The sequence below is a fragment of the Dendrobates tinctorius genome, unplaced genomic scaffold, assembly GCF_039654945.1.
Source record: "Dendrobates tinctorius isolate UK_male_01 unplaced genomic scaffold, ASM3965494v1 ptg000103l, whole genome shotgun sequence".
Taxonomy (NCBI): domain Eukaryota; kingdom Metazoa; phylum Chordata; class Amphibia; order Anura; family Dendrobatidae; genus Dendrobates; species Dendrobates tinctorius.
This window is the reverse complement of record NW_027361771.1, coordinates 14,085,388-14,157,476: the sequence shown is the minus strand read 5'-3', so window position 1 is coordinate 14,157,476 and position 72,089 is coordinate 14,085,388.

Here is a 72,089-nt window from a genome sequence, read left to right as displayed (position 1 = left end):
AGATTGCTGAGGCTCAGGAGGAGGTACCGCCGGATCTGTCTCCTAATAAATCGTTCGTGCCACTACACCTACGTTTAAAGGTGTTTGGGGAACATCACGATACTGTCCTGGCGGGCCACCCAGGGGTTAAGGGCACTCTGGAACTTGTATCACGTCGTTTTTGGTGGCCCAAAATCCGACAGGACGTGGCCTCATATGTGTCAGCCTGTACCACGTGCGCACGGGCCAAGACACCACGCTCCCGTCCTGCTGGCACGTTGCATCCTCTCTGTGTGCCCAGTAAGCCATGGACTTAGATTTCCATGGATTTCATTATGGATTTGCCCTCCTCGGCTGGGAGCACGGTCATTCTGGTAATAGTTGATCGGTTCTCTAAAATGTCGCATTTCGTTGCTTTGCCATCTTTGCCCAATGCGAAGACCCTTGCTCAGGTATTTTTTTGTGAGGTGGTCAGACTTCATGGTGTCCCGTCTGACATTGTATCTCATAGAGGTACACAATTTGTGGCAAAATTTTGGAGAGCTTTTTGTTCATGCCAAGGGATTAAATTGTCTCATTCATCGGCTTTCCATCCGCAGTCGAATGGGCAGACTGAGCGTATGAACCAAAACCTGGAGCAATACTTACACTGTTTTGTGTCTGACAATCAGGAAGAGTGGTCGGCGTTTCTTCCTCTGGCTGAATTCGCGATAAACAATCATTGTCAGGAATCGTCTGGGGAATCTCGCTTCTTTTGTGTTTATGGTCAACAACCCAATTCTGTACCTTGCGCCAAGGGTGCTCTGCGGGTGTTCCTGAGGAGGACCATTTGGGAGCACAATTGTCATCCGTTTGGAGGAGAGTAAAGCAGCGCTTGCTGAATGCAGGTTCTAGGTACAAACGTGTGGCTGACGGTAGACGTGTGCCAGGTCCGGACCTGTGTGTGTTTGATTGGGTGTGGTTGTCTACAAGGAACATCAAACTCAAAATACCATTGCTTAAGTTGGGTCCCAGGTTCATTGGTCCGTTTAGGATCTCCGCAATTATCAACCCTGTGGCATTTCGTTTGGAGTTACCTGCCGTATACAAGATACATAATTTGTTTCACAAGGCGTTACTTAAGAAGGTGATGTTTCTCCCGTGCCACCACCTCCCGTCTTGGTGGATGGCACGTTGGAGTTTGAGGTGTCCAAGGTGGTTGACTCTCGGGTAGTGCATCGCACTCTACAGTACCTGGTCCACTGGCGTGGCTATGGTCCTGAGGAGAGGACTTGTGTTGTGAGTTCATTTTTCCCTTCACCATTGAGGTCTGATGAACTGCCTCTTCTTGTGAAGGAAGGTAGTGAGGCTGATTACAAAGCACCTGAGCAGAATGATGATGACTGGGTGACTGGAATTGCTGACTGGATATAAGGCAGCCGACACCCTTCTGCCTTGCGGGTGATTTCTCTGAGGGATTCTAGGTGACCAGTCTGATTCCTGCTCCTCAAAATCTAAGTTTTCTGCTATGTTTTTTTCATTTGTGTTTTGGTTTTGTTTTGCCTTGTTTTTCTGGATTTCTGCCTTCCCCTGCTGGGTGAGCTGCATTCCGTTTTGCTCTGTCTTCAGAAAATACCTGAGTACTGATATAGTCTTTTTGAAGCCTAGCGTCTTCAGGGCTTTTTTCCCTATCAGTCTGTTGGCTCTTGTTTTTGAGAGGGTTTTGGTGGATTGCAGACAGCAGCTTTTCTATTCTGTCCTATTTAGTTAGCTTGGGCCCCATCATTTGCTCAGCCGATCTTTCTATCTGTGTGAGTGTTTTTCATCTTGCTTCACCGTCATTATATGTTGGGGGCTGCCTATTGCTTTGGGGTCTGCTCTGGGGCAGTTTAGATTTCCCTTTCTGTCTTTAGGCTATGTAGTTCTCCGGCTGTGATCGAGGGGTCTAGGGCACCGTAGGAACCCCCCACGGCTACTGCTAGTTGTTGTTGTTAGGTTCAGCGGTCTGCAATCCGATAGCTGCCAACTTCTCTGGTTTTCTGGACTTAGCTAGTATTTCTGTTTTTGCCTCCTACGGTGACTCATTCATAACAGACTTGGGTGCCGGCTTCGGACATACATGCGGACCAACTGGTTACAGTGTTTCATCGCCGCCATCCGGACAAGCCGGGTCCTCGACATTGTGAGGTTCCTGGGGTCCCGCGTAGAAGGCGGGGTACTGTCATGTCGGACACTGTTCGCACCAGGGTGTCCGGCAGACAGCGGTAATACCCCATCCTAACACTTTGTTCTCAGCGGCGCTGGTTGGTCTTCTGATCCGGCTTGGATTGGGTTAACCAGGTTGTCATTCTGGCTGAGGGCTTAGCCACGCCCTCTGTCTTTAAATTGTCCTGCGTGACTATGGGCATCGCCAACTATAGCTCTTGCCTTGTGCTAGCGATACCGGTCTGGAGTGGTGGTCTAAGGAGCATACTGTTTCTGGTGTAGTATATTCCGTTGTTGCCATTTTGCCTCCCTGTGTTGTATTTTTTGGTTGCCCTTGCACATTATTGTATTCTTCTGTGTGTGCGCGGTGTGGTGCGTTTCCTTTATCCCTGTCCATACTTATTTGTGGGGTCTGGTGTTTGGTCTCCTCACTGGGTGGAGGGTGGTGGGTTCAGCTTAGGGCTGGACAGGAGACAAGGACAGGGTGGAGGCCCAGGCAGGCACACCTTCAGTGTAAACCCTGGGTTGAGGGACAGACAGGGTTTCCCCTAGTCTGAGGGACACTGCAGGGTCCCCGGGGTTTTAGCCTATTGTTACCTAGGCTTCCCATGACAGTAGAGCACCATGTAAATGCAGCTGTGGTCATTCATGCGCACTGTGGCACCATTCACATGTGGCTCTTTAAATAACTCCTTTTAGGAAAGTGTGGGGCATGACAAAGTAAATCAAAATATTCTGATCGGGGTGAGGAGTGTTATAGTTTGTGGGCTGGTGGGGTTTGTGTGGCAGGGCTGCTTTTTTGTCCCAGTCCGGCCCTGCTAAGAATTTAACTACAGCTGAGCAAAAGGCTTTGATCTGAGAGGTTGGAAAGGTGTGATTATTAGGAAAGCAGACAAAGGCAGTAATATTGTCTTATTAACAACTGATTGCTACAAACAAGAGGCTTTGAGACATTTGTCTTACAAAAAATTATCGTCAGATCGGATCAATAATTACAAACGCCATTTAAGATCTTACATAGAAGAGGGAGCAATTTCTAAACAAATAGCAGAAAAATTATTTCCAGAGTTCCCTTTGAAACCCCATTGGTATGAAATACCAAAAGTCCATAAAGATGTAAACTGCCCCCCTGGACGTCCAATCGTCTCTGGGGTTGGATCTATTACTGAACCGCTTTCCAAGTCTCTAGATTGGAAATTAAAACCTTTATAAAAATTAATACCAGCATATACCTTTATAAAAGAAACTAATGATTTTTTAAAAATTCTTTCAGATTTGCAGTGGCAAAAAGATTGTAAACTGCATCGATAGATGTTGAAAGTTTATATATGAGGATCCCACAATCATCGGGGATAGATTCTATTAAGAATATTTTGGAATAAACACAGGATACAGAACTAAATATAAAATTAATGACAGAAGGACTAGATTTTGTATTAACTCATAACACCTTTACCTTTGACAATAATTGGTATGTGCAAGTAACGGGTACAGCAAAATTGTTTTTGGCTGGTTTTGAAATTGATTATATCTACAGTGATGGCAACCCATAGATCAAATATATCCATGTGTATCATCGATATGTGGATGATATATTTATTGTATGGGCATTATAAGGGTATGTGCACACGTTGCGGATTGCTGTGCGGAATTTTCCCTGCGGAATCTGCATCTCTTGGCAGAATCCGCAGGTCAAAATCCGCGCGTTTTCATGCAGATTTCTTGTGGATTTTGTGTGGATTTGGCCTGCATTTTTACACCTGCAGATTTCAATAATGGAATGGGTGTAAAAACGCTATCCGCACAAAGAATTGACATGCTGCGGAAAGTGAACTTTCCGCAGCATGTGCACAGCCAATTTATTTTCCCATAGGTTATCATTGTACTGTAAGGGTATGTGCACACCATTGCGGATTCCTGTGCGGATTTTTCCTTGCGGAATCTGCAGAACCCGCAGATAAAATGACCTGCGTTTTACCTGTGGATTCATTGCAGATTTACTGTGGATTTTCTGCGGTTTTTGTGCAGATTTCGCCTGCGTTTTTACACCTGCGGATTCCTATAATGGAAGAGGTGTAAAAATGCTACGGAATCCGCACAAAGAATTGACATGCTGCGGAAAATAAACCTCTGCGTTTCCGTGCGGAATTTTCCGTAGCAAGTGCACAGCTTTTTTTAATTTGCATTGGATAAAATGGTACTGTACACCGCATGAGAATCTGCTGCGGATCCGCAGGGCCAAATACGCTGTGGATCCGCACCAGAATCCACAACGTGTGCAGATACCCTAAGGCTATGTGCCCACATAGCGATTCTGAAGCAGAATAAACCTGAGCAGAATCGCACACCCTGCTCCCGGGAAAACGCATGCGTTTTTTGACGCGTTTTTGTAAGCGTTTGTTACGTTTTTGCATGCGTTTTCCTAAGCGTTTTTGCCAATATAATTGATGGTATGCGGAATTGCGTGCGATTCCGCAAAATTAATGAGCATGCTGCGTTTTTAATCGCTAAGCGTTTCCGCAGCGGTTAAAAACGCAGCATTGGCACAACATGTGCGTTTTTCATAAAAAATCAATTGGATGCTTTTCTTAAGCGTTTCTGCAGCAGAATCGCTTGTCAAAAAGCGCTTCAGAAAAGCTTAAAAAACGCTACGTGGGCACACAGCATAATGGTGCACACCCCAGTCACACTAAAAAAGAGGGACCTTTTAGTTAGTACCTTAGACTATGGCCGGGGTCAGACTTGCGAGTATGATGTGAGAAACTCGCGCGAGTCTCTCACATCAATACCCGGTGTAACAGGCCAGATTAACCCCCCGCCCAGAATATACCCGGGGTTAAAGTGGCATAGGCCAGATTATACCCCTCTGGGCCAGAATATACCCCAGCTGCTGTAGATCAGATTTTTCACGCTTTTGAGAACCATTGAGTGATATACTTAATAATGGGGCCCCAGTCAGTGCACAGGGGCCCCAGACATGGCACAGGGGCCCCAGACATCACACAGTATTGAGTGATATACTCAAAAACATGGCCCCAGACAGCACACAGGGGGGCAGAGACTTCGCACAGGGGAGCAGAAACAGCACACAGGGGGCAGAGACAGTGCACAGGGGGGCAGAGACAGCGCATAGGGGCAGAGACAGCGCGCAAAGGGAAGAGACAGCGCTCATGGCCCCTTGTGCGCTGTCTCTGCCCCCTTGTGCGCTGTCTCTGCCCCCCTGTGCACTGTCTGGGACCCCCTGTGTGCTGTCTGGGGGCCCCGTTCTTGAGTATATCACTCAATCCTGTGCGATGTCTGAGGCCCCGTGCGCTCTCTCTGCCCTCTCGTGTGCTGCCTGAGGCCCCCGTGTGCTACCTGGTGCCCCATTTGCTGTCTCTGTCCCCCGTGTGCTGCCTGGGGGCCTGTGCACTGTCAGAGGCCCCTGTATGCTGCCTGGGGCCCCTGTGCACTGCTTGGGACCCTGTGCGCTGCCTGGGACCCTGTGCACTGCCTGGGGCCCTGTGTGCTGCCTGGGACACCGTTCGCTGTCTCTGCCCCCTTGTGCTGCCTGGGGCCCCTGTTCACTGCCTGGGGCCCTGTGCACAGCCTGGGGCTCCTGTGTGCTGCCTGGGGCCCTCATGTACTGCCTGGGGCCCCCTGTGCTGCCTGGGACCCGTTCACTGTCTCTGCCCCCCTGTGTGCTGCCTGGGGCCTCTGTGTGCTACCTGGGGCCCTGTGCGCTGCCTGGGGGCCCCCGTGTGCTGCATGCGGCCCTGAGCGCTGCCTGGGGCCCCCATGTGCTGCTTGAGGCCCTGTGTGCTGCCTGGGGCCCTGTTCGCTGTCTCTGCCCCCTGTGTGCTGCCTGGGGGCCCTGTGTGCTGCCTGGGGCCCTGTGCGCTGTCTGGGGCCCCCATATGCTGCCTGGGACCCTGTGTGCCATCTGGAGCCCTGTGTGCTGCCTGGGGCCCTGTTTGCTGCCTGGGGCCCTTGTGCACTGCCTGGGGTCCCATGTGCTGCCTGGGGCTCCATTTGTTGCCTGGGACCCTGTTCGCTGTCTCTGCCCCATGTGCTGCCTGGGGCCCCTGTGTGCTGCCTGGAGCCCCTGTGTGCTGCCTGGGGACCTGTGCACTGCCTGGGGCCCCTGTGTGCTGCCTGGGGCCCTGTGTGCTGCCTGGGGCCCCCGTTCGCTGTCTCTGCCCCCCATGTGATGCTTGGCGCCCCTGTGTGCTGCATGGGGCTCTGTGCGCTGCCTGGGGCCCCATGTGATACCTGGGGCCCCGTGTGCTGCTTGGGGCCCCGTTCTTGAGTATATCACTCAATGGTTCTGCCTGGGACCCTGTTCGCTTTCTCTGCCCCATGTGCTGCCTGGGGCTCTGTTTGCTGCCTGGGACCCTGTTTGCTGTCTCTGCTCTCGTGTGCTTCCTGGAGCCCCGTGTGCTGCCTGGGGCTCCATTTGCTGCCTGGGGCCCTGTTCGCTGTCTCTGCCCCCGTGTGCTGCCTGGGGACCCTGTGTGCTGCCTGGGGCCCCATGTGCTGCCTGGGGCCCCGTGTGCTGCCTGGGACTCCATTTGCTGTCTCTGTCCACCCGTGTGCTGCCTGGGGCCCCTGTGTGCTGCCTGGGGCCCTGTGTGCTGCCTGGGACTCCGTTTGCTGTCTCTGCCCCCCATGTGCTGCATGGGACCCCATGTGCTACGTGGGGCCCCGTGTGCTGCCTGGGGCCCCGTTGTTGAGTATATCACTCAATGGTTCTCAAAAGCGTGAAAAATCTGATCTATAGCAGCTGGGGTATATTCTGACTCGGAGGGGTATAATCTGGCCTAGGCCACTTTAACCCCGGGTATATTCTGGACGGGGGGTTAATCTGGCCTGTTACACCGGGTTTGTTAATCCTGGGAAAGTTCTTCGAATGAAAGAGGACGGCCACATCAAAGTGGGTATAAGGAGTTTTATATATATATATATATATATATATATATATATACTGTATATATATATATATATATATATATATATTTTATGGCCTTTTCCAGTTCAGAAAAACTCGCTGCCACCATTTTGCTAAATCCTTGAAAAATTGAATTATGAAAAAAAAAACCTTCATTTATAGAATGTGATTTTTGGTAAGATTTGCGTAGAATTCATTTGCACTCAAATGTAATCACTCATCTCTACTAAACACAAAAGCAGAATGCCGCCTAAGAGGCAGTACTGAACGGATATCTTGTCAGATTACTGGATATCAGAAAGGATACATGATACAATTTATTACAGCCATGACTTTGACTGTGGCTATTGTTGACAATATGCTGTCACATTTTTGCAATATCATAAATGTACTTTCAAGAAGTGGTCAATCTATCTTTCATGGAGAAGTTTATGACAAATTCTGCTTGTATTTGTATTTTAGCTATTTTTCTTTAAAAGACACTTTGCACGTTTTTCCAAATGGGCTTCAGCTTAAAACAATATCTAATTTGATTAATCATCGATGGAATGTTAATGATTGTAAAAATGCATTTTTGTGTTGACAAAAATAAAAGTATTGCAATGGACATTGTTTTAGTGATAAGCTTCTTTTATTTTGAAAATGAGGCAAAATTTTCCTTTACAAGAATCCGATTTCTGGATCTGTTATAATAATAATAATAATAAATTTTATTTTTATAGCGCCGACATATTCCGCAGCACTTTACATTTCAGAGGGGATTTGTACAGACAATAGACATTACAGCATAACAATAATCACATACAGTAGATTATAACAAATACCAAGAGGAAAGAGGGCCCTGCTCGCAAGCTTACAGTCTATGAGGAAAGAGGGAGACACGAAAGGTGGGTGGTAACAGTTACCCTGATTGTATGGACCAGTCATAATGTTAAGTGTGTAACAGTACAGACACAGAGGGCTATTGGAGCCATAAAGCATGTGGGAACATGATGCGGGGAACCTGGTTATGGTAAAACTTTTGGCTCTGCCACACAGGGATAGATTAGGTTAATGTGTTGGGGTGGTAGGCCAGTCTGAATAAATGCGTTTTCAGGACACGCTTGTGGGGATTGGGGACTAATCGTATTGACCTGGGAAGTGCATTCCAAAGAATTGGCGCGGCACGTGTAAAGTCTTGGAGACGGGAGTGGGAGGTTCTGACTATTGAGGATGCTAATCTCAGGTCATCAGCAGAACGGAGGGCGTGGGTAGGGTGGTATACTGAAACAAGGGAGGAGATGTAGGGTGGTGCTGAGCCATGGAGGGCTTTGTGAGTGAGGGTAATAAGTTTATACTGAATTCTGGAGTGGATGGGTAGCCAGTGTAATGACTGGCACAAGGTAGAGGCATCGGTGTAACGATTGGTGAGGAATATGATCCTGGCTGCAGCATTCAAGACAGATTGGAGGGGGGAGAGTTTGGTAAGAGGGAGACCGATTAGAAGAGAGTTACAATAGTCGAGACGAGAATGAATAAGAGAAACAGTAAGAGTTTTTGCAGAGTCAAAGGTAAGAAAAGGTCGAATTCTAGAAATGTTTTTGAGGTGCAGATGACAAGAGCGAGCCAGTGATCGAATGTGGGGGGCAAAGGAAAGCTCGGAATCAAGTATGACCCCAAGACAGCGGGCCTGTTGCTGGGGAGTAATAGTGGAACCACACACAGAAATGGCAATGTCGGGTATAGGTACATTAGTAGAGGGAGGAAACACCAGGAGTTCAGTCTTTGACAGGTTCAGTTTCAGATATAGTGAGGACATGATATTAGACACAGCGTTTAGACAATCGCCGGTGTTTTCTAGAAAGGCTGGCGTGATGTCAGGAGAAGAAGCGTATAATTGGGTGTCATCAGCATAGAGATGGTACTGGAAATCAAATCTACTGATTGTTTGACCAATAGGGGCAGTGTACAAGGAGAAGAGGAGGGGACCTAGAACCGATCCTTGGGGGACTCCAACAGTAAGGGGAAGATGAGAGGAGGAGGAACTGGCAAAAGATACAGTAAAGGAGCGGTCGGAGAGATAGGAGGAGAACCAGGAGAGAACGGTATCCTTGAGGCCAATGGAACGGAGCATAGTGAGGAGGAGCTGATGATCCACAGTGTCGAATGCTGCAGAGAGATCCAAGAGAATTAGCATGGAGTAGTGACCATTTGATTTAGCTGTTAGCAAATCATTAGAGACTTTAGTGAGGGCAGTTTCAGTGGAGTGTAAAGAGCGGAAACCGGATTGGAGAGGGTCGAGAAGAGAGTTTTCTGAGAGATAGCGGATAAGACGGGAGTGGACCAGGCGTTCCAGGAGTTTAGAGATGAAGGGAAGATTAGAGACAGGTCTATAGTTAGCGGCACAGTTTTGGTCGAGGGATGGTTTTTTAAGTAGTGGATGTATGATGGCATGCTTAAATGAGAAGGGAAAAATACCAGAAGAGAGAGAGAGGTTAAATATTTTAGTTAGGTGAGGGGTGACAGCAGGGGAAAGGGACTGAAGGAGCTGTGACGGAAATGGGTCACTGGTGCAAGTAGTTGGGCGAGAAGATGCAAGGAGCCTGCTTACTTCTTCTTCTGTGACTGGTTCAAAATCAGAGAATGAGTTCGATGCAGTGGGGGAGGGAGGACAGTGCATGGTATGAGGTGATTGGGAGATAATTTCCTGTCGGATCAGGTCAATTTTTTCTTTGAAGTAATTGGCCAGATCGTCAGCTCGGAGCTCCGTGGTTGGGGCCTGTACTCTTGGATTGAGTAGAGAATGAAAAGTGTCAAAGAGACGTTTCGGGTTATTGGACAGTGAGGTGATGAGGGTGTTGAAATAGGTTTGTTTGGAGAGGTGAAGGGCAGTGTTGTATGTTCTAAGCATAAACTTAAAATGGATGAAATCTTCGGGTAGATTGGATTTTCTCCACAGACGTTCGGCGCACCTGGAGCACCGCTGCAGTTATGTTATGCTGTTATGCTGAAACTTTGTGTTATTAGTTCTAAATTCAAGAAGTATGGAGATTCTGGCTTGGCTTTTGTCCTAAGTCATGTAACTAGGCTCGTTAAAGGGTCAACATTGACTTTTAGGATTGCTACCTCCAATAGGTGGCACTAGAGTTCTAGTCCTCTTCCTCTCTGAAGAGACAATTTGCATAATTAGCATAGTTATAAATTCAAACAGACTCATCATAGAGGAAGAGAATAGGGTTTATAGCGCCACCCATTGGGGTGATGTCATGCGTCGCCCATAGCAGGCACACCAAAGACACTGTTCTATTTTCAAAAGTTGTCAGGTTCAGTAATGAAATGAGCCATTTCTTAATGATTTTGACCTGAATTCAAATCTGAAAATGAACATTTTTTGTTGGCTCTTGTTTTTATAATATCAGAGTTTTCCTTTTACTGCTCTGTAAAATTAATACATAAAAGTTTCAGTACTTTGAAACATTAATATTTTTGCAAATATAAAGATGCAGAATATTTTGCTATGCCAATTTTCTAATATTAATTTAGAGGAAACTTAGCAACAATTCAAATATCTAAAACATGTCTAAATAGTATTGCAAAATATGGTCCTCATTCAGTGACAACTTTGGCTTCTTTGTTGTACTCCTGCATCAAATCATCTCTTACAATTGTCCAACAGTAATCGTAGCAATCTTAGAAGTCAGTTGGCCTTTTGACAAGAGTCTTGTTATATGACTCATGTCATAAGTCAAGAGTAAGGAACCTCCGGCCTGCGGGCAGTTTCCCGGGGACCGCAGTGCTTTGGCCATTGTCAATAGTTTTCTGGCTGTTGGCCCTTCAATTCCTCCCTACACTGTCAGCATGTGCACACATCGTTCACTATTTAACACTGTAGCGCTTGTAATGAAGGATTATGTCCTGACGATGACCAGTGACGTTGGTTGTGGGTGGAGTTAGCGTACTCCGTATTCCCGACCTTCTGATGGTAAATCTAGCAGTCGCTGAGTCTTCTTGTGAGGTATGCATCGGCCCCACGTCTCCTGCGTGACATACTGTATATACCAGCCATACTGTCTCCTACTGTATTGTGTGCATCAGCCCTTCTCTCTCCCCTATAATGTTGCATCAACCCCACTGTCTTCTATAAAATGTATACACCAGATGCACTGTTTCCTAGGTAATGCATACATCAATCCCATGGTTTCCGATGTCATATACTATGTATACACCTGCCCCAGTGTCTAAAATGTGTTGTACATACATTAGTCCCAGTGTCTCATATGTGATGTACGAGTCCCAGTGTCACCTATATGATGTATTCATCAATTTCTGTGTTTCTTATGTGATGTATATACTGCAGACCTCCAACTGACTGAGTTGTATAAATGTAATATGAGCAATGATGAATTTCTCAGTGTGAGAAGACATGCAATGTAATATACATCTATGTTCAGAACAGCTTACTGCTGAGATGAGTTAATTAAAAAACTCATCACAAAGAGTCAATGGCACTCCAGACCTTCACAAACCTGAAAAAGCAGTTGCGAGTAGCAACATCATCATTTCCACCTAACATACCACTCCTCACCAAAGAGAAGCAGTCCCAGCAATCACATTAGGGGTGAATATTGTGGTGTAGTGACCACTGTGTCCTCTAGGGGGCGCTGTGTGGGTGTTCCAGGAGAGAGGATGAGTGGCAGGATGCTGAATGATCGTTATGTATCCAAAGGTAGGTGGCCTTGGGATGGAAGCTTGAATATGTCTGTTGATCAGCAAAGATACTGCTGAGCTTTCGTTACACTGTGTCAGGGAGAGCTTTCCAGGTAGCTGGTGAGACGGACGGAACCAGCTACCTACAAACCCAACTAGGGGCGGGTGTACAGAACGCCATAGTAAAGTATGTGTGTGTGAATGATTGAAGGACCTGTGATGAGGTCATAGCCATGTGATCCGGTGGGTGTGGCTATGGACCATATAAGGTGGCCAGGGTAGGTCACATGTGTGAATGCTGGGACCCGGTTGGTCCGTTTGGAAGGTCTCGCTGGAAGATGTGTAAGCCTTCCTGAGTGCCTGCGTGCATAATGGCAGCACATGTCTGAGAGTTCCCAGGGAAGGGAATGGATGTCTGCAGCGTGGTGAAGCAACTATGAAGTAACCAAGACACGGGAGTGTTACTAAGAGACTGTATAGCCTGTTCGCTGGATGAAGCAAAGCCTGTGTGACCACAGGGATAACAGAGCAGTTCTCTGTCATGGACGCTATGCTGTTTTATATGAACTTTCTGTTGCTGGTCATGGTTTATGATGCCTGAATAAACTGCATGGACTGTTATTGTTTTATGAGAAACCCGTGCCGGACCTGGTTATTTGGCTGCCAAGCGAGTATCCCCTACCCAAATGACAAGCGCTACCTTACAGTATTTAATTGTTTAAACAGACATAGCAGGACAAATTTCAAATTGAAAATTAAGTGCATGAATGATGGTATAAATATCCAAATGTCCCTTGGCAGGAAAAAAAAGGTTCCCCATCCCTTGAATATAAAACCAACCAGACTTTTCTCCAAAAGGAATAGACCTCCATTTGCAACAACTGTTTTGTTGTCATTTGTCAGTGCAAAACACAATAGACAGGTTTAAGGGTTAAAGTTTTTCCTTAACCCCTTAATGACCTGTGACATGCATTTTCGTCTCTGTGGTAGGAATGAAGTGCTCTCAGTACCTGAGCTCACTTCATAGATGGCAGATGAAAGTAGAAATTGGAGCAAGCTCTGATCACTTCTGTTAACCATTTAGGTTCTGCTGTATTTACTGACAGTTACAATTAAATGGCACAGTTGCTGATGTAATCACTAACTGAATCACTGGGCTACCATGGCAGCTTAAGGCTCCAATGACTGTCATCTTAGCCGTCCTGGGAAATTCAGCCAGATGCTGGGCTTCATTAGAGAAATGCAGTTATGCTATTTTAGTATATAGTATGAGCACCACAAAGACTGGACAACATAAGACGCTGTGATTTTAAGAACCTTACTGAGAAGTTTGAGGACAATGATTTACTATTATAAACAAGACACCTGAGGACATGACAAGGAAGTCTTTCCTTGGATTTTGTTTTATAGTTCCTTTAGGGTATGTGCACACGGTGTGGATTACCCTGTGGATTTTTCCGTGCGGATTTGGCTAAATCCGCATGCAAATCCGCAGGTAAATAGACCTGTGTTTTACCTGCAGATTTTGTTTGGATTTACCCTGCGTTTTGACACCTGCGAATTCCAATAATTGAGCAGGTGTCAAAACGCTGCGGATCTGCACAACAGAATTGACATGCTGTGGATTTAAATCCACGGAGAAATCCGCAGCATGTGCACAATGTTTTCCATTTCTCATACACTTTAATGGTACTGTACAACGCAGCAGAATCTGCTGCAGATCCGCAGGGCCAAATCCACTGCGGATCCGCAGCAGAATCCGCAACGTGTGCACAGACCCTTACACACCGTTTTGGCACATACAATACTGCCCTAATTGTGTTAGTGCTGTCATTATTAGAACTGCAGTAGCCCTGGTCCATGGGACAGCTGGGTCGGGTGCAAAGGGGCACATGCCCCAAGGGTCATTGCATATACTGCAGATGATCGCTGTAAACAGGGGCAGGATAGCATATACTGCAGGTGGAGGTTGTATACAGGGGCTGATGAGAAAAGTATTGTGCATCGGGGCTGCATAGCGGGGCTGAAGAGTGATGTACTGCAAATGCAGGTTTCATACAGGAGATGAGATTAAATGTTTATTAAAAACAATTAAAATATACCCTGTAGCAATTAATTAACCCCTTTACCCACAAGGGTGGTTAATGACCGGGACAATTTTTACAATTCTGACCACTTTCTCTTTATGAGGTTATAACTCTGGAACGCTTCAATGGATCCTGGTGATTCTGACATTGTTTTCTCGTGAAATATTGTACTTCATGAGAGTGGTACAATTTCTTTGATATGACTTGTGTTTATTTGTGAAAAAAAGAAACTTGGCAAAAATTTTGAAAACTTTGCAATTTTAATGCCCTTAAATCAGAGATATGTCACACAAAATACTTAATAAGTAACATTTCCCACATGTTTACTTTGCATGAGCACAATATTGGAACCAAAATATTTTTTGATAGGAAGTTATAAGGGTTAAAAATTGACCAGTGATTTCTCATTTTTACAACACAATTTTTTTTTTAAACCACAACACATTTGAAGTCACTTTGAGGGGTCTATATGACAGAAAATGCCCAAAAGTGACACCATTCTAAAAACTGCACCCCTCAAGGTGCTCAAAACCACATTCAAGAAGTTTATTAACCCTTCAGGTGCTTCACATGAATTTTTGGAATGATTTTTTACACAAAAAAATTACTTCAGGTCCAGTTTTTTTATTTTCCCAAGGGTAACTGAAGAAATTGGACTCCAAAAGTTGTGCAATTTGTCCTGAGTATGCTGATACCCCATATGTGGGGGTAACACACTGTTTGGGTGCATGGCAGAGCTCGGAAGGGAAGGAGCGCCATTTTACTTTTTCAAAGTAAAATTGGCTGGAATTGAGAATGGATGCCATGACGCGTTTGGAGAGCCCCTGATATGCCTGAACAGTGTAAACCACCCACAAATGACCCCATTTTGGAAACTATATCCCCCAAGGAACTTGTCTAGATGTGTGGTGAGAACTTTGAAGCCCCAGGTGTTTCACTAAAGTTTATAACGCCCGAGCGTGAAAATAGAAAAATCATATTTTTTCCACAAACACGATTTTTAGTCCCCAATTTTTTATTTTACCAAGGGTAACAGGAGATATTGGACCCCAAAAGTTGTTGTCTACTTTGTCCTGAGTACGTCGATACCCCATATGTGGGAGAAACCTACTGTATGGGCATACGTCGGGGCCCTTAAGGGAAGTAGTGACGTTTCGAATTGCAGACCTTGATGGAATGGTCTTCAGGCATCATGTCGCGTTTGGAGAGGCCCTGATGTGCCTAAACAGTGGAAACCCCCCACAAATGACCCCATTTTGGAAACTAGACCCCCCAATGAACTTAAATGAATTAATATTGTCCAAAATACAAATGTGATGAGCAAAAAAGAACGTCTATTCATGAAATATAAAAACACAACCACCAGAAATAAAGCTGGAGGAAAAAACGTTGCGTAGCCAAAAAATTTTTAAAGATAAAAAATCTTTATTGATGAAATATAGTTAAAAAATATAATAATATATTAAATGCAAATGCTAAGCTTGCGGAACACAAAAGAGTGCAAAACACCGGAATGAATCATGCAAATGAGTAATGGCAAAGAAGCACACCTGTAGTTCAGACCAGAAAATCCAAAAAGTTTTTTAGAAAAAAATTTTTGATACACAAAATTAATGAATACACATGTTATCCACATATTAAAGTGCATAGTGCAAAAAATTATTTAAACAGTGAAAAAATATTAAATCTCACATAATGAAAAAATTATAATTAGAACAGATATCTGGCACCTGAACCGCAGATTATAACATCTGTAGGTTAATCCAAAATGCTTAGACACATTAGAACGAATTGCATTGTATCTATAGCATTTAGCATCGACAGAGCATAATGGGACCTCGTATAGATCATAAAGGAACACCCACAGAATACTGTATAATAGAAAGAACAGAGTGTACATCCATAATAGGTAAAATTACAAAATTTTATTCAATATAAATACCATCACATGATCACATAAATATGTAATTACGGAGTTCATATATAAGAAGGGAAACGGGACATACAAGTACTGTAGATGTGTACAACCAGGCCTGGCAATAAATACATACAAAAGGTGGGGGAGTGGCAACTAAAGTTAAACTAGGTAGAATCCATCATGGTTGCCACGAAAAGGCACAAATAACAAAATTTAAACAGTAAATCGTTCACCCAAAGGGGTGATAAAGTGCAAATATAATTAGGGCAATAAAACCCAAAATCCCTAAGGCCAATAGTGATACTTATAACCAGGTCTCAGTGGCCATAATAACCGCTGGCAGCGCAACCAAGATGTCCACACATTTCATAAACTATCAGCCATAGTAAAAGAGCCACTCTTACCCATAGTCCCTGTATACAGGATCCCGGAACACACAGCCACAACGCGAGTTTCGCGTTGGCTTCTTTGGGGGGCCGTCATGGAAGCCTCTATGGAAGCATTTAGCAAAACAGCGCTGTCGGGGTTGGAGCACAAACCGGACATTCCTGCATTGAAGCACTTTCAGGTATAACCGCAGTTTATTGCTGCTAATCTCTTTTTGCCTTATAGTTTAAGCACCATTGTTTTATGTGCATGTGCACATTTTATACTTTAAAAGCACCCTATAAAAAATATTAGTGCAGTGCAGTTTTTTTTTCCCTTTCTGTGCTTTTCATTTGACAGAGGGTATTATACTTATGTGCATGCAGCAATTTATTTCAGATACACATTCATTTGCACTACATTTTTTGGTTGCTGCTTTTTCATTTCTTTTGGTTTATGGTATCTCAATATTGTTATTTATGTGCACGCAAGCACTTTATTGTAGGAGATATATCCTTTACCTAGAATTCATCAAAGGCTCTGCAGCGTTTTGGATTAACCTACACATGTTATAATCTGCGGTTCAGGTGCCAGATATCTGTTCTAATTATAATTTTTTCATTATGTGAGATTTAATATTTTTTCACTGTTTAAATAATTTTTTGCACTATGTACTTTAATATCTGGATAATATGTGTATTCATTAATTTTATATATCAAAAACATTTTTCTAAAAAACTTTTTTTATTTTCTGGTCTAAACTACAGGTGTGCTTCTTTGCCATTACTCATTTGCATGATTCATTCCGGTGTTTTGCACTCTTTTGAGTACCGCCAGCTTGATTAGCATTTGCATTTAATATATTATTATATTTAATAACTATATTTCATCAATAAAGATGTTTTGTCTTTAAAAATTTTTGGCAGGCAACGTTTTTTCCCCCAAGGAACTTATCTAGATGTGTGGTCAGCACTTTGAACCCCCAAGTGCTTCACAGAAGTTTATAACGTAGAGCCATCAAATTAAAAATTCATATTTTTTTCCACAAAAATGATATTTCGCCCCCAATTTTTATTTTCCCAAGGGAAAAGAAGAAATTAGACCCTAAGAGTTATTGTGCAATATGTCCTGAGTATGCTGATACCCTATATGTGGGGGTAAACCACTGTTTTGCGCATGGCAGAGCTTGGAAGGGAAGGAGCATCGTTTGACTTTTTCAATGCAGAATTGGCTGGAATTGAGATAAGATGCCACGTCACGTTTAGAGAGCCCCTGATGTGCCTAAACAGTGGAAACCCCCCAATTCTAACTCCAACCCTAACTCCAACACACCCCTATTGCTAATTCCTACCCTATCCATAACCCTAACACAAACCTAATCCTAACACACACCTAACCCTAATCCCAACCCTAACCCAAACCCTAACTTTAGCCTCAACCCTAACCCTAACTATAGCCCCAACCCTAACTTTAGCCCCAATCCTAACCCTATCTTTAGCCCCAACCCTAACCCTAATGGGAAAATGGAAATAAATACATTTTTTATTTTATTATTTTTCCCTAACTAAGGGGTGAGAAAGGGGGGTATGATTTACTATTTATAGCAGGTTTTTATGTCTGGCAGCTGACACGCCAAAAGACGCTTTTTATTGTAAAAAATAGTTTTTGAATCACCACATTTTGAGAGCTATAATTTTTCCATATTTTGTCCCACAGCATCATGTGAGGTCTTGTTTTTTGTGGGACAAGTTGACGTTTTTATTGGTACCATTTTCGGGCACATGACATTTTTTGATCGCTTTTTATTACGATTTTTGGGAGGCAGAATGAATAAAACCCAGCAATTCATGAATTTATTTTTTGGGGGGGCATTTATACCATTCTGCGTGTGGTAAAATTGATAAAGCAGCTTTATTCTTTGGGGCAGTATGATTACAGTGATACCTCATTTATATCATTTTTTATGTTTTGGCACTTTTATACAATAAAAACAATTTTATATAAAAAATAATTATTTTTGCATTGCTTTATTCTGAGAGTTATAACGTTTTTATTTTTTCGCTGATGATGCTGTTTTGCGGCTCGTTTTTTGCAGAACAAGATGACGTTTTCAGCGGTACCATGTTTATTTATATCCATCTTTTTGATTGCGTGTTATTCCACTTTTTGCTTGGCAGCATGATGATAAAGCATTGTTTTTTTGCCTTGTTTTTTTTTTTTTCGTTCCAGACTCGGCGATACTAAACATGTGTACTTTTATTATTTTTTTTATTTACATAAAGAAATGTAATTTTGGAACAAAATTTCTTTTTCTTTATTTAAGAATTTTGTAAAAATATTTTTACACATGTTAATTTTTTTTTTTTTTACTTTGTCCCAGGGTGGGACATCACTATATAGTATCAGATCAGCGATCTGACACTTTGCACAGCACTGTGTCAGATCAGCGATATGACAGGCAGGCCCTCGCAATCACATCGTGTTGTTCTGAGGGTCTCAGAGAAGCATGCAGGGAGCCTCTTCCCTGCGCAATGCTTCTCCATGCCACCGGAACACTGCGATCATGTTTGATCGCAGTGTGCCGGGGGTTAAAGTGCTGGGAGCAGTCCGTGACTGCTCCTGGCACTTAGTGCCGGGTATCAACTGTGATAGTCAGCTGACACCCGGCCACGATCAGCCACGCTCCCTCGTGAGCGCGACTCATCGCGTATGACAAACTATTCCGTCCATGGGAATTAAGTCCCAGGTCACATGGATGGAATGGTACATCATATGGCAGAAAGTAGTGATAGCACATGTCAAAATCTCAGGTACTTAGTTGACACCATTTTGAACAAAAGAACGTAAAAGTAATCCAACTGCGACAAGGTGTCCCCAGTCACTGTAGTGTCTCACCTCACTATGTGAGAAACCATTCATTTTGTCAATTAATGTATTGAAAATGGGAAAATATTCCTAGTTCAGTGAAATATAAAAGAGAATGAAAAAACAAAAAAATGCTGTTCCAGCATGTTCTTGAGTTTTTTTATTTTTACACCATTCATTATACAGTAATAGTGACCTGACAACACGATTGTTCAAGTCAGTACAATTATGTCATTACTAAATTTATATGTTTTCTATTCTGTTACTTTTTTTTAGAAACTTGTGGGAAAAAATTGGTTTGTGTCTCCAGTTTCTGAGGCCTGTAACTTTTTATTTTTCCATAATTTTTCTGTAGCTGTGTGATAGATGTTTTTTTTTGTTTGGGGAGTTGATGCTTTTATTATTATTTATGGGTACAAACAATTTCAATACTTTTATCACTTTTTATTGCATTTTTGTGGCATTTGCCTCAACTAAAAACAGCAATTCTTCATTTTTTTTTTTTTGCTTTACTATGTGTAAGTGTGGGATAATTGAATTTTTATTTTGGTACATTGTACTTTTTGACATTTTGGTACCTAATATTATTTTATTTTTAGATCTTAGTTTTTTTAATGAGGAAATGGAAGAGTAATCCTAAGTTTTGTCTTTTATATTTTTTTTATATATTTAAAACTGCCATGGCATCCCATCAGCAATCCTCGTGAGGAGCCAACGGGTGTCTGGAACTGTTTCCCATGAGTTTAAATACCAATGTAAGAGATTGACAGCGGCATTTAAAGTAACATATTTTGCGAATTATGAGATGCATTGGACCATAGGACATATCCCAAATTTTGGGGTGCAAAATAGGAAAAAAATAAAATGGTGGTGCGTCTTATATTCCCTTTTTATCGATAGTTTACCTGGGGGGGTGGCTGCGGTGTAGACAGGTCACAAGAGGCAGGTTCGCCGCAGTTCACCATGAGAATTTCACTACAGAAACTATACATAGGGGTTGGCGAGCGATGTACTGCAGATGGAGGCTGTACATACAAGAGCTGGGGAGTGATGTACTGCATATGCAGGCTGTATAGAGGGGATGAAGCATATGTACTGCATATGAAGGCTGTATAGAGGGGCTAATGAGCTACATATAGGTTCATGGGACAGGATCATGGGACAGAAGGGGCAGGATAATTGGACAGATGGGGAAGGATAATGGGACAGTTGTGGCAGGATCATGGGACAGATGGGGCAGGATGGGGAGATCATCTGGGGCAGAATGGATACTCAAGAGGGCAGGATGGGAGAACATATGGCTGGAGCTAGGAATGAGACACACGGGGGCAAGGATGGGGGATATTATTACCATAGGGGCTAATTAAGGGATATTATTACTGCAGTGATGCATTTATTTTATTTTTTGAGTATACTGTTTTTAATGGGGAGGCGGTCCTTTTACTATACAGAGTGATACTATGTTGCCTTTTTTCTTTATTTGGTGTAGTGTAGAAGTTGAGAAAAAAATAAGTAATGTGTTCTGCAAGCGGTGCTCGAGATGACTGTGTTATTTTCTGTAGAGACGAGCCCTGGCTGGAAGAAGTGGTGTCGACCTATGCTGGATGAAGAAGAAAGACTTCACCTAGAGGCATCACTGGTGAGTCAGTGTGTTACCTATACACTGATACTATACACTGTATACTATATACAATGGTCCTGTGTACAATGTCACCAGTGATCACTGTATTACCTTTACACTGACACTGCATACTAAGTACAGATCTCCTGTGCATAATGGCACATCTGTTGATATTAGTATTGTGTTTTTTTATTACTGGTCAGTATTGTATTATTCCGTCACAAAGTGGTGGTAATATGTTGTCCGGCCCGGCCATGGTGTGGTAGTATTTGTTCCTTGTATGTGGTATTATTGGTCACCATGTGGTGGTAATATGTGGTCTGGTCATGGTGTGGAGGTATTTGTCCCTTGTATGTGATATTATTCGGTCACTATGGTTGTAATATGTGGTCTGGACATGGTGTGGTGGTATTTGTTCTTTGCATGTGGTATTATAGGTCACCATGTGCTGGGAATATGGTGTCTGGTCATGGTACGGTGGTATTTGTCCCTTGTGTGTGATATTTATTGGTCATTTTAAAAATTTAAAAATATACCTAAATTGTATTGCATATTTTAACAAATGTTTAATAGGTTAGAGTAGAGTAGGGCCCAGCCAAAAGAGTCTACCATGTCATGGTGGCAGCTTAAAAATTCTTTTGGCCAAAACAAAGGCTGCTGGTTATATGTGTGATCTGGTGATGTGAACTGTTAATGTGTGATTGGTGAGAAGTGGAGTTTTTCCAAGAGAGAGCGGTGGGGCTGTGGACAGTTCGAGGGGTGGAGGAGGGGCTGGGGTGGACCCTGGGCAGAGTCTCAAGGGGGCCCTGAAAATTTGCCAGTATGGGGCCCTGAAATTCCTAGTGGCAGCCCTGCATGTAACATATGTAAACATAGAGAGACTACCTGTAAAGTGCACTTGAGCCTGCTGAAATACACACTGCTTTACTTGGCGGTAAAGTGGTGAACAATAGTTATATCCAAGGTAGTAAAGTCACAGAACGTGCATGAGGGTATTAATACCTGTTGTCCGGTGTGCAGATGTCCAGGTAAAAAATGTCCCCTCGATGATTTATGTGAAATCCTGGTATGGGACTTCTAGTATGAACGTTGCAGTCTATTTAGACTGATAAAAAGGGAGCGCTGTCCCGGCCGGTGACAGCAGCTCCGGGCTCCAGTTCCAGTGGTACACGATACGCCAGTCACACTGTTCAGGTATAATCTGCTTCTGATTGATGCAGGACCTGTGTGATGTCAACGGCATGTGATTGAAAGTGCTATGGAGCATGCAGAGGACCAAACTTCCTACGCATTTCAGAGACAGCGGTCTCCTTCATTTGTTTTAACCCAAATGTCTGATTGATATTAACCTGTGCAACAAGAGCTATTGAGCGAATACTTTTTTTTGCTGCTAGTAGGGTTCCCATAAGGAACACTAGGACTTGAGATCTAAGCGCGAATATAAATTTTTTTATCTGATTTGTACTTTTGAATGACACCATTCACTTTATCATTGTAATGTATTTGAAAATGGAAAAAACAATTCCCAGTGCAGTGAAATAAAAATACTGTACAACCATGTTTTTGGGGTTTTTATTTTCACGGTCATGCAAATGTTTGGGCACCCTTTGTCAAAATTACTGTTATTGTGAAAAGTTACGCAAGTTGAAGATGAAATCATCTCTTAAAGGCCTAAAGTTAAAGATGACATATATCCTTTGCATTTTAGGCAAAAATATATACTGTATATACTCGAGTATAAGCCGACGCAAGTATAAGCCGAGGCACCTAATTTTACCATAAAAAAATGTGAAAACTTATTGACTCAAGTATAAGCCTAGGGTGGGAAATGCAGCAGATGCTCCACACAAAATATGCCCCATATAATGCTCCATAAAGTTGATTATGGGCCCCATAAGATGCTCCATACAAAATATGCCCCATTTAATGCTCCATATAGTTGATTATTGGCCCCATAACATGCTCGATACAAAATATGCCCATATAATGTTCCATAAAGTTGATTATTGGCCCCATAACATGCTCCATACAAAATATGCCCCATATAATTCTCCATAAAGTTGATTATTGGCCTCATAATAACATGCTCCATACAAAATATGCCCATATAATGCTCCATAAAGTTGATTATGGGCCCCATAAGATGCTCCATACAAAATATGCCCCATTTAATGCTCCATATAGTTGATTATTGGCCCCATAACATGCTCGATACAAAATATGCCCATATAATGCTCCATAAAGTTGATTATTGGCCCCATAACATGCTCCATACAAAATATGCCCTATATAATGCTCCATAAAGTTGATTATTGGCCCTATAACATGCTCCATACATAATATGCCCCATATAATATGCTCCATAAAGTTCACGATGGGCCCCATAACATGCTCCATACAAACTATGCCCCATACAACATGCTCCATAAAGTTCATGATGGGCCCCATAAGAAGGCCATATACCATATAATGCTGCTGGAAAAAATGACATGCTCACCTCTCTATTAAGTCTTGTACGCCAGAGGGATCAAATACTTATTTCTCACTGCAAAATGCAAATAAATTTATATCCTACAATTTGATTTTCTGGATTTTATTTTTGATATTATACCTCTCAATTTTTTAAATTAACCTACCCTTAAAATTATAGACTGTTCATGTCTTTGTCAGTGGGCAAACTTACAAAATCAGTAAGAGATCAAATACTTATTTCCCCCACTATATATTTACAGGGTGGCCCAAAAGAAGGTGGACAGAAAATATTAACATTTATTTTGATTTATATATAAAATTATATTTACTAACATAAGCATAACTTTGACAATTAAATTTTATTTTGAACAATAATACAAAAGCCCTTAAATTTTATCAACGCAGGTGCTCAAACTGTTTTCCATCACAATTTGCACAGCTTTGAAGTCTGCCTCTTACGCGTCGACAAACATTTTTGCACAAGTCTCTTTGGGTATTAATTTCTTGAAATGCATATCTTATGTAATTTTTCAAATCACTGACACTTTTTGGTTTTCGACTATAAACTTTGTCCTTGAGTATTCCCCAAAAGAAAAAATCCATTGGGGTCAAGTCTGCTGAGCGTGGCGGCCAATCAAGTGTGCCTCTTCGGCCAATCCATTTATTAGGAAATGTTTCATTAAGATACTCGCGGACTACTCTTGAATAATGTGGAGGGGCCACATGTTGTTGGAAATAAAGGTCATTTGAATTAGGCTGTTGCTGTAACTGGGGAACAGCTTGATTCATTAGAATTTCGAGATACTTATCTCCTGTGACTGTTCCATAAAAAAATGGTCCAAAAACACTAAAACTTGAAACACCACCCCAAACATTGGCACCAGGCTCATTTAGTTGTTGCTCTAATGTTAAATGCATGTTCTCATTATACCAGTAAATACAATTATGTCTGTTAATATGGCCAGATAATTTGAAAGACGCTTCATCACTCCACATAATGTTATCTTAAATTACTGGACTTTCTTCAATTTCGTTAAGCATAATCTCACTAAATTGCAGCCGCCTGTCTGGATCATCCTCCAATAAACCATGAATTAGACGTGGACGATAAGCTTCCAACCCAATAGATTTCAGGATTCGCATGATGGAAGCTCGTGAAATTCCCAATTCTAAAGAGACTCTTCTGGTGGACTTTTCTGGACTCTGAACAAATGTTTCAGCAACAAGTTGTTTATTATTTTCTGTACAGGCTGTTTTCGGTCGATCAGTTTTTGGAACATTAAGGATTGAGCCAGTGGCATCGAATTTTTCACAAATGCGGTAAATGTCTCTTTGGGGCTTGAGTCCCAAATGCTTCAACCAAATTTACTCTAACCGTTTCAGCATTTTGAGATTTCCAATTCTCTTTTAAAATCAATTTTCTTTGATCTATATTTAAATTATTTGCCATTATGGGTTATCTGAATTATCTGAAAAGAAAACAGATTTGGGGGAGATTTATCTGTGAAAACTGGATCTCTGAAACTGACTCAGTTGCCCTTATCAACCAATCAGATTCCACCTTTCATTTTCCAAAGAGTCTGGGAAGAATGAAAAGTGGAATCTGATTGGTTGCTAAGGGCAACTGAGTCAGTTTCACTTTACACCATGTTTGATAAATCTCCCCTTTCATAACGCTATTACACATACTAGGATTACCATAATTAATAATATTTTACAAATTCCAGAATAATTAGATTGAGACGGTTTTAAGGCATTTTTATTACTTACACAAGCATCATTTCTGTCCAGGCCTATTTCATGAGTTTTATTTTTTTTTACAAATTATGTGGAAGCATGGTTGAAAAGCAATGTCTTACTTTCATTTGTTCATTTTCATAAATTTTTGATTTATTACTTTTTGTCAGTCAAGTAACTTCTGTCACCATTGTGGGTTTTTCTGTCATTAAACAAGGGGTAACAACAATTTTGACCACGTGTGTACCTTCTACTCCTGAGTCATATACTTGCAGAGATAAAAATATGCAGGTCTTCCGACAGTTACTGTTGTCCCAAGAGATAAAACACAATCATTGGACAACCATGTACATAATTTGTATTACAGATATGTATCATGTATATGAAGTCAATGCAAGAAAGCGGACGGCACCGCTGTTACTGTGCTAAGGTCCGTGGCTGGCAGCAGGCGGAGAGCTCACGTCCAGGACTCCCGGGTGCTTGACCTCGTAGCAAGACGATTGTAGTTTCCAAGAGAAAAAGGTCGCACTCTGCGGGATAATGATGAATGTTTATTGACACTGAATTACATGTCACGTCGGAGATGTGAAGGAGAGTGTGTCAAATGGCTGACTACGGCCGTTTCACGCTACTCGAGCGCTTCCACGGGTCCAGCGGTAATTCAGTGTCAATAAACATTCATCATTATCCCGCAGAGTGCGACCTTTTTCTCTTGGAAACTGTATCATGTATATAGTGATATATGATTGCCCAGATCATTGTATTGTCCCCTGAAAGTGCAAGTGCTTATAGTGTAAATGTAAATTGTTGCTCAGTGAGATGGCAACAGTCCATTATTGGACACGGCCCATGCTGCATGTAAGTTGGAGTAAAATGAAGCTCAGCAAACAATATGCAGGTAGTGAAATCTCACAATTAGTGTTGAGCATTCCGATACCGCAAGTATCGGGTATCGGCCGATATTAGCGGTATCGGAATTCCGATACTTAATTCCGATACTTTTGTCATATCGGATTCCGGGATCGGAATCGGAATCGGAAGTTCCCATCATGCTATGAGCCTGCTTGCTTTGATTAAGCCAATGGGAATCCTCCGAAGTGTGGGCACATCCTGTTAGGCATGTAGGCATGTTAACTATTGGCATGGCTGTGATTGGCTGCCGAAATGATGTCATGATGCACTATAAAAGCCACCGCAGCCGCCATTTCTGGTCACTCTGCTGTGAATTCAGTTAGGGACAGGCTGCAGTAGAAGACTGTGAGGGACAGTTAGAAATAGCGATTCCACCAAACATCTAGTGCTTTACCCAGGCTACATAAACCACCACTGTAGCCTTCTTTGCCCTAGCAGCAGTGTTCACAGCTGTCTGCAAGGGCTGTGTGAGTGCAGCTCACGCTGTGGAGTGGGTCCTGCAGCCACGTCAGGCTGTAGGCCACCCAGTGTGATCACTGCTGCCTCATACATCTTTTATTTTTTGAGCTGCATTTTTTACATAATTTCAATCTAGTGTGCTTCCATCCGTATCCATATACGTTGGTTGCAAACACTAGTAGTAGACAGCGGAGCCTTTCTGCAGCCTTTCAGTGCTAGTGTCCACTTTGCTGCACTGTTCACGGCTGTCTGAGAGGTCTCTGACTGTGTGTGAGTGCAGCTCACGCTGAGTAGTGTGTCCTGCAGCTACGTCTGGCTGTAGGACGCTCAGCGTGCGTCAGTGCCTCACACATATTTTTATTTGAGTGCAGCTCATTTTTTCTTCTATTAGTGTGCATCCATCCGTCTCCATCTACGGTGGTTGCAAACACTATATAGGAGTACACAGCGGAGCCTTTCTGCAGCCTGTCAGTGCCAGTGCCCACTTAGCTGCACTGTTGACGGCTGCCTGAGAGGTCTCTGACTGTGTGTGAGTGCAGCTCACGCTGAATAGAGTGTCCTGCAGCTACGTCTGGTTGTAGGACGCTCAACGTGCGTCACTGCCTCACACATATTTGTCTTTGAGTGCAGCTCATTTTTTCTTCTCCTATTAGTGTGCATCCATCCGTATCCATCAACATTGGTTGGTTGCAAACACTATATAGGAGTAGATAGAGGAGCCTTTTTTTCTGGCTTGTGCCCTGCCGGCGCAGCCAGATTAGTATTACCCAATTTTTTTGGAGCCTCATCTTTTGCATTGTAGGTTACCTGCCTGCATTGTAATAGCTCCAAAAAGTTGGTGATACTATCAGTTTCAATTCTTTGTTCACATACTTTGAGTTTGTTTCCAACAAAGAAACCACAAAAAAAGTTCACCAAACACTACATTTGGAACTTGTGTAGGCCACATCAGCTCCTATTAAAGTCTAGTCCACACACACACACTTCATAAAATTAGTGTTTCTTGTACCTGTAACCAGCTGTTCAGGAATAAGCACACTAAGGCCCCCCTTTGTACTTTTTTGCCTATCTTAAGCAGTCTTGCAAGATGAAGAAGGCAGGGAGTAAGGCGCGGGGGCGTGGGCGTGGGCGTGGAGTTTCAGCAGGGAGAGGACGTGGGGATTCTGCAGGGAGAGGACGTGGGGATTCTACAGGTAGAGGACGTGGGGATTCTGGGCCTGCTGCGGGCACCAGTGGATCAGCATCCCCCAGTTTTAGCAGGCAACAGTCCTTTATGCGCAGCTTTGTAGGACCTCAACGTACCCCACTGCTGCGGGAGGAACAAATTGAAGCCGTTGTCGGATGGATGGCAGCTAACGCATCGACTTCAATTACTTCCGCATCCTCTCAGGGTCAGAGCACCGAAGAGCAACCATCTGTCTCTTCACCACCTGCCAAAGTGCCCAGGCAGTCAGAGAGACATGGACAGGAGCCATCACAGTCTCTACTTCTGTTCTCGGAATCTGTTGGCTTGGAAAGAGGGGGCCAGCCAAGCAGCATTCCTGAATGTGAAGAAGAGGGAGTATGCAGTGATGCGCAACTTCTTTGTCCCTCTGAATCTGAAGAGGCGAGTGGGCCAGTGCCTATGGTCAGCACACCTCAGTACGCATCAGATGATGACGAGACTCAGTTGCCACTTTCTGGTGCGTACGGTGCTGGCGAGACAACCCCGGAGAAGCAGCTGTTTGAAGAGGGGAGGGAAGATGATGAGGTCCTTGACCCATCATGGCGTGAGCAACAGGAAGGTGGTGGGAGCAGCTCGGAGGAAGAGATTCCCCTACCGGCCAAAACAGGAGGCAGAGGGAGGGGGAAGACTTGGTTGCCTGTACCCTCCACTTCGGCACCCGTTAGGAGCATTCCTCCTTCCAAAGGCAAACCGGGCGCTCACAAGAGTTGCAGTGCGTGGTCCTTTTTTGACACAGTTGCAGATGACATTTGCTTTGTCAAATGCAAGCTGTGTCATCAGAGAGTCAAAAGAGGGAGAAATGTCAGCAACCTCAATACCACAAATATGTGGAAACATGTGCGCACCAAGCACGAGTTGGAGTTGCAGAGACACCCTGAAGACGTAGGCCAACGTACAGCACCACCTACCACCTCTTCAGTTCGTGTTGGGCCCTCTTCCTCCAGCTCACACACTGCTGGTTCGGCTTCCTCACAGGATCGCCAAGGAAGAACCTCTGCCACTGTTGTCCGGAGACCCTGTCAGATTACACCCATAGCAGCACGTTCCCATCCATCACAGCCATCGGTAGCACAGGCATGGGATAAAAGGCGCCCTTACTCGGCAAACCATCCCCGAGCACAGTCTCTGAATGCTGGCATTGCCAAACTTCTGGCAGTTGAAATGCTGTCATTCAGGCTGGTGGACACTGACACCTTCCGGGACTTAATGGCATTGGCAGTCCCCCAATACAACGTGCCCAGCCGCTTTTATTTCAGCAGGCGAGCCGTCCCTGCCCTGCAGAAACATGTTGAGGGCAAAATAAAACATGCGCTACTAAACGCCGTTAGTAGCAAGGTCCACCTGACCACCGATGCGTGGACCAGTAACCATGGACAGGGACGATACCTTTCCCTCACTGCCCACTGGGTCAATGTTGTGGAGCCGGGTACGGATCTGGAGAGTGGCGCTGTACGTGTTCTTCCAACGCCACGGATTGCAGGACTCCAGTCTGTACACATAGACTCCTCCTCCTACTCAAGTTCCTCAGAAACAGCAGAGCAGGAGCCTGTTACGACCGATATGAGCACAGCCGTGGCCAAACGTCAACAGGCTGTACTCAAATTAATTTCTTTGGGGAATCGAAGCCACACAGCGCAGGAGCTCTGGAATGCTATCAAGCTGGAGAGCGATGTGTGGTTTGGGCCAGCGAATCTCCAGCCGGGCTTGGTAGTGTGTGACAATGGCCGAAATCTGGTGGCAGCTCTTGGCCTAGGCAACCTCACACACATCCCATGTCTGGCACATGTTCTTAACTTGGTCGTGCAGAACTTTCTGAGGGACTATCCGGATCTTGCTGCACTGTTGCACAAGGTTCGCATAGAGTGCGCTCACTTGCGACGTTCCAGCACGGCAAGATCGCGCCTCGCTGCTCTGCAGCGACGATTTGGCCTTCCGGAACATCGCATCATATGTGACCTACCCACCCGGTGGAATTCAACGTTACATATGTTGGAGCGGTTGTGTGAGCAGCAGGCAGCAGTCATGGAGTACCAGCTGCATCAGGCGCAAACAAGTCGCACTGTGCGCCGTTCACACTTCAGCACCATTGAGTGGGCCTCTATGAAGGACATCTGCCTCGTTTTGCGTGCCTTCGATGAATCCACGCGGATGGCGAGTGCAGATGATGCACTAGTCAGCATGACTGTCCCCCTTATCTGCCTGCTTCAACAAACACTGCAAGCACTAAGGGATGAGGTTTCAGAAGAGGTGGAGGATGAGGAGTCCCAAATGCCATCTGCTTCTGGACAGTCTGCGCTACGTGTTTCCTCACAAAGGCCTAGGCAGGGGACACTTTGTGAGGAGGATGAGGAGGAGTCGATGGAGGAGGAAGACATCTCTCCAGAGGAGGGAGGTACACAAACCTCTACTCAGTATGTACAGCGAGGGTGGGGTGATGCAGAGCAGGCCGAGGTCACGCCTCAAACAGGGGACAGCGGTTCTTTGGCAGTTGGGAGTCTGCAGCACATGGTTGATTTCATGCTGCAGTGCCTGAGAAACGACCGCCGCATCGCCCACATTCTCGTCTCGGCTGATTATTGGGTGTACACCCTCCTAGATCCTCGCTACCGGGACAGCGTACAAAGGCTCATACCAACGTTGAACCGGGAGCGTAAAATGCGGGAGTACGAAGAGTCACTGGTGCAGTCCATAATGTTTTCCATTCCACCCGACAGCATTGTTGCTAGTGCTTTACAAAGCAGCTCTGTGCGTCGAGGCAGTGGAGGAAACTCTGCACAAAGAGGGAGCAGAGGCAGTGCCGCAGCACAAGGCAAGACCACTATGGCCCAAATGTGGCAAAGTTTTGTGTGTCCACCACAATTGTCTACACCATCAGCGACGCCTCGAGTCAGCAGGAGGCAACGCTTCCGTCAGATGGTGTCAGACTACATGTCTTGCCCTGTCGGTGTACTCCCAGATGGCTCTTCCCCCTTCAAGTTTTGGGTCTCAAAGCTGGATACATGGCCAGAGCTTAGCCAGTATGCATTGGAGGTGCTGGCTTGCCCTGCTGCCAGTGTATTATCGGAACGTGTCTTTAGTGCCGCAGGTGGTGTACTAACAGACCGTCGCACGCGACTATCTTCCGATAATGTTGACCGGCTGACTTTTCTGAAAATGAACAAGGCCTGGATCTCCAAAGACTTTGCCATTCCTCTTACAGACTAAATTAGTGGTTGGCAACTGTATCCAGGTCTGCTGGTGTGTTCATTTTTCTACCACCTGAACTATAATCCCTGTGCTTCAACACAGCCAGTTGTCGCTCAGATGTGTCGTCTGCACAGAGAAACACACTAGCTCCTGTGTTAGTGGGGTTCAGTAATGCCAGCTGATCCCCTGCTGTGTGGACGGCAGAGTCACCAGCTCCCTCAACATTCAAACCACTACTGATTTTTAACCGTGCCCAACTTAGGTCTCTGGCTCCACTGTCTCTACTATTTCCCCTGACCTCCAACCCCGCCATCTACATCTCTGAAGTGGCGTCAGCACAATCTACACTTGTTCCTGTGTTCCTGTGGCTCAGTCCCATCAGTTTATCCCCTGATGTGTGTCCGGCAAGGTCTCCTGCTCTGTCCACATTCCCATAACCAGTAGTGGGAATGAGGACAGAGCTGGCGAACTTGCCGGACAAACATCAGGGGATCAACTGACGGGACTGAGCACCAGTAACACAGGAACAAGTGTAGATTGTGCTGACGCCACTTCAGAGATGTAGCTGGCGGGGTTGGAGGCCAGGGTAAATAGTAGAGACAGTGGAGCCAGAGGCCTAAGTGGAGCATGGTTAGAATCAGTAGTAGTCCACAACCTCCATAAAAACCGCTGCCCATTGGCCTCTGCATGCGGCATGCGTAATCCTGGGCTCCAACAGCGTCAGTTGGTGTTCAGAAGTGTCGTCTCCACAGAGCCAAACACATTCGTTCAAGTGTTAGTGGGGTTCAGCACTGCCAGCTGTTCCCCTGCTGTGGAGATGGCAAGTCTCCTGCTGCCTTCACCTGCCAAAATCCAGTAGGCCCCAGCCTGCTCCTCGCCTAATCCTGGGCTCCAACAGCGTCAGTTGGTGTTCAGAAGTGTCGTCTCCACAGAGCCAAACACATTCGTTCAAGTGTTAGTGGGGTTCAGCACTGCCAGCTGTTCCCCTGCTGTGGAGATGGCAAGTCTCCTGCTGCCTTCACCTGCCAAAATCCAGTAGGCCCCAGCCTGCTCCTCGCCTAATCCTGGGCTCCAACAGCGTCAGTTGGTGTTCAGAAGTGTCGTCTCCACAGAGCCAAACACATTCGTTCAAGTGTTAGTGGGGTTCAGCACTGCCAGCTGTTCCCCTGCTGTGGAGATGGCAAGTCTCCTGCTGCCTTCACCTGCCAAAATCCAGTAGGCCCCAGCCTGCTCCTCGCCTAATCCTGGGCTCCAACAGCGTCAGTTGGTGTTCAGAAGTGTCGTCTCCACAGAGCCAAACACATTCGTTCAAGTGTTAGTGGGGTTCAGCACTGCCAGCTGTTCCCCTGCTGTGGAGATGGCAAGTCTCCTGCTGCCTTCACCTGCCAAAATCCAGTAGGCCCCAGCCTGCTCCTCGCCTAATCCTGGGCTCCAATAGCGTCAGTTGGTGTTCAGAAGTGTCGTCTCCACAGAGCCAAACACATTCGTTCAAGTGTTAGTGGGGTTCAGCACTGCCAGCTGTTCCCCTGCTGTGGAGATGGCAAGTCTCCTGCTGCCTTCACCTGCCAAAATCCAGTAGGCCCCAGCCTGCTCCTCGCCTAATCCTGGGCTCCAACAGCGTCAGTTGGTGTTCAGAAGTGTCGTCTCCACAGAGCCAAACACATTCGTTCAAGTGTTAGTGGGGTTCAGCACTGCCAGCTGTTCCCCTGCTGTGGAGATGGCAAGTCTCCTGCTGCCTTCACCTGCCAAAATCCAGTAGGCCCCAGCCTGCTCCTCGCCTAATCCTGGGCTCCAACAGCGTCAGTTGGTGTTCAGAAGTGTCGTCTCCACAGAGCCAAACACATTCGTTCAAGTGTTAGTGGGGTTCAGCACTGCCAGCTGTTCCCCTGCTGTGGAGATGGCAAGTCTCCTGCTGCCTTCACCTGCCAAAATCCAGTAGGCCCCAGCCTGCTCCTCGCCTAATCCTGGGCTCCAACAGCGTCAGTTGGTGTTCAGAAGTGTCGTCTCCACAGAGCCAAACACATTCGTTCAAGTGTTAGTGGGGTTCATCATTGCCAGCTGATCCCCTGCTGTGGAGATGGCAGTCTCTCCTGCTGTCTCCGCATTACAAAGACAGTAGGCCTCTGCCTACACCCTCCTATTTCCTGGGCTTCAACACAGCCAGTTGTAGTTCGGAAGTGCCGTCCACACGGAAAGAGACACTTGCTCCCGTGTCTCAGTGGGGTTCAGTAACGTCAGCTGATCCCCTGCTGTGTGGATGGCAGTCTCTCCTGCTGTCACCTCATTCAAAATACAGTAGGCCTCTGCCTACACCCTCCTATTTCCTGGGCTTCAACACAGCCAGTTGTAGTTCGGAAGTGCCGTCCACACGGAAAGAGACACTTGCTCCCGTGTCTCAGTGGGGTTCAGTAACGTCAGCTGATCCCCTGCTGTGTGGATGGCAGTCTCTCCTGCTGTCACCTCATTCAAAATACAGTAGGCCTCTGCCTACACCCTCCTATTTCCTGGGCTTCAACACAGCCAGTTGTAGCTCGGAAGTGCCGTCCACACGGAAAGAGATACTTGCTCCCGTGTCTCAGTGGGGTTCAGTAATGTCAGCTGATCCCCTGCTGTGTGGATGGCAGTCTCTCCTGCTGTCACCTCATTCAAAATACAGTAGGCCTCTGCCTACACCCTCCTATTTCCTGGACTTCAACACAGCCAGTTGTAGTTCGGAAGTGCCGTCCACACGGAAAGAGACACTTGCTCCCGTGTCTCAGTGGGGTTCAGTAACGTCAGCTGATCCCCTGCTGTGTAGATGGCAAAGTCTCCTGCTGCCTACACAGTCATACCACTACTGATTTTTAACCGTGCTCCAATTAGGCCTGTGGCTCCACTGTCTCTCGTATTTCCCCTGTCCTCCAACCCTGCCAGTTACAGCTCCGAAGTGGCGTCTGCACAATCCACACTTGTTCCTGTGTTACAGGTGTTCAGTCCGGTCAGTTAATCCCCTGATGTGTGTCCGGCAATGTCGCCTGCTCTGTCCACATTCCCATTATGGGAATGTGGACAGAGCAGGCGACATTGCCGGACACACATCAGGGGATTAACTGACCGGACTGAACACCTGTAACACAGGAACAAGTGTGGATTGTGCAGACGCCACTTCGGAGCTGTAACTGGCGGGGTTGGAGGACAGGGGAAATACGAAAATCAGTGAAGCCACAGGCCTAAGTGGAGCTTGGTTCAAATTAGTAGTCTACAACCGATCTTAAAATTTCTTCAATGCAGCCTCAGCCTGCTCAGTGCTTGTCCCTGGGCTTCAACACAGCCAGTTGTTGCTCGGAAGTGCCGTCTTCACAGAGTAAAACACTAGCTCCTGTGTTTGTGGGGTTCAGTAACGTCAGCTGTTCCCCTGCTGTTTTGATGGCAATCTGTCCTGCTGCCTCCCAATTGACAGCACATCAGGCCTCAGCCTGCTAAGTGCTTGTCCTGGGCTCCAACATCGCCAGTTGCTGCTCATAACTGACTTTGGCACGGGTACTCCCTCCTGCCCAGCTTGGTTCCAGCCCTGCCTGCTGTTTCCGGGAAGTGTCAATGTCAGTTTGCCACCCCAAGTTGCCATGTCGTGTTGCGGTTGGGTTAGCCGAGGCTAGGGTGCCAGCAGTTTAGGTGCTTCCTATGTGGACTGCGGGTTCTGGTAAGAAAGGCTTGTTCCATAGTGCCAGTAGGACAAGCACCCCCTGTAGGACTGTGTGATTCGGTAACTGCGGCCAGCTTGCGGCATGCCAACTTTGCTTTTCAGGGGTAACTTCTGATACCCCTCCGGGTTCCAGCACCGTCAGCTGGTTCTCGTCAGAGCCTTTGGCCTAGGTGCCTCCATCTCGGTATCCGAGTTCCGGCAACGTCTGCTGGTCCTTGGTAGTGCTTTGTAGCACAGGTACCTCCTGCTTAGTAACCGGGTTCCAGCACCGTCAGCTGGTCCTCGGTTGTGCCTTTGGCTCTTATTCCTTCTGCTGCCCCTCCGGGTGCCAGCACTGTCAGCTGGTCCTCGCTATTTCCATTTGCTCTTGCAGCTTATGCTACCCCTCCGGGTTCCAGCACCGTCAGCTGGTTCTCGTCAGAGCCTTTGGCCTAGGTGCCTCCATCTCGGTATCCGAGTTCCGGCAACGTCTGCTGGTCCTTGGTAGTGCTTTGTAGCACAGGTACCTCCTGCTTAGTAACCGGGTTCCAGCACCGTCAGCTGGTCCTCGGTTGTGCCATTGGCTCTTATTCCTTCTGCTGCCCCTCCGGGTGCCAGCACTGTCAGCTGGTCCTCGCTATTTCCATTTGCTCTTGCAGCTTATGCTACCCCTCCGGGTTCCTGCACCGTCAGCTGGTTCTCGTCAGAGCCTTTGGCCTAGGTGCCTCCATCTCGGTATCCGAGTTCCGGCAACGTCTGCTGGTCCTTGGTAGTGCTTTGTAGCACAGGTACCTCCTGCTTAGTAACCGGGTTCCAGCACCGTCAGCTGGTCCTTGGTTGTGCCATTGGCTCTTATTCCTTCTGCTGCCCCTCCGGGTGCCAGCACTGTCAGCTGGTCCTCGCTATTTCCATTTGCTCTTGCAGCTTATGCTACCCCTCCGGGTTCCAGCACCGTCAGCTGGTTCTCGTCAGAGCCTTTGGCCTAGGTGCCTCCATCTCGGTATCCGAGTTCCGGCAACGTCTGCTGGTCCTTGGTAGTGCTTTGTAGCACAGGTACCTCCTGCTTAGTAACCGGGTTCCAGCACCGTCAGCTGGTCCTCGGTTGTGCCATTGGCTCTTATTCCTTCTGCTGCCCCTCCGGGTGCCAGCACTGTCAGCTGGTCCTCGCTATTTCCATTTGCTCTTGCAGCTTATGCTACCCCTCCGGGTTCCAGCACCGTCAGCTGGTTCTCGTCAGAGCCTTTGGCCTAGGTGCCTCCATCTCGGTATCCGAGTTCCGGCAACGTCTGCTGGTCCTTGGTAGTGCTTTGTAGCACAGGTACCTCCTGCTTAGTAACCGGGTTCCAGCACCGTCAGCTGGTCCTCGGTAGTGCCATTGGCTCTTGTTCCTTCTGCTGCCCCTCCCGGTGCCAGTACCGTCAGCTGGTTCAAGAGGACAAAGAACAGGAAGACAACCACCAAGATGCAGAACAACAAGAGAGAGAAGACAAAGAAGCATAAAAAAAACAAAGCAGAAGAACATTAAGCATAAGACTAATACTCTGAGCAAATGATATTATCTTATTTATAAGCAGAAGAAGACTAAGCAGTGTATGGGGGTGAGTCCGTTCCTCCTCGTGGTGCCCCTGGAAAAGGCCTGCTGCTGCAGGCCAAACTGAACGCGGACAAATCCTGTTGTAAATCTTTTGTGACAGGCAGAACGGAAGGTGTAAACTTCTAACTTTTCCAGATAACAACTACAGGAATGCCTGACACAAACAAGAATATGATGAAGAAGAATAGGAAGAAGATGAAGAAGTTGAATATGTAGAATAATAATTGTTGAATAAGAAGAATATGAAGAATGTAAGAAAAGGAAGAAGAAGAAGAAGAATGTAAAAAAAGGAAGTAGAAGAATTTAAAAAAGGAAGAAGAAGAATGTAAAAAAAGGAATAAGAAGAAGAATGTAAAAAAAGGAAGAAGAAGAATGTAAAAAAAGGAAGTAGAAGAATGTAAAAAAAGGAGGAAGAAGAAGAAGAAGAATGTAAAAAAAGGAATAAGAAGAAGAAGAAGGTAAAAAAAAGGAAGAAGAATAAGAAAGAAGAAGAAAGAAGAAGAAGACATACATGTCTGGCAAAATATAAATGAGGCTAACATAGTCAATATCTTTGTAACTCCTAACATCTTTAAAAAAAAAGTTTAATTCCTGCTATTCCATTTGATTGGGCTAAACCTCTATGGCTTTAATGTCTCCTCCACCTCCCACAATACATTCTACATTATTCTTAGTTGTTTTTCTTCATGTAGAATTAACCTACAAGGAAAGAAAGGGTTTTTTTTAATTCCGATATTTTGGCCCCATTGACTTGCATTGGTTCCCGGTATCGGAATCGGCGATACCGATACTTTTTTTTAAGATCGGCCGATCCATTCCGATCCGATATTTTCAAGTATCGGCTGGTATCGCTCAACTCTACTCACAATCGATATAGAATAAACCTTGATGAATAAGGGATATAGAACTTTACTTACAAGCAATATCTTGTGTTCAGGTCTGTCCTCCGTCTCTCAGCCCCGACGCGCATTTTGTTCAACACTTCTTAAGGGGGTGTGTCATATGTTCAATTTATATTGTCATAATTCTACCTATCATTTTGTCTGGAGGCAGTGACGGGGGCGTGCTGAGCTGTCAGTATGATGATGGACAGTTCATACCTCCAATCAGATGCTGTGGCTTGCTGAGCTGTCAGCGTCTTGAGTGACAGTTTAGCTGTCCAACCAAGGCCAGGGTTTCATCCATGTGTCTCCTGCTCAGAGCAATTACCTGTCTTAGATTGCTGCCGATTGTAGCTTTACTCAAGAGGTGTGTGTGTACGCTATGGTTCTAGTCTTGTATTCTGATCTTTGTTGCCTGACCTTGGATTTGGCTTTATTAATGTGCTTGCCTAACCCTTTTGTCATGATCTGTCACCTTCTTGTAATTCTGACCCCAAACTGTGACTTGACTACGCCTTTGTCTCACCCCTCTGTCCATGATGTATCTTCTTGGCTTTGGACTTCTTGACTACCCAGCCTCACAGCTTATCAGTGAGTAGTGACTGGTGTCACACATATTTTATTTTTTTGGCAGAGAACTGATGCTAATGTTTGGGCTCATTCTGACATCTGTGTTTCTTCTCACATGCAAAAAAAATGATCCAAATATCATAATTGTTCAGTGTGTCATCAATGTTTGGTCAGTGTTTCATCAGTGGTTGGTCAGTGTGTCATCAGTGGTTGGTCAGTGTGTCATCAGTTTCACATATGGATAAATAAATCAATGAATTACAAAGCTTGTCCTATACAGTATAATGTTAATTGCGGACAAAACACAAATGACACACTGATGCCATTCATGTGCTGTACATAATTTTCATTGACTCAGACTGATACTTTTATTGATTTAGTACTTTCCATTAGGGGCGTAACTACCACGGTTGTAGCGGTCACCACTGCGACTGGGCCCAGGGGGAGTCAGGGGCCCGGCAGGTCAGACCGTGATATCTCCCAACCATTCTGATTCTCATGGGATAGTACCATTTTTGACCCCCCCCACATCCCGCACTGAGCTGCCATGCCCCCCCATGCACCACATCCTCGCCCTCCCAGATAGACCCACCGCAGCCCCCCATTGCCTGCAATGAAGTCATTTTCTGTGCGCACAGGACCTGTGATGAGGTCACAGGAGGGGAGGAGTCAGGGGTCACATGATCAGGAGCCTCGTTGTCTGCAGGACTCTGCTGTGCTGGTTGTCATGATGCTGGAAGAGGTAAAGTTTATGTGTGGGGTCAGGAGGTTTTAACAGGGTGGATGTTGCAGAGCTGTGTGTGCGTACAAGGTGAACGGAGTGAAGATGTGTGTGTATGGGGTGTGCAGAGCGGAGCTGTGTGTGTACAGAGCGGAGCCTTGTGTGTATGGGGTGTGCAGAGCGGAGCTGTGTGTACGAGGTATACGGAGCGAAGCCGTGTGTACGAGGTGTGTGGAGTCACGTGTGTATGAGGTGTACGTAGTAGAGCCATCTGTGTACGAGGTGTACGGAGCAGAGCCGTGTGTGTACGAGGTGTACGAAGCCGAGCCCTGTGTGTATGAGGTGTACGGAGCAGAGCCGTGTGTGTACGAGGTGTACGAAGCCGAGCCCTGTGTGTACGTGGTGTACGGAGCAGTGCCGTGTGTGTACGAGGTGTACGGAGCAGAGCCGTGTGTGTACGAGGTGTACGGAGCAGAGCCGTGTGTGTACGAGGTGTACGGAGCAGAGCTGTGTGTGTACGAGGTGTATGGAGCGGAGCCACGTGTGTACGAGGTGTACGGAGCACAGTTGTGTGTGTACGAGGTGTATGGAGCGGAGCCATGTGTGTGCGAGGTGAGCGGAGCTGTGTGTGTACGAGGTGTACGGAGCAGAGCCGTGTGTGTACGAGGTGTACGAAGCCGAGCCGTGTGTGTACGAGGTGTACGAAGCCGAGCCCTGTGTGTACGAGGTGTACGGAGCAGAGCCGTGTGTGTACGAGGTGTACGGAGCAGAGCCGTGTGTGTACGAGGTGTATGGAGCGGAGCCACGTGTGTACGAGGTGTACGGAGCAGAGCTGTGTGTGTACGAGGTGTATGGAGCGGAGCCGTGTGTGTACGAGGTGTAGGGAACGGAGCCGTGTTTATACGAGGTGTACGGAACGGAGCCGTGTGTGTACGAGGTGTACAGAGCGGAGTCGTGTGTGTACGAGGTGTACGGAGCAGAGCCGTGTGTGTACGAGGTGTACGGAGCAGAGCCGTGTGTGTACGAAGTGTACGGAGCAGAGCTGTGTGTGTACGAGGTGTATGGAGCGGAGCCATGTGTGTGCGAGGTGAGCGGAGCTGTGTGTGTACGAGGTGTACGGAGCAGAGCCGTGTGTGTACGAGGTGTACGGAGCAGAGCCGTGTGTGTACGAAGTGTACGGAGCAGAGCTGTGTGTGTACGAGGTGTATGGAGCGGAGCCATGTGTGTGCGAGGTGAGCGGAGCTGTGTGTGTACGAGGTGTACGGAGCAGAGCCGTGTGTGTACGAGGTGTATGGAGCGGAGCCGTGTGTGTACGAAGTGTACGGAGCAGAGCTGTGTTTGTACGAGGTGTATGGAGCGGAGCCATGTGTGTGCGAGGTGAGCGGAGCTGTGTGTGTACGAGGTGTACGGAGCAGAGCCGTGTGTGTACGAGGTGTACGGAACGGAGCCGTGTTTATACGAGGTGTATGGAACGGAGCCGTGTGTGTACGAGGTGTACAGAGCGGAGTCGTGTGTGTACGGGGTATACGGAGCGGAGGCACGTGTGTATGAGGTGTACGGAGTGGAGCCGTGTGTGTACGAGGTGTACAGAGCGGAGTCGCGTGGGTGCGAGGTGTACGGAGCGGAGCCGCATGGGTACAAGGTGTACGGAGAGGAGCCGCGTGTGTGCGAGGTGTATGGAGTGGAGCCGAGTGGGTGCGAGGTGTAAAGAGCGGAGCCGCTTGGTTGCGAGTTGTACGGAGCGGAGATGTGCATGTATTTTGGCATGAGGGGCCCCATTTGAAAGTTCACACTGGGGCCCATAACTTTGTAGTTACGCCACTGCTTTCCATCTAGTTTGTCTGCAAAAAGAAAGGACATGTTTACATGATTTTTAACCCCTTCCTGACATGAGACGTACTATCCCGTCCACGGTACCCGGGCCCGTATGACCGGGGACGGGATAGTACGTCTACCGCGATCAGCGGCGCCCACGTGGTGAGCGCCGCTGATCGCGGCCGGGTGTCAGCTGATTATCACAGCTGACACCCGGCACTACGTGTCACGGACCGCCCCCGACACGTTAACCCCTTGCACACCGCGATCAAACATGATCGCGGTGTACCGGGGGTTAAAGGGAAGCATCGGCAGGGAGGGGGCTCCCTCCGTGCTTCCCTGAGCCCCCCACGGCAGCGCAATGTGCAGCGCTGCTGCGGGGGGCTCCTTTCCTCCAGGCCCCCGAATCCAAGATGGCGACTGGGGCCTTCGGGGGCCTGGGGAAGCTGGCTTCCTCAGTGCCTGCAAAGCGCAGGCATGAGGAAGCCTTGTGCACTGCCTGTGACAGATTGCTGATCTGTCACAGTGATCTGTGATGTGACAGATCAGCGATCTGTCACAGGACAGTGATGTCCCACCTGGGACTATGTAATAAAGTAAAAAAAAAATTTAAAAAAAGTGTAAAAATAAATTTAAAAAAATCGCCAAATAAATTAGTAAAAAAAAAAAAAAATATTCCCCAATAAATTCATTTTTTGAAAATAATAATAAAAAAAAACAATAAAAGTACACATATTAGGTATCGCCGCGTCCGTAACGACCTGCCCTATAAAACTGTCCCATTAGTTAACCCCTTTAGCGAACCCCTTAAAAAATAAAAATAAAAAACGAAGCAAAAAATAATGATTTATTATCATACCGCCAAACAAAAAGTGCAATAACGCGCGATCAAAAAGACGCATTTAAATATCCATGGTACCGCTGAAAACGTCATCTTGTCCCGCAAAAAACAAGCCGCCACACAGCATCATCAGCGAAAAAATAAAAAAGTTATAACTCGCAGAATAAAGCGATGCAAAAATAATTATTTTTTATATAAAATAGTTTTCATTGCATAAAACCGACAAAAACATAAAAAAACGACCTAAATGAGGTATCGCTGTAACCGTAGTGACCCGAAGAATAAAACCGCTTTATCAATTTTACCGCACGCGGAACGGTGTAAACGCACCCCCCCCAAAAGAAATTCATGAAACGCTGGTTTTTGTTCATTCTGCGTCCCAAAAATCGGAATAAAAAGCGATCAAAAAATTTCACGTGCCCGAAAATGGTACCAATAAAAACGTCAACTCGTCCCGCAAAAAATAAGACCTCACATGACTCGGTGGGTCAAAATAAGGAAAAATTATAGCTCTCAATATGTGGTGATGCAAAAACTATTTTTACAATAAAAAGCGTCTTTTAGCGTGCGACAGCCGCCAAACATAAAAACCGCCATAAATAGTAAATCAAACCCCCCGTTATCACCCCCTTAGTTAGGGAAAAATAATAAAATAAAAAAAATGTATTTATTTCCATTTTTCCATTAGGGTTAGGGCTAGGGTTAGGGCTAGGGGTGTGTTGGGGTAGGGTTAGGGCTAGGGTTAGGGCTAGGGTTAGGGCTAGGGTTAGGGCTAGGGTTAGGGGCGTGTTGGGGTTCGGGTTGGAGTTAGAATTGGGGGTTTCCACTGTTTGGGCACATCAGGGGCTCTCCAAATGCAACATGGCGTCTGATCTCAATTCCAGCCAATTCTGAGTTGAAAAAGTCAAATGGTGCTCCTTCCCTTCCAAGCTCTGCTATGCGCCCAAACAGTGTTTTACCCCCACATGTAGGGTAGCAGCCTACTCAGGACAAATTGCAAAACAATTTTTGGGGTCCAATTTCTCCTGTTACCCTTAGGAAAATAAAAAATTGGGGGCAAAAATATCATTTTTGTGGAAAAAAATGATTTTTTTATTTTCACATCCGAGTGTTATAAACTTCTGTGAAGCACTTGGGGGTTCAAAGTGCTCACCACACATCTAGATAAGTTCTGTGGGGGGTCTAGTGTCCAAAATGGGGTCACTTGTGGGGAGTTTCAATAGTTTAGGTACATCAGGGGCTCTCCAAACGCACATGACACCCGCAGACCATTCCATCAAAGTCTGCATTCCAAAACGTCACTGCTTCCCTTCCGAGCCTCGACGTGTGTCCATACAGTAGTTTTCTCCCACATATGGGGTGTCAGCGTACTCAGGACAAATTGGACAACAACTTTTGGGGTCCAATTTCTCCTGGTACCCTTGGGAAAATAAAAAAATGGTGACTAAAAGATCATGTTTGTGGAAAAAATACGAATTTTTTATTTTCACGCCCGGGCGTTGTAAACTTCTGTGAAGCACTGGGGGGTCAAAGTGCTCACCTCACATATAGATAAGTTCCTTAGGGGGTCTAGTTTACAAAATGGTGTCATTTGTGGGGGGTTTCCACTGTTTAGGTACATTAGGGGCTCTCCAAAGGCAACATGACACCCGCAGACCATTCCATCAAAGTCTGCATTCCAAAACGTCACTACTTCCCTTCCGAGCCCCGACGTGTGCCCATACAGTAGTTTTCTCCCACATATGGGGTAGCAGCGTACTCAGGACAAATTGGACAACAACTTTTGGGGTCCAATTTCTCCTGGTACCCTTGGGAAAATAAAAAAATGGTGACTAAAAGATCATGTTTGTGGAAAAAATACGAATTTTTTATTTTCACGCCCGGGCGTTGTAAACTTCTGTGAAGCACTGGGGGGGTCAAAGTGCTCACCACACATCTAGATAAGTTCCTTGGGGGGTCTAGTTTACAAAATGGTGTCATTTGTGGGGGGTTTCCACTGTTTAGGTACATTAGGGGCTCTCCAAAGGCAACATGACACCCGCAGACCATTCCATCAAAGTCTGCATTCCAAAACGTCACTACTTCCCTTCCGAGCCCTGACGTGTGCCCATACAGTAGTTTTCTCCCACATATGGGGTATCAGCATACTCAGGACAAATTGGACAACAACTTTTGGGGTCCAATTTCTCCTGGTACCCTTGGGAAAATAAAAAAATGGTGACTAAAAGATCATGTTTGTGGAAAAAATACGAATTTTTTATTTTCACGCCCGGGCGTTGTAAACTTCTGTGAAGCACTGGGGGGGTCAAAGTGCTCACCACACATCTAGATAAGTTCCTTAGGGGGTCTAGTTTCCAAAATGGTGTCATTTGTGGGGGGTTTCCACTGTTTTGGTACATCAGGAGTTTTCCAAACGCGACATGGTGTCCGATCTCAATTCCAGCCAAAAACGTCAAATGGCGCTGCTTCCCTTCCGAGCTCTGCCATGCGCCCAAATAGTGGTTTACCCCCACATGTGGGGTATCAGCGTACTCAGGACAAATTGCACAATAACTTTTAGGGTCCTGTTACCCTTGGAAAAATAAGAATTGAGGGTGAAAAGATCATTTTTGTGGAAAAAATATGATTTTTTAATTGTATGGCTTTATGTTATAAACTTCTGTGAAGCCCATGGGGGTTCAAAGTTCTCACCACACATCTAGATAAGTTCCTTAGGGGGTCTAGTTTCCAAAATGGTGTCATTTGTGGGGGGTTTCCACTGTTTTGGTACATCAGGGGTTTTCCAAACGCGACATGGTGTCCGATCTCAATTCCAGCCAAAAACGTCAAATGGCGCTGCTTCCCTTCCGAGCTCTGCCATGCGCCCAAATAGTGGTTTACCCCCACATGTGGGGTATCAGCGTACTCAGGACAAATTGCACAATAACTTTTAGGGTCCTGCTACCCTTGGGAAAATAAAAATTGGGGTGAAAAGATCATTTTTGTGGAAAAAATATGATTTTTTAATTGTACCGCTGTACGTTATAAACTTCTGTAAAGCCCTTGTGGGTTCAAAGTTCTCACCACATATCTAGATAAGTTCCTTGGGGGGTCTAGTTTCCAAAATGGGGTCACTTGTAGGGGGTTTCCACTGTTTAGGTACATCAGGGACTCTCCAAACGTGACATGGCGTCCAATCTGAATTCCAGCCAATTTTGCATTGAAAAAGTCAAACGGCGCTCCTTCCATTCTGAGCTCTGCCATGCGCCGAAACAGTCGTTCCCCCCCACATATCAGGTATCTGCGTACTCAGGACAAATTGCACAATAACTTTTGCAGTTCAATTTCTCCTGTTACCCTTGGTAAAATAAAAAAAATTGAACCTGAAGTATTTTTTTTATGAAAAAAAGTTAGATGTTCATTTTTTTTTAAATATTCAAAAAAATTCCTGTGACGCACCTAAAGGGTTAATAAACTTCTTGAATGTGGTTTTGAGCACCTTAAGGGGTGCAGTTTTTAGAATGGTGTCACTTTTGGGTATTTTCTATCATATAGACCCCTCAAAGTGGCTTCAAATGTGATGTGGTCCTAAAAATAAAATGGTGTTGTAAAAATGAGAAATCGCTGGTCAACTTTTAACCCTTATAACTTCCTAACAAAAAAAAATTTTGGTTCCAAAATTGTGCTGATGTAAAGTAAACATGTGGGAAATGTTAGTTATCAAGTTTTTTGTGTGCCGTATCTCTGTGATTTAAGGGCATAAAAATTCAAAGTTGGAAAATTGCGAAATTTTCAAAATTTTCGCCAAATTTCCGTTTTTCTCACAAATAAACGCAAGTTATTTGAACGAAATGTTACCACAAACATGAAGTACAATATGTCACGAGAAAACAATGTCAGAATCACCGGTATCCATGGAAGCGTTCGAGAGTTATGACCTCATAAAGGTACAGTGGTCAGAATTGTAAAAATTGGCCCGGTCATGAACGTGCAAACCACCCTTGGGGGTGAAGGGGTTAAAGGGACACAAAGACAGCAAAAAACACGGACAAAGTCCCATAGACTATAATGAGTACATGTTCTATTTGTGAAAAGCACAGATAGAACGTGGAGAAGGAACACGGAATGAGCAGATGAGAAGTGTTTTCAAAGTTTTATTCTCTTGCTCTGTCTTACTTAAAGAAAAAAATATTCTGCATTACATTTTTGAACATTTAAACAATCATGCTGTTATGCAATTATTTTAGTTTTGATTAATTTGTTTGTGGTAAAAAGTGATGGCATTGGCAAAATTTAGGCTACTTTTTAATAGCATTACACACATTTAATACAAAATTGGATCATTTTTTAAAAGATAAACTTATTCTATTCCTTTTTTTCTAAATTCAATAGTAGCGGTGCCATTTTAACTGAGACATTATTACGAGAATGAAAGAAAAATGTGTTTCCTAATTAGGAATCTTTTCAAGTGAAAAAGTGGGTTTCATTCGGACTTTGTGTCAGTGGAGGAATCTTGACAAACTATTCATCCAAGATTTTTCCCATCATCACATAATGTAAGAGGGAATTTGCCGCTGAATAGATTGGCTGTTGAATAGGCCACGACAAAACAGAAATGTCGTTCCTTGTGAACAAATTGCTATCGCTCTAGAAATGCTATTGATTTTTCTTACCTCCCCTCCTTCCCGATGACTTCCTGATTGCTTATTTAAAGAAGACATTTTTTTGCCTCAGCCCGGTTAGTGTTTAAAATAATGTTAAGCAATCTCATTAACGACAATTGCCACAGCTTGTAAAGTAAAAAGAAAAGACTCTACTTGTTGGTTTCTGGTCTATGCCATTACGTTTCCTTTGTTAGCTTTCTCAATGAAGGTCTCAACAACTCCACACACATTTTTCACATTAATTTGCAATGTTCTTTTCATTCACTGAGTCATTAAACCTCCCTCTAAGATTAGACACATTTATGCTAAAGCCAAATTCCTTTTCATTTGCCGGCATTACTCTCAGTGCTGGTGTGTTTACGCCCTCTAGTGGAGATTTAACTATAGGATAGTATACCAGTGGCAACGAACATGTTACATCTGTCTAAAATGAATATAAGAAAAACTAATTATTAAAGATGCTTAAACAAGGAGATTATATCAACTTCATTACAACATACTAATTTAATTAAATGCATTAATGGAATATGCTTTCAGTGTATTAACTGGATTTAAAGAAGCCCTGACAGAATAGGAGCTGTTCTGCAGTACCCATCAGCAGCTGCTACACATCAGAACTATGCTTTACAACTCCTTTCAAAGAGTTTTCATGTGGCCACTGCTGGAGCAAATAACAAATGATCGGAAGCAATGTTGGTCTCCTATTGATGATTTATCCTAAGATAGGCTTTTATTATCATAGGATCGGTCATCAATATGGTGTGATCAGGCAATCCCTTTAACCCTGCTGATCTATTTATATTGGCTATACACTTGTACTGTTCGGGTCAATGTGACATGACCTATTGAAGTCTATTAATTTTGACATTTAGCTTCTCTAAGTGTATTATTTGAATATTAGCCTCATTAGTTAACTGTATGTGAACATGGTTGGTTAAAAACAAATAAAAAATGAAAATTAAAACTTCAGTTTTCTTTATTTTCTTTAGATCAAGGTTGTACAGTTTCATTTACTGCTATAGTCAGGCATTCTTACATTCTGCACAGAAATAATTCACATGTGCTTTACATAAATGTTTACTATGACTAGAACATATTGGTTTTATTACACAAAGATAGACCAATGTTGATGCTTTTCCTTTTTAGGCTTTTTCCAGTGCTGGTGGAGGCCATGGGTTCACTTTGCTGCTGATGGATATGGCTTACTTGTCTGCTGCTCCTTTAGTTTGGGGTTATACTTTTCTTCCTAAAATAGAGCATTAACAAATTAATTTCCTAGTTCTTCCAGAAAGAGTCTTCATTTATGCTATTTATTGGCATTCCAATTGGGGTTTATTTCATGCCAAAAAACAAATGCATTGTAGGCACATACATCAAGAATGGTATAAAATAAAACCTTTGGCCACAAACTGTTTTTTCGTTTGCTTGTGTGCATATCTATTAGCTGATCTAGTGTATCAACTGCCCCCTTGGTGGAATTGTAGGGAAGTTGACCTGACTTACGGACGGACTAGTCAGAGTGAAGAAAGATAGGTTTGCACAGTGTAGGTAGGAGTCAGTGATTACAGTGGGGAAACAACTAGGAAAGTGTAGTTGACGTGCAGTACCTTGGGATGACCATTAGATGGCAGGGTGGAGTGTGAGCAAAGGACTTTACAGCAGCTTAGGGCTTTAGAAACCGTTGGTCATGGGGGGCGTGGTGACAGTTAGAGTGACAGTTTCAAGGAACCGGGTGAGCTATAAATTCTGAGGGAGGGTTCCAGAAGATTCCAGTCCCCAGGGGGAGCTCAAGTGACAGGAGGACTACGACAGTCTGTGCACTCTGAGGAGAATCCAGACCAGGGGGACTGAGGAGAGAGGACGTCAGGGGGGTGGTCCTGACAGGAAAGGACCGCAGTTGAGACGAGGTACTGGGTGTAAGACACCGTATGTGACACGACGACTGAGCAGTAGAAGCGCTGTTGGTTAATGGGCCTAAGGCGGCCACAGTGACGGAACTGTCAGGAGCGTCGACAGTAAAGGAGGGGACGGTGTGTGCAGACACGTCTCCAGTGTACGGTGTGAGAAGCGGCTCTGGAAACGGAGGGCCGCGAGGTGTGCCGTCAGTCGGACGGCAAGTGAAGAAATAAACTTGGACCTGTTGCACCCAGAATCTGCCTCCATCGTGTCTCTGTTGTCATCTCTGCGCGGTATAAAAGTAGGACCACCCCCCCAGCTCGGCACCCCACCACCGACACTACAGAATTATAATCTAATATTGTCTGCGGCTTTTTGTCATCTCGACTACTTGCTGCATTGTCATGGTGCATCGTGCTCATCAGAATGACATGTCTTTTGGGAAAGGAAGAAACCATTGTCGTACCTCCAGTAAAGTAAAATGTTGAACCATGAGGCTATGTGCGCACGTTGCGGATTTGTTGTGGATCCGCAGCGTCTTTTCTGCGCTGAATTGCATCAAATCCGCAAAGGATTTCTCAAGCAATGTTAATCAATGGGAATCCAGAATTGGTGAGCACATGCTGCGGAAAATTCCATCCTGATTAACAATGAGTCAGTCAAATCCGCAGCCAAACCGCAGGTGTAAAAAGGTTTGAAGATTTGCTGCGGATTTGGTGCCAAAAACGCTGCAGAGAGGAAGGAGGAAGAGTGTGTGGGCGGAGAATATGTGTGTGGGTGGAGAATAAGTGTGATCGGAGAATATGTGTGAGTGGAGAATATTTGCATGTCTGTCTGTGTCTGTTTGCAGGTGTCTGTCTGCGGGTGTCTGTCAGTAGTCCCATCATCCAGGGACTGTGTTCAATTGTAAAACAATAAAAAAAAATTCACACTCACCAAACACCTAATCCCCAACGCCCGCATCTCCTGCAAAAAAAATAAAATTATAAACCAACATATAATCCCTGTCCGCCATAGTCCATTTAATAACGAGTGTCCTATGATGATCTCACGTGTAGAACAGTCACATCGGGAGATGTGACTGCTTTACCCAGCCTCCGGTGATACACTGACAGGAGGTGATCCCTACTGTAGTGTATCACTGCACTGCCATGCGAGTTCATCAGAGTACATCAGCTGATCAGCTCCGGTTCTCATGCAGCGGTGCCGTAAATGAGAACACAAACTCTGTTGAGCTCTTAGTGATACACTGCGGGAAGGATTAATTCCTGTCAGTGTATAACCAGAGGCTGAGTAGAGCAGTCAAATCTCCCAATGTGACTGTTCTAAATGTGGGATCGTCGTGGGACACTCAGTAAAAGGACTACGTCGGACAGGGAGCATTATATGTTGTGAGTTCATTCTCACCAGTTGTGAGTTCCCCTTCTCGACTCCCTCTGGTGGTGACGGGAGGTGTGCGGCTGGTTTGATCGGTGGAGATCTGCCACCTGAGAATGAGGATGATGATTGGATCTCAGGATTCTCAGATTGGATTTAAGACAGCCGACGCCCTATTCAGTTGCTGGTGATTCCTTCTGGCTTCTCAGCTCTTGGTTTTCAGCTCTGTTCCAGTCATCTAAAGCTAAGTTTTTCTGCTAATGTTCACACTTGATTTTGTTGGTCTATTCAGTTTTTTGTGTGGTCTGCCAGCCCCGGCTGGGGGCTGAGCTGAATTTCCACTCTTATTTATCAGTATTTTGCCAATTGGCTTTTTGTCCCTTACTAGTTCGGTCTCTTTTTGCTCTGTCTCAGAATATTCTAGAGTGCTGATATAGTGGGAGAAGTTTAGTGACTTCAGGGTTAATTTTGCTATCAGAAGTGTTGGACATTATTTTTGTAGGGTTTTTTGCAGGTTGCAGACAGTGACTTTCCTTCCCTTTCCTGTCTAGTTAGTTTGGGCCCCATCATTTGCTCAGCCTATTTTCCTGCCTGTGTTTGTGCCTTCATCTTGTTTCACCGTCAATACATGTGTGGGGGCTATCTATTACTCTGGGGTCTGCTCTGGGGCAGTTAGTTTTCCCTTTTCTTGCTTTAGGCTTATGTAGTCCTCTGGCCGTGACGAGGCGTCTAGGAACATCGTAGGCACGCTCCACGGCTACTGCTAGTTGTGTGGTAAGATCAGGGATCTGCAATCTGCATAGTTACCAACTTTTTTGTTTTTTTTCTCCTCGGTGACCCATTCATAACAGAATCACCAGCTTTACCGCAGATTCTAGGGTACTCAAAAGCAGGAAAGAATTGTAAAAAAAAAAAAGTGTTAGAATTTTTTTTATATGTATATTTTTTCCTCTTTCTCTGGGGCCATAGGAGGATTTTTTTTTTTTTTAAATGGAGATTAAGCAATTGTCTGATCGTGTGGAGCAGCTCGCTGCTGCAGTGCAGGGAATTTCCGCCTATCTCGCTCATTCACATGCTGCTGAACCAAAGATCCCTACTCCTGATGTGTTTTTTGGGGATCGGTCTAAATTTTTTAATTTTAAGAATAATTGTAAATTATTTCTTGCCTTGAAGCCTAATTCATCGGGGAGCTCTGCGCAGCAGGTTAAAATTGTCATCTCTTTGCTGTGCGGTGATCCCCAGGATTGGGCGTTTTCTTTGACACCTGAAGATCCTATTCTGACTAATGTGGATGCATTTTTTCAAGCCTTGGGGTTGTTGTATGATGAACCTAATGCTATTGATCAAGCTGAGAAAGCCCTATTGGCATTGAACCAGGGTTAGGATTCTGCAGAGTTATACTGTCAAAAATTCCAAAAGTGGGCGGTCCTTACTGCCTGGAATGATGGTGCCTTGGCAGCTCTCTTTCGGAAGGGTTTGTGAGAAACTGTAAAAGATACTATGGTGGGATTTCCTGTTCCCTCTGGTCTTGACGATTCTATGTCATTAGCCATTCAAATTGATCGGCGTTTACGTGAACGCAAAACTACACGAGAGGAGTTGCCACCTTTTGGACAAACGCCTGAACCTATGCAATGTGATGGGGTTTTGTCTAGGGCGCAATGTCAGGAGTTTAGAAGGCGTAATAAACTGTGTTTTTTCTGTGGAGACGTCTCTCACATTATTTCTGTCTGCCCAAAACGAGAGAAACGTTTTGCACACACATTTGCTGTGGGCAGTATACAACCTAAGTTTCTTTTGGCAATTACACTGATCTGCTCCTTATCCACATTTTCCACAAAGGCTTTTGTGGATTCACGAGCAGCGTTGAATCTGATGGATTTGGACTTTGCTAAACGTTGTGGTTTTTCCATGACGCCTCTGTGGACACCTATTCCTTTGAGGGGTATTGATGCTACTCCTTTGGCGGAGAATAAACCTCAGTTTTGGACCCAGGTGACGATGCGGGTTGCCCCAGACCACCAAGAAAATTGTAAATTTTTGGTGCTGCATAATTTGCATGATACTATTGTTCTGGGTTTTCCTCAGTTGGAAACTCATAATCCAGTTTTGGATTGGAAATCTGGGTCTGTGGTGAGTTGGGGTTGTCAGTGTGTTCTTAGGGACGCTCCTGTTTTCTCCACCTCTCCTCAGTCTCATGATATTCCTGATTATCTAGCCGATTTTTCTGATGTATTTAGTGATAGCAAGTCTGCGTCTTTGCCTCCTCATAGGAGTTATGACTGTGCAATTGAGTTGATGCCTGGGTGTAAATTTCCCAAGGGTCGGCTTTTCAACTTATCAGTACCCGACCATGATGCTATGCGATCCTATATTGGAAAAGGGTCATATTAGACCATCCTCGTCACCTTTACGTGCTGGGGTTTTTTTGTGGCCAAGAAAGATGGTTCATTAAGACCGTGTATTGATTATCGTTCCCTTAACAAGATGATGGTTAAATATCAGTACCCCTTACCTCTGATGTCTGATTTATTCTCCAGAGTTAAGAGTGCCTGCTGGTTTACTAAGCTTGACCTCAGGAGGGCGTATAATCTTATTCGCATCAAGCACGGGGATGAATGGAAGATGGCGTTTAATACTCCAGAGGGACATTTTGAGTACCTGGTGATGCCTTTTGGGCTCACTAATGCCCCTTCTGTCTTCCAGTCCTTTATGAATGATATTTTCTGTGACTTTGTGGATACGTTTTTGATCATCTATTTGGATGATATTTTGATCTTTTCTAGTGATTGGGATTCTCATGTGGAACACGTCCGGAGAGAGAATTCCCTGTTTGTTAAGGAATCGAAATGCCTCTGGTGTACAGAGGATTTCATTTTTGGGATTTATCTTATCTCCATCGACTATTGAAATGGACCCGGCCAAGGTACAGGCCATTTATGATTGGGTTCAGCCTACTTCTTTGAAGGCCCTCCAGAAGTTTTTGGGTTTTGCTAATTTCTATCGTAAATTTATAGGTAATTTTTCTGGTATTGTCAAACCACTGACTGATCTGACCAAGAAGGGCGCTGATGTGCTGAATTGGTCTCCTGAGGCTATCTCAGCAGTTCAGGAGTTTAAGCAGAGATTTACTTCAGCTCCAGTTTTACGGCAACCTGATGTCTCACTTCCATTTCAGGTGGAGGTAGATGCTTCTGAGATTGGTGCAGGAGCTGTTTTGTCCCAAAAAGACCCTGTGACTTCTAAGATGAATCCCTGTGCCTTCTTTTCTCGAAAGTTCTCCCCATCTGAACGCAACTATGACGTGGGGAATCGGGAATTGTTGGCCATGAAGTGGGCATTTGAGGAGTGGAGACATTGGTTGGAGGGAGCTAGACATCAAGTTGTGGTCCTCACTGATCACAAGAATTTGATTTATCTGGAGTCGGCCAAACGCTTGAATCCTAGACAGGCTAGATAGGCCTAGTTTTTTATGCGTTTTAATTTTGTGGTCTCTTTTCTTCCGGGCACTAAGAATGTTAAGCCAGACGCCCTTTCTAGGAGTTTCTTTGCCGATTCTCTTAGTGTGACCAAGCCTACTACCATCCTAGGTGAGGGGGTAGTTCTTTCTGCCATTTCGCCCGATTTGAGATGCGCCCTGAAGGAATTTCAGGAGGATAAACCTGAGCGTTGCTCTATGGGAAAATTGTATGTTCCTGACCAGTGGAGAAAGAGAGTGATGTCTGAAATTCTCCGCATTGGCTGGTCATCCAGATATTTTTGGTACCAGAGATTTGGTGAGTCGGTCCATTTGGTGGCCTGCCTTATCTCGTGACGGCAGGAATTTTGTACAGTCCTGTGGGACTTGTTCTCGGTCTAAACCCTGTTCTCGTTCTAGTGGGTTGCTGATGCCCTTGCCGGTGCCCAAGAGGCCATGGACCCATATCTCAATGGATTTTATTTCTGATCTTCCTGTCTCTCAAAGAATGATTGTTATCTGGGTGATTTGTGATAGATTTGTTTTGTTTTTTTTCTCCTCGGTGACCCATTCATAACAATTATATGCTGGTTTATCATTTTACTTTTGCTGCAGAAGATTGAGGGAGTCGGGGATTAAGCGATGCAGTAAGTATGGTGAATTGAAATTCAATAAAGGAGTCTGTGTGATTATTTCAATTAACCCTTTTCCTACATTAGATGTACTATTCCGTCCATGTGACCTGGGACCTAAGTCCCAAGGACGGAATAGTACGTCTAGCGCGATAAGCTGCGCTCGCGGTGTCAGCTGATTATCACAGCTGACACCCGGCACTATGTGTCAGGGGTGGTCACGAACCGCCCCCGACACATTAACCCCCAGCACACTGCGATCAAACATGATCACAGTGTACTGGCGGCATAGGAGAGAAGCGCGCAGGGAGGGGGCTCCCTCTGTGCCTCCCTGAGACCCCCGCAGCAGCGCGATGTGCAGCGCTGCTGTGGGGGCCTCCTTCCCTCCAATATGGCGGCGGGGATCTGCAGAGAGCTGGCTTCCTCATTGCCTGCAAAGCGCCAGCATGAGGAAGCCTCCAGCACTGCCTGTGACAGATCGCTGATCTGTCACAGCGATCTGTGATGTGACAGATCAGCGATCTGTCACATGACAGTGATGTCCCCACTGGGACAATGTAATAAAGTTTTTAAAAAAAGTGTAAAAATAATTTATAAAAAAATCGCTAAATAAATTTAAAAAAAAAATATTCCCTAATAAATTCATTTTTTGAAAATAAAAAAAACAATGAAAGTACACATATTTGGTATCGCCGCGTCCGTAACGACCCACCCTATAAAACTGTCCCACTAGTTAACCCCTTTATTGAACCCCTTAAAAAATAAAAAACGAAACAAAAAATAATGCTTTATCATCATACAGCCGAACTAAAAATGCAATAACGCGCGATCAAAAAGACGGATATAAATAACCATAGTACCGCTGAAAACGTCATCTTGTACCGCAAAAAACGAGCTGCCACACAGCATCATCAGTGAAAAAGTTATAGCTCGCAGAATAAAGCGATGCAAAAATAATTATTTTTTATATAAAATTGTTTTCTTTGCATAAAAACGCCAAAACATTAAAAAAGACATAAATGAGGTATCGCTGTAACCATACTGATCCGAAGAATAAAACTGCTTTCTCAATTTGACTGCACGCGGAACAGTGTAAACGCACCCCCCAAAAGAAATTCATGAAACTCTGGTTTTTGTTCATTCTGTGTCCCAAAAATCGGAATAAAAAGCGATCAAAAAATGTCACGTGCCCAAAAATGGTACCAATATAAATATCAACTAGGGGCTAGGGTTAGGGCTAGGGTTAGGGGTGTGTTGGGGTTAGGGTTGGAGTTAGAATTGGGGGGTTTCCACTGTTTTGGCACATCAGGGGCTTTCCAAATGCGACATGGCATCCGATCTCAATTCCAGCCAAAAAAGTCAAATGGCGCAGCTTCCCTTCCGATCTCTGCCATGCGCCCACATAGTGGTTTACCCCCACATATGGGGTATCAGCGTACTCAGGACAAATTGCACAACAACTTTTGGGGTCTTGTTACTTTTAAGAAAATAAAAATTGGGGGTGAAAATATCATTTTGTGGAAAAAATATGATTTTTTAATTGTACGGCTGCAAGTTATAAACTTCTGTGAAGCCCTTGGGGGATCAAAGTGCTCAATACATATCTAGATAAGTTCCTTGGGGGGTCTAGTTTCCAAAATGGGGTCACTTGTAGGGGGTTTCCACTTTTTAGGCACATCAGGAGCTCTCCAAACTTGACATGGCATCCAATCTGAATTCCAGCCAGTTTTGCAGTGAAAAAGTCAAACGGCGCTCCTTCCCTTCCGAGCTCTGCCATGCACCCAAACAGTGGTCCCCCCCACATATCAGGTATCAGCGTACTCAGGACAAATTGCATAATAACTTTTCCAGTCCAATTTCTCCTGTTACCCTTGGTAAAATAAAAAAATTGAACCTGAAGTAATTTTTTTGTGAGAAAAAGTTAAATGTTCATTTTTTTAAAACATTCAAAAAATTCCTGTGAAGCACCTGAAGGGTTAATAAACTTCTTGAATCTGGTTTTGAGCACCTTGAGGGGTGCAGTTTTTAGAATGGTTTCACTTTTGGGTATTTTCTATCATATAGACCCCTCAAAGTGACTTCAAATGTGATGTGGTCCCTAAAAATAAATGGTGTTGTAAAAATGAGAAATCGCTGGTCAACTTTTAACCCTTATAAATTCCTAACAAAAAAAATTTTGGTTCCCAAATTGTGCTGATGTAAAGTAAACATGTGGGAAATGTTACTTATTAAGCTTTTTGTGTTCCTTATCTCTGTGATTTAAGGGCATAAAAATTCAATTTTCAAAATTTTTGCCAAATTTCCATTTTTTTCGCAAATAAATGCAAGTTATATGAATGAAATTTTACCACTAGCATGAAGTACAATATGTCATGAGAAAGCAATGTCAGAATCACTGGGATCCATGGAAGTGTTCCAGAGTTATTACCTCATAAAGGGACAGTGGTCAGAATTGTAAAAATTGGCCCGGGCATTAATGTGCAAACCACCCTTGGGAGTAAAGGGGTTAAAGGACGTTATTGTGGCTGTGTATTATGATTAGTAATGGATAGATGTCTTACTAACACTTCTCCATCACTAATCCACGGGCTTGATGTCACCGGACAGTACAAAGGTGACATCAACCCCACAAATACTACCCCACTTGCCACCACTACAGGGCAAGTGGGAAGAGCAAGGTTAAGTGCCAGAACTGGCGCATCTATAAGTTTTAATATCCATTGTCCCCTGCTAGGCTATTAATGTCAGCCCACAACTGTCTGCCTAGCCTTGGCTGGTTCGATTTTATAGGGGGACCCACATGAATTTTTTTTCTGGGGTTCCCCTGTAAACTAGCCAGTAAAGGCTAAGCAAACATCTGTGAGCTGATATTAATAGCCTGGGAACCTTTATACCTATTGGCTCCTTTCCAGAATATTAAGATCAGCCCTCATCCATTGGCTTTCTCTCTGCTGGATAAGAAAATTATGTGGGAGCTCACGCAACTTTTTTAAAAAAATTTTTGAAAAATAAACATATATTGCATTTCACGCATATTTCATGTGTGTGTGTGTGTCTTTTATTTAACTCTTTATGTACCATTTTATGAATGTTCATTACTAAACTTCAGGCTTGGTATTACACACACACACACACACACACATATATATATATATATATATATATATACAGCTCTGGCAAAAATTTTCAGTTTGTTTGATTTTTCTCTTTATATGTATATTTTTGAGTAAAATGTAAATTGCTCTTTTATTCTATAAACTACTGACAACATGTCTTCGAATTTCCAAGCACTACATTTTGTATTTTCTGAAAATGAGAAATGGTCAAAATAACAAAAAAATGCAGTGCTTGCAGACCTCAAATAATGCTAAGAAAACAAGTTCATAATCATTTAGAAACAACAATACTAATGCTTTAACTCAGGAAGAGTTCAGAAATCAATTTTTTGTGGAATAACCATGATTTTTAATCACAGCTTTCATGCGTCTTGGCAGGCTTTCCACCAGTCTTTCACACTGCTTTTGGGTGACCTTATGCCACTCCTGGTACAAAAATGTAAGTAGTTCTTTGTTTGATGGCTTGTGTCTATCCATCTACCTCTTGATTACATTCCAGAGGTTTTCAATAGGGTTCAGATCTGGAGATTGTGCAGACCATGACAGGGATTTGATGTGGTGGTCCTTCATCCACACATTGATTGACCTAGCTGTGTGGCATGGCGCATTGCCCTGCTGGAAAAGACAGTCCTCAGAGTTGGGGAACATTGCCTGAGCAGAAGGAATCAACTGTTTTTCCAGGATAACTTTGAATGCGTTTTGATTCATACGTTCTTCGCCCAATTCCAGCCTTGCTGAAGCATTCCCAGATCATCACCGATCCTCCACCAAATTTCACCGTGTGCGCAAGACACTGTTACTTGTTCGCTTCTCCAGGTCTCCGTCTAATCATTGGAAGAACAGGTGTTGGGCAAACCTGATAATTAGACTCATAAGAGAAGATTACCTTACTCCAGTTTCCTATGGTCAAATCCTTATGGTCTTTGGAAAACTTCAGCATGGCTCTCCTTTGCTTCTCATTGATGGAAGACTTTTTTCTAGCTTTACATTACTTAAGCCCTGCCTCTAGGAGCCTGTTACGAACTGATCTTGCTGTGCACATCGCCTCAGCTGCTATTTGCCATTCCTTTTGTAGGTCACTTGATGTCATCCTTCAGTTGCTGAGTGACATTCGAATAAGACGATGGTAATCCCGGTCAGTGGAAAGTCGTTTTCGCCCTCTGCCAGTCTGTTGCTTTGTTGTCCCCAATGTCTGCTGCTTGTCCTTGTTGTAATGGACTGCCATCTTAGAAATTTTAAGGATGGAGGCAACATGACACTCACTGTATCCCTCTGCTAGTAAAGCCAGAATTGAGCCCTTCTTTTCCTCCTTCAAGACTTTTCTTTTCAACTCCTTTGGCTTGGTTAAAAGTTATTTTTTTATTCCTATTACCTTTGGGATATTACTAGCACTCGTTTTGCCATCTAGCTTGACCTATTACAAGAGGATTGTGAAAACCACAGCAGGGTTTTTTATACTTTCCTTCGTTAAATAAGATTTGGTTCCGGTGATCACCTAATCAGAAGCACATTAAGTAGAATGACGAGTACTCTGGTTGGAATTCAACTGACACTGGAATGGAATGGCTGTCAGACATGTAGAGAAGCTGATTTTATAAAACTCTGCAGTGGTCTCTTAATTTTTGCCACAGCTGTATATATATATATATATATATATATATATATTTGTTTTGTGTGTTTAAACATTATATTTGAACATGGTACTGTATATAATTACATTATGGTCTTCAATGGAGAATGAAAAAGTAGAGGTTGAACAAGGAAGTTCTTTTTTTATATATATAATATAATAAATAAAATGCATACAAATCCGCATGAAAATCCGCATAAAAAATGCTTAAAAACCATGCGGAATTTCAACTGTTTTCTGCCAAGAGAGGCAGAATCCATGCAGAATTCTACAAACGCAAATCCGCAACATGAGCACATAGCCCGAGCATCACTTTTACCAACGATGTCTGGCATCAGTTCAGGCTTTTTCTTACAGTGACCAGTGTTGTAAGTTTTTGTTTTAGCAACAGCTGCCCCAGTTGGTGCGATGCAAAAAAGTTGTCACATGTCACATTTTGTCCATGTCACATGTCAATTTCTGTCAGTGACCAAGGATAATTATCTGTCACAACTAGTGCAGGGCCCAACTAGAGGGCCAGCCCTTCTGGACTTAATTTTAAGCAACAGGCCAGATAGAATAACAGAAGTACGAGTCGATGGGCACCTAGGGAACAGTGACCACAATATAATACAATTCCACTTGTCCTTCAGTAAGGTGCCCAGGAAGGGGATTACGAAAACCCTGAATTTCAGTAAAACAAAGTTTGATCAGCCTCAAAAATAGGAGCACAGAATATAAATGGGAAATATTTAAATCAGTTTCACACACCCACTGGGAGCTAGCCATACCGTACAGAAATAAAAGGGCTAGGAACAGGACAACACCAATGTGGCTAAATAAGGATGTAAAAAGGGCAATAAATAACAAGAACAAGGCATTTAAGAAGCTAAAACAAGAAGGCAATGAAGAAGCATTAAAAAGTTATAGAGAAAAAAAATAAAATGTGTAAAAAACAAATACATTTAGCAAAAGTGGAAACTGAGAGACTCATTGCTAAGGAAAGTAAAACAAACCCCAAACTATTCTTTAATTATATAAACAGTAAATAGATTAAAATTGATGGTGTTGGCCCTTTAAAGAACAATGAGGGTGAAATCATAGAGAGCGATGTGGGAAAATCAAATGTTTTAAATACTTTTTTCTCAACAGTGTTCACACAGGAAAAGGATTTGCCAGGGGAAATGCAGAGTGATAATGTAAACTCCCCATTAAGTATTACCTGCCTAACTCAGGAAGAAGTGCAGAACCGCCTTAGTAAGATTAAAATTGACAAATCACCAGGCCCTGATGGCATTCACCCTCAGGTATTAAGGGAGTTAAGTAATGTGATAGACAGGCCTCTATTCCTTATATTTAAAGACTATAGAAACAGGGTCTGTTCATTTTGATTGGCGGCAAGCAAATGTGGTACCAATATTCAAAAAGGGGTGTAAAAAGGAACATGGAAACTATAGGCCGGTAAGTTTAACATCTGTTGTGGGTAAAATTTTTGAGGGGTTTCTAAGGGATACCATTATGGAATAATATCTCAATGTTTACAAATGTTTAACTCCATATCAACATGGATTTATGCAGGGTCGCTCCTGTCAAACTTACCTGATCAGCTTCTATGAGGATGTAAGCTCTCAAATGGACCAAGGAGAATCATTGGATGTCATTTATCTCGACTTCTCTAAAGCATTTGACACTGTCCCACATAAAAGATTGGTAAGTAAGATGAGAAAGCTTGGGCTAGGGGAAAATATGTGTAGATGGGTAGGTAGCTGGCTTAGTGATAGAAAACAAAGAGTGGTTATTAATGGTGCATACTCAGATTGGGCCAGGGTTACTAGTGGGGTACCGCAGGGTTCTGTATTGGGCCCCCTACTATTTAATATATTTATTAATGATCTAGTGGATGGCTTACACAGTAAAATATCAGTATTTGCAGATGATACAAAGCTATGTAAGGTAGTTAACACAAATGAGGACAGTTTGCAACTACAGACAGATTTGAGTAAATTGGAGAATTGGGCTGAAAAATGGCAAATGAGGTTTAACACACATACGTGTAAGGTTATGCACATGGGAAGGAGAAACAGATGATACAATTACTTACTAAATGGGAAACTGCTGGGGAAATCAGACATGGAAAAAGACTTAGGCATCTTAGTCAATAAGAAGCTAAATTGGAGTGCCCAGTGTCAGGCAGCTGCCACCAAAGCAAATAGGGTCATGGGATGCATTAGAAGAGGTCTTGGGACACGAGATGAAAACATAATTCTCCCTCTATACAAATCACTCGTCAGACCACACTTGGAGTATTGTGTGTAATTTTGGAGGCCGGTGCTCAAGAAAGACATTACTGAACTTGAAAGGGTTCAAAGGCGGGCTACTAAAATGATAAATGGAGTTGGTTCACTACAATACCCAGAAAGGTTATCAAAATTAGGTCTATTTACTCTAGAAAAGAGAAGACTTAGGGGAGACCTAATATATATGTACAAGTATATCAGAGGGCAATACAGAGATCTCTCCAATGAACTGTTTGTACCAAGGACTGTGACAAGAACAAGGGGGCATTCTCTTCATTTGGAGGAAAGACAATTCTGCACCAGCATAGAAGAGGGTTCTTCACGGTAAGAGCAGTGAGGCTCTGGAATTCTCTTCCTGAGGAAGTGGTGATGGTCAACTCACTGAATGAATTTAAGAAAGGAATGGATGCTTTTCTTGTGAGTAACAGTATAGAAGGTTACGAATAAAATAATATTATAGGTAGATGATTGACCCAGCTTAGGGGAAGGAATATTTTTCCCTATGGAGAAAATTGGCTTCTGCTCTCTGGGTTTTTTGCCTTCCCCAGGATCAACAATGCAGAACAGCTGCACTAAAAATAGGCTGAACTAGATGGACATAAGGTCTTCCTTCAGCCTTCAAAACTATGTTACTACGTTACTATGTCCTCTTAGTCCCTATGTTAAATCTGAAACAACTCGCATACCTTGATTATTTTCAGGTATTTCTCCAGGCATTTTTCCTGTATATACGTGAGTGTTTAAAGCATATGAACTGCTGCTGTCAAAGTGTCCATATCTTGATGCCATACTTTGCTGGTTTACTCTGCATATATTGTTTGAAAGGGCACCCAGTAGCCTCAAGTTGTTCATCCACAGTGAAATTTTCACCAGAATTGTATCATTTTGGAAGAATCTCTATTCATTTATCACAAATTTCTCTAATAGCAGCTAATTATTAGAGAATTATCTGATGCTAGCCAAAGACAATTTTCCTGCCTGGACAGAAGGCTGCAATTTCCAAATTACATTTTTGTTTTTAGACTGAATTGCTTGCATTGGATTGGTTGACTGGGTATCGTGCCTCATCAGATTGAGCTTCAGAATCAGAAACCTCATAATCACTTTCCTCACCACTAACAGTGGGGAAAAAAGTATTTAGACAGCCACCAATTGTGCAAGTTATCCTACTTAAAAAGATGAGAGAGGCCTGTAATTGACATCATAGGTAGACCACAACTATGAGAGTCAAAATGAGAAAACAAATCCAGAAAATCACCTTGTCTGATTTGGCAAGATTTATTTTGCAAATTATGGTGGAAAATAAGTATTTGGTCACCTAAAAACATGCAAGATTTCTGGCTCTCACAGTCCTGTAACTTCTTCTTTAAGAGGCTCCTCTGTCCTCTTATTACCTGTAGTAATGTCACCTGTTTGAACTTGTTATCAGTATTAAAGACACCTGTACACAACCTCAAACAGTCACACTCCAAACTCCACTTTGGTGAAGACCAAAGAGTTGTCGAAGGACACCAGAAACAAAATTGTAGCCCTGCACCAGGCTGGGAAGACTAAATATGCAATAGGCAAGCAGCTTGGTGTGATGAAATCAACTGTGGGAGCAATAATTAAAAAATGGAAAACTTACAAGACCACTGATAATCTCCCTCGATCTGGGGCTCCATGCAAGATCTCACCATGTGGGGTCAAAATGATCACAAGGACAATGTCAGGATCCTGACAGCGCCGGCGTACAGTCTCCGCTGAGCAGGGACTCACCCGCACTGTAGGGACCCCTGGGGACAAGAACAGCCAGAAAGTACAGATGCACAGGACCTGAATGCTGAAGTTTAGCAAGTCGGCACAGGACCTACGGTCATGTGACTGCAAGGGGGCGGGGCTTAGCGTCCTGCTTTCAGAGAAGGTAGAAAACTCAGAGTCGGGCAAAACAGAGGTCATACACAATACGGGCAAATGAGGTACAGGAGGGATAAACAGACAGGAGGTCAGACAAAGCCAAAGGTCACACACAAGAGGGCAGTGCGGTACCAAAGGGACGAGCAGAGAGCAGTCAAGTCACAAGCAGAGAGTCATACACGAGAGAGCGGTGCGGTACAAGAGGGGCAGGCAAAACTCGTAACAGGGACAGAACCAGATCACAACCAAACAAGCAACAAGTTATCAGGCACAAGGCACACATATACAAGAGGTCAACTAACTCAGCCGAGGGCAGGAGTATAACTGACACCGGACCTAGATCCAGTGAGCATTAAATAGCCGCCTTCTGCCAGAGAGAGGCAGAAACAATTAACCCCCTGTCTGACCAGGACAGGCCAAAGCGAAACCCCATCCTGGATAATGACAGACAGTGAGCAAAATCCCAGAACCACACGGGGGGACCTAGTGAATGACCTGACCTGCATAGAGGTGGGACCACTGTAACAAAGGCCACCATCAGTAACACACTACGAAACCAGGGATTCAGATCCTGCAGTGCCAGACATGTCCCCCTACTTAAGCCGGTACATGTCCAGGCCCATCTGAAGTTTGCTAGAGAGCACTTGGATTATCCAGAAGACTATTGGAAGAATGTCATATGGTCTGATGAAACCAAAGTAGAGCTGTTTGATAGAAAGAAATCTTGTCATGTTTGAAGGAAACAGAATGCTGAGTTGCATTCAAAGAACACCATACCTACTGTGAAGCATGGGGAGGCAATATCATGCTTTGGGGATCTCTTCTCTCTAGAGGAGGAATACCTGTGAAGACTCAGACGTCAAGGTTAGGTTTCAGAAAGGCAGATTTTAAGGGACTCAGAAAGAGAAATGAAGAGATCCAATGGCTGGATATCCTTAAGTACAAAAATGTACAGGAAGTTCTTGAGAAATGAGATTCTCAAAGCACAATCATTAACAATTCCAAAAAGAGGGAAGAATAGAAAACATTTAAGGAAACCAGGATGGATGACACAGAACTTAAACACATGCTAAAAGGGAAGAAAGAAATGTTTATCAAATGGAAAGAGGGAAGCATATCTAAAGGAGAATATAATGCTGAACCTGCAGGGCACGAATCAGATTACTAAAGCTGAAAATGAATTGAGGCTTGCTAGAGACGTCAAAAGTAATAAAAAAGGATTTTGGGGATTTGTCAAAAGTAAGAGAAAAGTTAAAGATGCTATAGGAATTTTATGGGATGAAAATTATGAAATGGTAAGACGGGATATTGAGAAGGCCGAACTTTTAAATTCCTATTTTGCATCTGTTTTCTCTTAGAAAGGAAATGTAACATCAACTAATCTTCACTGTCCTATTAAGGGAATAGAAGAATCCAGGATATCTATAATCAGAAAGATAGTGAGGAAACACTTAGCTAACCTAAATGAATTCAAGTCTCGAGGTCCAGATGAATTACACACCAGAGTACTGATAGAGATAGCAGAAGAAATTTTTGAACCACTCTCCATAATCTTTGAAAATTCTTGAAGAACAGGAGACGTCCCAGAAGACTGGAGAAAAGCAAATGTTGTTCCTACCTTCAAAAAGGGCAAGAAGGTGGACCCAGGGAACTATAGGCCGGTGAGTCTGACTTCTATACCAGGAAAGATCTTTGAACAAATTATTAAACAACATGTATGTCAGTACCTGGATAAGAATGAAGTGATTAAACACAGTCAGCATGGGTTTGTAACTAATAAGTAATGTCAGACTAACTTAATTTCCTTCTATGACAGAATCACTGACTGGGAAGATCAGGGAAATGCGTTAGATATAGTATATCTTGACTTCAGCAAAGCATTTGACAAAGTATCTCACACAATCCTTATTTAAAAATCTGACTAAGTATGGAATGGACAAGGCAACTGTTAGGTGGATCCATAACTGACTTAGTGATCAGACCAAAAGAGTGGTTGTAAATGGCTGCACATCCAGTTGGAAGAATGTCTCAAGTGGGGAACCATCTGTCCTGGGCCCTGTATTGTTCAACATCTTTATCAATGATTTAGATGAAGGAATTTAGGGTAAACTGATTAAATTTGCTGATGACACAAAGCTAGGAGGGATAGCTACTTCTAGAGAAGAGAGAAGATTCAAAAAGATATAAATAAACTGGAGCAGTGGGAAGCAACTAACACAATGGTTTTTAACAGGGAAAAATGCAAAGTACTACATCTAGGCAATAAAAATGAAAAAAGTATATACAGAATGGGAGGAATAGGGCTAATCAACAGCACATGTGAAAAAGACTTGGGTTTACTATTAGATCACAGACTGAACATGAATCAACAGTGTAATGCAGCAGCAAAAAAGGCAAATACAATTCTAGGATGTATTAACAGATGCATACAGTCTAGATGATGTGAAGTCATTATTGCCTTCTACTCCTCTTTGGTCAAACCTCATCTGGAATACTGTGTCCAGTTTTGGGCACCACATTTTAAAAAATACATCAACAAACTGGAGCAATTTCAGAGAAGAGCGAGCAGAATGTTTACCGGTCGGCAAACCATGTCCTATGAGGAACGGTTGCAAGATTTGGGAATGTTTAGCTTGAAAAAGAGACGATTGAGAGGAGATTTAATAGCTGTCTACAACTATTTGAAGGGCTGTCACATTGTAGAAGGATCATCTTTATTCTAATTTGCACAAGGAAAGACTAGAAGCAATGGGATGAAACTGAATGGGAGGAGACATGATTAGATATTAGAAAAAACTTTTTGACAGTTAGGATGATCAATGAGTGGAACAGATTGCCACAAGAGGTGGTGAGTTCTCCTTCAATATAAGTCTTCAAACAGAGGCTGGACAGACATCTGTCTGGGTTGATTTAGTGAATCCTGCTTTGAGCAGGGTGTTGGGCCAGATGTCCTAGGAGGTCCCTTCCAACTCTACCATTCTATGATTCTTCCCCCTGCTGACGTCATGATACCTCATCCCTATTTGTCACCTAGATCTGCCCTGGCTAGTGCACTGGCCGGCAAGGAGCTCTAGCCTCACCTCTGCAGATAAAACACACGGGGAAGTGACAGATACCAAAGGGACAAGGTAACAAAAATACACTTAGCTTGTGCACACCAATGCTTAACTCCACACCACAGATAGCACAGCAACAGGACTCCAAACTCCAGACTTGGCTGACACCAGAGAGCTGCTTCTGCAAAGGTTGGTCTCCAAAGAGGAACTGTATCACCAAAATAATCTCACTCCGCAAAAAATAGGCTATTATACTGAACCATTGTATAAAAAAAGATTTTATGGGTATTGGAAAATGGCAACACAACTCAAAAAAATTTTTTTTTACATTTCAGATTTTTTTTTCACCACTAAAATAATGAAAAAAAAACTGGACATGTTTGGTATTAGCGTTGTGTTTTTTTCACAATTTCACTGCACTTTGAATTTTTTTCCCGTTTTTGAGTACACTACTGGTGACATTCAAAAGACAAGCCCTCATATGTGTATGTGGTCAGAAAAATAATAGTTATGGATCTAGTAAGAACTGAAGGAAAAAGCGAACATGAAAAAAATGAAAAAGGGCTGCGGCGTGAAGGGGTTAACCATTTAAATGCCGCTGTCAATCACTTACAGTGACATTTAACAAGCGTAGACAGGAAGGGCATCATTGATCCCATCCATTGGCGCGTCCGTCTCATGATCTTGGTGCTCCAATGTGTTGTCATGACAGCTGTGGGTCTGCTGCATGCATCCCCATGATTGTCCTCACACTCCTGTGAACATCGGCCAGTGGTCGGCGTTCACAGAAGATCGTGATTTCTGCTATACATAGCAGTGCCAAAGCATTGCTATGTATAGCACAGGCAGTTGAATGATCGCAGCTTCAAGTCTCCTAAGGGGACTATTAAAAACAGTAAAAAGTGAAAAAAAAAGTGAAAAAAACACAAGTTCAAATTTCCCCCCTTTTATTCCATTAAATAAATGCACACATTTGGTATATCAATATATAAAATAAATTAATCCAATCTTTAAATGGCTTAATGAGAAAAACAATCAAAACACAAGACTTACGTTTTTTGGGTCTCCTCAACATTGCAATAAGATGCAATAAGAGGCGATCAAGACACCATATCTATGCCATCAGTTAAAACGTCAACTCAGAGTACAAAAATAAGCGCTCATGGGTCACCCTCTCACACCCAGGGCAGCGGGGTACTCGGTACCGGGCTGGTGTCAAGGTGGGAATGTGTCACAGCAGCAGTGACCCGGTCCATGGCCCTGGGTGCCCAATATCAATGGCGGTGATGTTAATGGTGTAATAATTTATTTGGATAGTTCGTGACTCCACCCGTGGTGTTTGGCAAGTAAGATGTTGAGCCAATGCTGCATGCAGATTCGCTGGGACTGATGGTGTGGTGCAGCAAAGATGGTGTAGCTCCCCACAGGTGGAGCTGTAGACGCAGGGCAGTGTAGGTGCAATGGATGAGGCGAGGCGCAGGATGGTATAGATATTGTTACCCAGGTGTAGCGGTGCTGGAATAACTGGAGGACACCAGGGTGTGCGGTTCCAAGGCTTTACTCACTGTTTGCAGTTCACACACACGCCTGCCTCTGTATGGTGTTCCCCAGGTCAAGGCTCCAGCCAACCTCCAGGCCAGATAGGATTCTCCCTTCCACACTCCGCCAATATGTACCTTCACTGAATGACTCCTCCAATGCGCCTTTAGGTGAGAAGCACTCCAGTACTTAGTTACCCTGGAATGCCTCTCTCTAGGTGTTCCTAGTCTCTACTTGTATGACAGACAGCTGTAGCCTGCTTCGGGGACTCCTCACTGCGTCCCGGCTCTCTATTCAGTTGCTGTTGTGTCCCAAGTCTATGATGGGAGCAAGGCGTTAGCGGCTCACTACTCCTCCGCTGTCTTTTGCCGGACATAAAGATCCAATCAACCTCGGGGACCGGTCCCCAGCCTTTGCGTTCTGAACTGGAAGGGTTCTCTATCTTTCTTCAACCAGCTTCCCACCGTCGTTCTATTCTCCTTCGTTCCGATCTGTTCTCTCTCTCTTATGGAAGGTTAGGCTATCAATCTTATCAGTCTCTTTCTCTGGTCTTTCTCGTGCCAGCAGCCCAGATCACTGGGACCTGCTGCAGCATGTCCTTCAGACACCCATCTTCTCTCTTCTCTCTCCAACTAACCAACCCCTAACTCTCACTCTTCCCACTCTTTTATATCATCTCACTCCACCCGCCTCCTAGCACATCTCGTGTTACGAAGCAGGGTTCCACGAGGGGTGCTCTGCTAACTCCCAGCCTGAAGCTGTTAGGTGGCCCCACTGAACTATCCTGTGTGTGGAATGCAGGTGTGGATGTGGTCAGGAGTTCACACCTTACCTGGATGGTGGGGCACTACACCTTAGGAGAAGGTGCAGTACCTCTGTGGCGACTGAAGCCTCAGGGGCGCCACACTCACATTGCCCCAGATCCTGAAAAATGATGGGTCTATATTTTGATAGATCAGACATTTATCAGCGATACTAAACGTGTATTTTTTATTTTATTTTTATTGCTTTATTTTGGTTTCAATAGTCTCCTGAGGAGATTTGAAGTTGCAATCATCTGATTTTCTGTGCTACACAAAGCAGGGCTTTAGCCTTGCTATTAGTAGCATAAGGCCAGAGTCACACTAGTGAGGAATACGGACGAGTGCTATGCAAGTAAAAAATCGCATAGCATTCGGACCATTGCTAATCTATTGGGTAGCTTCCATCACTGTTTTCTTTCTCAGCCGTATTATACGTGCAAGTGAAATCACAGCATGCTGCGATTTGCAGCATATATTGGCCTAGTCTCGTCAATGCAAGTCTATGGGTGCAAGAAAAAAACGGACACTACATGGACAATGCGTATGACTTGCGAGAAATACGCAAGCATTCTCCAGGTGACAGGAAATTGAATCACCCATTATCAGGAAGCTTTGGCATGCAAATTTCCCTGGCTACCTCTAGAAAAATCCAGGAACACACTTCCACGGAGTCCACCAGCATGGCCACACACATAAACGTGGAGATGCTCATAGTTCTAGTTCAGGAGAGGCCAGAACTATGGGACCAAAGTGGCGCACATTATGCGAACCGCGCACGTAAGGCTGCAGCATGGAGGAGAATCTGCACCCAAGTGTTCCTCAACTCTGAGGAAAGACCTCGTGAGGCCCAGCAACAAATTAGTAAGTACAATCATAAAAAGGAACTATTAAAAGTTCCACATGTGGTAACAAATGAACATTACATCATCATATGTGATGTTGTTTGTAATATGTGGCCTTTTTCTGACTTTACACTTGCCAAGTAGCAGGCAACATTACAGCGAAGCCTACATTTTAGAAGCCAAACACTGTGATTGAATGTTAAAACATTTTTTGTGTTACTTTGCAGTCACTGATGTCACAAGACGCTGGTGCAGCTGCCGAGACCAGTACCGACGGGAGCAACAGCAGCGGGGCAGTAGTGGGAATGCACCACCCAAGAAAAGAAAGTACATCTATTATGATCAAATTAATTTTCTGGCTCCCGTTCTGGTTCTCAGACAGTAAGTGCATTCATGGCACCACATTTGACACATACTCTGTTGGTCAAAACTTGTTTTTTGTAAATTTTACTTTGTGCTTAAAAAGAGAACTGACTTTAACCTTACCGAGAGGGAAACGGCTTCCAACTCAGAGGTCAACACTGATCCCGTTGGGGATGGTAAAGAAGTCCCATCTTTGGCACCATCAAGCATCACCTAACCACCATCACCAGCAGTGCCTTCTTCGCCAACTGGAGGTCAATCCTGAGGAAGAGGACCTAGGCCCCAGTATCAGCCCAACCTTGCCACTGGATGCTTCACCCCTGGCTGCCACCATCCCATGCTGTGGCTGGCGCAGGAGGGAGCTTCTAACCACAGGTAACAGGAGGCTAGTGGACAGTGGGGTGTTGGACTATTTGGCATGGACTGTCAATGATGATGGGAAGGAAGCTTACGCCAGCAGTCTGGCGTAATTCCCATCCAATTCCCTGTGAGGTCAGGCTGCGAGCCAGAGGGGCAATTCAAATCTTGATAGTTGCCTGCACACCACCAAATAATCCCAACCGGGTTTTTTTTTTCTAGAAAGGTGCCCATTGTCGAGCAGTCACAAACTGCAAATGCCAGGAATAGCAGAAGTGCAGGCTCATTCAGTTACTGAGCCAGCTCGCCCACTTATGCCTACACCTCAGCCATAGCACCCCCCACCCCAACATCATCCAACACAGGTACAATTTTATGACCCTACTGCACCTGCCCAATATGGCCACTTGAGCAGACCCACTGTTGGAGGCTGGTCCCAACATGGGTATGCTCGACATGGCCATATTGGGGGTTATGAACAAATGGGACATGCCACTACCAAGGAGTACCAACGGCCATACCATCCACCCCCTACTCTGCTCCCCAACAGGATCCTTCCGTGCTCCTGAATCTTGGCTCAGCATCATCCATCCCACAGGGTGAAAGTTAGGTTGCCCAACAAAGTAGGCCCACTACCTCACATGCTGGCTATCCGCCGTCACCACCACCAACCTACCAGAACTTGTAGGCTAAAATGTTATTGTACCATATATGTTTCAATGTTTTTTTTATTTTAATATAGGCCCAGTTTTATAGGCCGAATATGCCATATGCAACAAATATGTTTTTTTTGTTAAAATCCAAAAATATTTATTAAAACAAGTTATATCAATATGAGTGTTTTGTGATATTCTGACGAGATAGATGATATATTGATTGACATATTTGATACATTATTACGCAAATACAATACACACTTCAAACATTAACAATACTTTATTTTTGACCACCTAAAAAAAAATCACAACATAAAAACTGCATTGTCTTGTCATGGAGTATATCCCTCTGGTAAAACAAAATAATTCATAACCACATCCCGCACTTTAAGTCCAGAGGGCTGATGACGTGCATGAAGTTCATGTATAGTAGCCCTGCCATTATTTCCATCCGCCACTTCATCATCATCATCATCATCATTTGATGTACAGTCATGGATTCTGGTGAAGTTGTGAAGTATCACACAGGCTTTAATAACCTCACTCACATTTACTTCACTAAGTTGAAGGACTGACTGCAGAACCCACCATTTTGCACAGAGGATGCCAAAGGCACACTCCACCAGTCGTCGTGCGCGGGATACGCGGAAATTAAAGATTCTGTGCTGTGGTCCAGGCCTCTACGTTAATAGGGCCTCATAACGTGGCGTGTTAGTTGAAAGGCCGACCCATAAAGGAAGAATTGAAGGCTCTGGAGTCTCCAGTTCTTCCATAGGCCCCAATATCTATAATTATAAACTTGTAGGCACTGTCGACCAGGGCCAACAGAACTAAAGAAAAATACTGTTAATAATTATAGAATTGGGAGCCTGAGTTTGGCAGCTTATGCACACAAATGTACTTCCCAACCAGGGCTCCAATACAGTTTGGAAACAGGCACGCTTCCTCAAAGCCATGGACTATCCGCAGCCAGTCTTGTAGTTTGGGCTCAGGCATGACAGATTGATGCAGTTGGGACCATATTTCAGAGCTCCTAGAATGGACAATGCCTGAAATGGTGGATTTTCCAATTAAAAATTCAAGATGAATAGCCGCATAGGACAGGCCAGTGAAAAGGAATCCATAAGGGAAGAAAAAAAAATTACATATCCATGTCTCAAAAAAAGAGTTTAGGCCTTCCTAAAAGTTATGGCCAGTAGAAAATAAGCCCTGCCCTAACAAAATAAAAAACAATTAAATGCCTTTGCTCCTATTCAAAGCAGCGTATAATGTCAAAGTCTAAATGTGAGAGTAAAAATAAAAGGAAAAAAACAAGAAAAGGAATGGATGAGTGTATTTAACTAACACACAAATAAAGAAACATCATCAACATAGAGGATGAATACATACGGTAAAGCAAGTAAAACGGAAATATACTTGTGCATCTTGGTGTCCTTGAAGGTGATCCCAGGTCACACAATCTCCATCAGAATGTCAAATGTGGGCACGCTCATCTGACAATACTTGAAGAACTTGTCAGGATGGCTGCGTAGAGAAGCATACAGATGGTGGAAATGCCCTTTAGTCAGCCATCACCTCATAAGCGGACGTACCAACATTCTTCTTCACCTCCTCGGTTCCACAATCACTGGGTAAGGCTCCCCAAAATGTCGGGACAAAACCCAGTGGAAAAGCACCCGCTCGCTCAGTAGTGTAGAAAGTAAGCCTGTCTGACATGTTTGACACAAATGTAACACACAAACTCCAAAAATAAATGGAGAAAAAGGGATGACTGGAGCCAAAATAGTGCCAAAGATAATCTTTATTGTGAATAAAATTTGGTATCCATAACAAATCACATCAAGAAGTGAAAACCGCAAATAGAAGGACACAGATCAAGGGACATATGGTAAGTGCCTCCGTTTTTTGCACAATGAATTAACATTAAGATATATACATATATTTTGAAACCCATAAAAATGTTGGTGTGCCTCAGTTTTTTGCATAAATTATTGACAAAGGTTATATATCTATATTCTTAAACCCACAAAACTATAAGTATTCAGACAATACTGTTATGAAGTGCTGAGTGCACTAATGGGGTTAACAAAATTATTAGATGCAAAAAAAGGATTGCAAAAAAAGTTGCAAAGAACGATGGAGCATGTGAAATGTACCCTATGTTTATCAGAATGATAATATACCACACATAATATAGAGATTCCTGTAAGGTGATCCCAAATCCAAGCCTAAAGTGCAAGAGTGTATATAATGCGCTCTAAATGATGTTATGTGTGCATGGCAATCTGCTGTGAGAAAACCAGGGACATATATATGTAGCAACAACATTGGCAATGAAAGGTTAAGTACCTGATGTGTAGCACAGTGACTGTCCCACCAGAGCCGTGTCCTCACCCCGACAGCGCCGTTTCGCTATTGCTTCCTCTATGGGGGCGTAACTACCTGGTTTTTCATGGTCTCTTATGTATGAGGTCCTAAGTGTCTGTGACAGTTCATTGGTTGACAGTGACTGGCGCTTCAGCACCGCTACATTTATATGTCCCTGGTTTTCTCGCAGCAGATTACCATGCACACATAACATCATTTAGAGCACATTGGATTTGGGATCACCTTACAGGAATCTCTTTGCAACTTTTTTTGCAATCCTTTTTTTGCATCTAATCATTTTTTTTAACCCCGTTAGTGTTACATTCTAGTATTTGGGATGTTTGCAATTATCATTACTAGACTGTGTTAATAATGTTTGACACAAAGAAGCAATACCACAACACAAGCACGGACTCTAATGCAAAGATTGGAGGGTGTCACCTGTTGTTGAGGCAATAAATAGGGTGGATGATTAT